The sequence below is a fragment of the Patella vulgata genome, chromosome 6 (assembly GCF_932274485.2).
Source record: "Patella vulgata chromosome 6, xgPatVulg1.2, whole genome shotgun sequence".
Taxonomy (NCBI): domain Eukaryota; kingdom Metazoa; phylum Mollusca; class Gastropoda; family Patellidae; genus Patella; species Patella vulgata.
The window spans coordinates 50,273,748-50,330,725 of NC_065884.2; the positions used below are offsets into that span (position 1 = coordinate 50,273,748).

Sequence of the window (56,978 nt, forward strand, 5' to 3'; positions counted from 1 at the left end):
ATCTCTTGTGATAATGTTTGCCTTAATTTCTAAAATGAGTAAGATTCATGTACAACTGTTTTGTCGGGTCCATGCTATTACAACTCCGCCCCCTCAAAAAATGTGAGACATTTCTTTTATATCTAGTAACATTTGATGCTCCATGTATTCAAAATATTCATCAAACCCCAATGTGTTCAGTATAACCATATATACAGAATATATTATATCAAACTCAACGTTAGAAATCAACCATGTTCATTAATATAAATTTTACATGTGGGCCTTTAATGTCCATTATACTAACATGTCTGGTATGAGTGATTGTATTTATGACAGTCCCAATGTATTCAGTAATTATATATACAGAATGTATATTATACTAAAATTTGAAAATTAATATAATTTTTACATTGCTAATGGTTACCAATGTAGATATGAGACTTAAATTTCCACCATACTAACAGGGCGTCTGCGGTGAATGCTATTGTTATTCATATTTGAATACTTATTTACATGTAGATTTATGATTGATGAAATCAACAACTGACATGAACTCTCCATGTATAAACTGTCCATTACAAATACAATTGCAGTACCAATTATTTTTGTGAATCTGATGTTCTAATACCCTGCTTCTTGTATTTCACGTGTTATTAGATAACGATGCAATAATAGTTACTGGATAGAAGGTAAGCTCGGCTAACAATCGCAAAACAAATTATTTTAACATCAGATAAAAGGTTTTTAAATGTACACTACAAATGCAGTTAAAGGTGATATCTTCAGCCCGATTATTTATAAAGCTATCCGGTCTTTTAAGCAAATATTTTACACACGAAAGCATGTTAAGCTTATATTTTGATTGAGACCTGTTTAAAGACCTAACTAAGTCAACCAATATAATCGCTGATATCGCATGTATTTGAGTGTAAAGGGACGTACCTTAAATAAAACTAATTTATACAGCTCAGTAGCTTTTGCTCACACTTTTCCTTTATCTTTAGCGACAAACAAGATAGAGTACAGAAAACTGTTATCACATCCTCAGAGGAAGTTTGATCTAAGAATGATGAACCTTACAGAGAATAACCTGAAGGATCTGAAAGACAATGTGGATCAGTTATTTGTGGTTCTCATGGGAATAATTGTCATGCGTAAGTATAATTTTGTTTTATTTTAAGTATAAAGGGTAAATTCTTAGCTAAGAATAAATTAAAGGGCTGCACATTGGTATACAGCTGTTAGCTGTTAGTTTTACGTCCTACTGTTCTGCACCGACTGGAAGACGTGCATACGCCATGCAGTGTACTCTTATTTCGAATTCCAACGGTCAAGGGTTCTTTTACACGAGACCTCTGTTTTTCGTATCATCCAAACGACTATACGTTGTCCCTTGCCGGGCCCTTTGCCATATCCTACTGAGCACGACGCAGATCCCTATGAACTTTTTCTGTAAGATGTACACAGTGGAGATTGATGTAAATAGCTTAAATTGGTGCAAATGATCTCTAGTATTATGAGAGTCACGGATTCGTAGTGGAGTACTATTCAGGAGGCCTCTTGTTCGATCCAGGAAAGTTCGCCGGGATTTAACAGCCTAATTTCCACTTACCAGTTGTGCCAAGACTTGCCTTACAGGAAAAAGATTTTATAGTCTGTTGGATGCGACGATTCTGTTTTTACAAATGGCAGTACGTTAAAGATCCTGGAAGTATTATGTTAGTTTTTCACAATAATGATGTAGTGTATGGTAGTATTTAATTAGTATCGGGTGCTGGTATTATTGGGTAAATCGTCCTGTCCTAGTAAGGCATCATCCCAGGTTCAATCCCAGAGTTGGCTGATAAAGTACCGCGGGATTTCTAGCGTGGTTTCCCATTAGAGTATGCCGTAGTGCTGCTGTCTGGGCGACATTTACTCCACGGCACACTGCATTGCATATATGCCTGTATTTATTAGCCCCCAGTAGGTGCAGAAAAGCAGGACGTTAAACCCGATTTCATTTAATTTATTCATATATTTAGAAATGAAATAAAATGAAATGAAATCGGGTTTAGTATCCTATTGTTATCATATATTTATTCGATATAAATGAAATAATCCAGTTTTTAGTAGTGAGATATCACTTTTACATTAACCATGATCACTATATAAGTACATAAAAGGTTATTGACCTCACAAAATCTTGCTACGGATACAGATCGTAGAATTCACAGCATGTACACCGTATGTGTCTCTATATACCAGAATAGCAATAAAACTATCATGTGACTCATCCCTCTATTAATAATAATTAGAGCACTCCATGATATTAGAACATGATCATCGCATGTTGATGGGGTCCCTGGTGACACATTTCGTTCACCTTGGTTAAAAACTAAGTTTGTTAATTGCCAGGTAGCTAACGATAATATCCACTCGCCTTTATAATGTCCGTAAAGAGACGGGTACGGAAAGATACGGTAACCTTATTAAATGTGAGAGAGAGAGAGAGAGAGAGAGAGAGGGAGAGAGAGAGAGAGAGAGAGAAATGGGGTTTAACGTCCACTCGACACAAACTAGGTCATTTCGGGACTAACATATGGTTTAATTTTATTTCAAGAATTCGCTTGCGCGTAGGTGTCTTTAGCAGTGGGAGGAAACCGGAGGACCCGGAGAAAACCCACGAGGTTGGACAGGCGACCCTACTCCTTGCAACGTACAACCGGGGATTCGAAACCACGCCAGTCGACTCAATGACAGACTTTATGATACAGCGCGCGCACGCTAACCCCCCACCCCCCCACCCCCCCCACCCCCCCACCCCCTTTCTTGGTCATATGAACTATTAGTTAAAATTAAGCTTTCAGGTTTAGATGACCTATCTTAAAGTACATGACATACTGCTCGGCAAATATCAAATGCACAAGTCACAAGTGACAAGTACAAATAATTGGGTTTTTAATTCTTCTGGTTGACATTTCCGCTTTACGTTTCACTCTAATAAACATTATTTTTTACTCCCGCACCAACCCCACCCACCCCTTCTTCAAAGATGCAGTATGTAAGATTTAGATAAGAATGAATAGTTTGCTTGAAATGCCAAAGGCAGTTCTTAGAAAATGTATAAAATGGTTTGCTTAGTTTAATTTAGTTCGGATAATTTAATGCTTCTATATCATTTTTTTTCAGTAATGCAAGCTGGGTTTGCCTTTCTGGAAGCTGGTTCCGTTAGAAGTAAAAACACGACAAACATCTTAATCAAAAATCTACTAGATTCCTGTAAGTTACTAATTAACATTGAATTTATATACAATGGTTTTGAGTAAAACAGACTGCTCCAAGTACGATGTAATGTAAGCAAATACATCCCCTCCGAGAATCCATACACTGCATATTGTACTGCATATGAAAACAGGAATCTTGTTGATAGTAATATTACTATATTCTTTGGTAAACAAATAATCAACATACAGCACACCACGCAATTACATTTTACAATCTTGGCTTAATGCTTAATGGTAGCCAAGCTCCAATATGAATATGGGAATCGACATAAACGTGTGTCTCCAAATATCCAAATCCATGTAAATAATGTTTGTTCTTAGAGATGTGATCTAAGTTGATCTCCTAATGATAGGTTTGTAGAAAGTTTCCCCTGACTCACCCATTTGGGTCAATATATCAAAATGCATCACCTATAGGGCATCAATCCTATAAATCTACCGTCTGTACAAACAATATACCATGGTAACTAAAACGCTATAGCCCATAGATGTAAATTGCAATTCACAAGATCAATTTGAAGTGTAAAACAAAGAATATTGGAGACAGATGGTTAAGGAAATATATAAGACAACATAAAATAGATATAAATGGGGGACGGGGTGTGTGTGTGTGTGTGGGGGGGGGGGGGGGTAAGTTGGAAACATTTACTATTGGGTCGATATTCACCCGACTACAATATAACCTCGGCTATTAGCTTTCGCCACTGATCTATTTTCCACATAGTTACAACTTTCATGTAGATAACAAGTTTCAATATATAGGTTATAAAATATTTACAGAATATACACAGAGACTCTCGTCTTATTCAAAAGATATATATGAGTTTAAGAAAATCTCAGAAGCAGATTGTCTATAAAAATCGGCACTGGCTTATTGCTCTTTCTGATATTATGACTGTGACGGCATTGGATCTCAATACATAGGTTATACAATATTTACAGAATACACACATAGACCTATGCCTTGTTCAAAAGAAATATTGGAGTTTTAAGTATAAATCTCAGTAGGAAGCCGCATGCTTATTGAAAATGACATTGGCTCATTGCACTTTCTGATTAAGTGACCATAACGGCAATGGCTCATTGCATTTTCTGATTAAGTGACCATAACGACTTTGGCTCATTACAGATTCTGACATAGTGACTATAACGACATTGACTCATTGCACTTTTTGGTTGTGACTACAACGTGAATCGCCCTTTACAACCTATTTGGACAGTTAAACGATCAATACAAATCATCACATCGATTAATACAAAACCACCCACTCCTGGACCATTTTGTTCCCATTGTCAAATCTTTCATTTGATCAAAATCAAATTTAATGAGATTTCTCCCCAGATAATGTCCTATCTGACTACTATATTTTCAAATGCTTTTTACTTATATATAGTGATATCTCCAGCGGGTACGCTGTGTTAACAATTATTAGGGGGCACCTGACTGTGTAAATTTTCGCGGACCAATGATTATTCGTCCTTGATGGATGATCACCGACAAATAATTCTTGATATGTACAAGCCTTTGTGCTGATGATCTGGGATGACAGACCTTCTTATGATCTTATGCGATAAACCAATCGTGCGCCCCCCCCCCCCCAGCGCCACCCCGTCATGAATGAAAATTGCCAAATCCTCTTTTATTTGGTTGAAAATTGAATGTATCGAATTGATTTGTGATAGTAGCATCTATCCTTTTAGCTATGTGAACTCCTCAAAATGATAACCGATATCAGGTGTATCAGCAATGTATATCCATATAAACAAGTTACATGAGATACAACTGATATAACGCCGAACCTTCTGCAAACATAGAACTATCTATATCTCTGCCATTGAAAAAATTAGTGTACTATCTGTTATATGATTCTAATCCATTTTACATTAAATTTTTCATACACACAAATACTAGATAAACAGATCCAATTCCATTAAATGGCAGCGGAATAAACAAATCACAATATTTTCGATGTATACTAAAATGCTGGTCAACCTGCTGCGTGTTTATTTTCAAACGTAGTTAATTTATAGACAGATTGCGTTAGTTTCGTATGGACGCCCAACATAAACCAAATAAGGTACGAAAAAACGAGACCCCCCCCCCCCCGCTTTCTCTATTGAAATATTTATACTCGCTATATCTTCTTTAAAAATATTATTTTAATTACAAACAGTAATGTGCATGAGCACAAGGCCAAACACTGTGGATTGTCATATAGCCAATATAAACATATAAAGGGTCTTAAAGATGCATTATGTGCGATTTGGACAAAGAGCTAACCGTTCTTGCTATAAAGGTTCAAAAATAGATACTGAATAAAAAAGATGTTGAAAATTTCATTCAAATTACATGTACTTTATTCTGATTCTAGTTATTGTAGATGTTTGTAGATGTAGCGTAGGTTGTTTATTATCGTAGCAACGATACTTGACAATCGAGTGTAAGTTAAATTTTAAGATCTCATGATATTCAGATCCATTTAAATCTCGGACATCCGATGCACTAGCATGTTCCTGAAGCAACGACCGCGAGTTTTTCAACACCCGTATACAGTAGGGGCCAATCAGAGGTTGTGACACAAACACACTCAAATAAAACATGACGACTTCCACAGATACCATGACATTGAACGAAAAATGAAATTTGCAACTCGATTATCACAGGTAAACATTTTAGCTGGAAAGAGACTTGGTATTCGCGATGACCGGGGAATCAGATAGTCTGTTAAGCTGGGTCAGTACCCAATCGAAATTAGTGCCGAAATATGCGGGATATTACGTGAAGGGCTTGATGAGTTTAAGCTAGATAAAGATTCTATTGAAGATGAGTTTAAAGTAGCTAAGTCTCTAACTCAATATCATCCAAAATCTTCAACATTGAAAACACGATTTATTTGTCAAATTAAATCAACATTCATGTTGGTATCTTACTGGGAAAAGATGGGCTTTTGATATCCAATATTTAAGACAAAATAAACATTTTACCATTGGTACACGAATCGTGTACCATAATGCGCTTCAGCCCCAGTTGTATCAAGAGACTCGAGGGACGAGGCTAGACACATTGCACCAAATCAAACGGCGTATGTAGACTGGAATAACCAGTCGCTAGAAATTTGCACTCGCTTGAGACTGCTGGCTTATTTCGCCGAACATAACTGATTTTGAAATTGGAGTAAAAACGGAAACCATTGAATGTAAATCAGTTTATATACATTCATATTACAGTATTATATGCGTTGCGACCCACTTTTGTCAATTTCTAGGCCCCAAATGTTAGCGATTTATTTGTCAAATTAAATCAACATTCATGTTGGTATCTTACTGGAAAAAGATGGGCTTTTGATATCCAATATTTAAGACAAAATAAACATTTTACCATTGGTACACGAATCGTGTACCATAATGCGCTTCAGCCCCAGTTGTATCAAGAGACTCGAGGGACGAGGCTAGACACATTGCACCAAATCAAACGGCGTATGTAGACTGGAATAACCAGTCGCTAGAAATTTGCACTCGCTTGAGACTGCTGGCTTATTTCGCCGAACATAACTGATTTTGAAATTGGAGTAAAAACGGAAACCATTGAATGTAAATCAGTTTATATACATTCATATTACAGTATTATATGCGTTGCGACCCACTTTTGTCAATTTCTAGGCCCCAAATGTTAGCGATTTAGCTCCTTTAAGTTAGATCAAGCTTCTATTGAAGATGATGTACTAGAGGGGTGATTATACCCAATTCAAGTGGATAAATAGTAGTTTCTAGAACAATTGAAGTCAAAATAAAGACCTGCAATAGACAGATTTAGCTCTTGCATAATCCATATTTAATAAGAATATACCACATTTTTATTTCTCGAAGAATGATATAGATAATTTTGGTATAGTTTTCGAATTGAAATTACACAATTTTGACGGTGTAATATGATCGGATCTCCTGTTTTCAAAGTTTCCATTGCTACATTGCTATAACAAATTAATAAACACCACGCATTATAAGATTCTTGTTAAAAGTATATTAATCCAATACATGTTCGTGTAATCTATCAATAAAAGCCATTGTAAAATGTACTGAATTCCAGTTTTAAGAGCCTCTCTTATGTCTTTAAATAAATAATACCGACATACGTCCTGTGCGTTCATTTTTTTAAAAAATCTTTCTTACATGCGCCATTTTAGTAAATATATATTTGCCAAAATTAATTTATTTAAAATCATTGTTATAAGTTTTGGCCAATATAGGCGTTATCCGGTCCTTCCGTCGGTGCGTCCTTTCGTTAATAATTGACTTGTGAACGCGATAGAGGGTACAGTTTTTCTACGGATCTTATTCAAATTTAGTGTGGATCATTGTGGCCAAAACATTGTTCGGAAAACCACCATTGGTTTATAAAATGTACACGTAGTTAATCTTATAGCAGAAATTTTCTGTCAGTGGTTTAACATAGAGTTAATGACCAACCCTCGTTCTTATTGCAGTTGTAGCTGGTATAACATACTGGATCGTAGGATACACTGTAGCTTATGGGAAAGGCAATAGTTTTATTGGCTGGACGTACTGGGCATCATATGATCTTCCTCTCTCTTCCTTTGGTATTTACTTCTTCCAGTACACGTTTGCTGCCTCAGCTGCTACAATAGTTTCCGGTGCTTTGGCTGAAAGATGTGAATTCATGGCGTATATTGTCTACAGTATTGTAATAACAGGTAAACTTCCAAACTGTGAATTGTAATCAATTAATTCAATGGCATTTTAGTGATTTGAACATAAAACCTTTATTCGTTGGCTTTACTAATCTATATTTCGCTTTGGAAGATGATTTTGCTAATAACCAAAAATGAAAAACGCCGCGCGTATTTTAATAAATAAAATTTGATAAATCAGGTTTTATTTATCCTGTTGTATCGAGATGGGCATGGGATCCGGCTGGTTGGTTGTTCGTAGGAAGTGTCTACACTGGAGATAATGGGGAGGAATTTACAGTGAACTATCAGGTAGTTAAAAGAAGTACAGTTATGAAATAACATTATTCAATTTGAACACGTGTCGCATCCTGTAGGCTGTAGCCGTTTCCTTGAATAGTTTTAACTCTAAGTCGACATAGAAATTAAAATTTCTTGAAAAGAATTTTTGTTATTAATTAGATGAAATTAACTGTGGCCATCTTGGTCTTGATATCTGCTCGAATGGAACGGAAAATACAGTTCAATGTCTTCTGACATGATTTTAGAAAACAGGAGTCGGATCAAATTAAATTATTGTTGGGGTTTCTGAAATGTAGTTTATATACAATTAGTATTTTAAATCTATAAATCTCATTGATATTTGATCTTTTGGACTGAAAAGATAAAAACACCATGATTTGTCCAATGTAAATACAACGTTGTTTTCACATTTAATCCTCTAGGATTATGCTGGAAGTGGTGCTGTACATTCACTTGGTGGCGTAGCGGCTTTGGTTGGCGCGACACTACTAGGACCACGGAAAGGACGTTTTAGTAAACTTAATAAGATGGCGGCACCCTTGCGAGGACACTCAGTTCCTGTAGGTAGTATTACATAAATGTTTTATCTAACCGGGGTGGGGGTTGGATGGCCGAATGGTTAGCGCGTGTGCGTTGTATTATAAGGTCTATAATTGAGTCAACTGGCGGGGTTTCGTTTCCCCTGTTGCACGTGACAAGGAGTAGGGTCGTCTGTCTAGTCTAGTGTTTTTCCGGGCCCTCCTGTTTCTTCCCACTGCTAAAGACACATACGCGCAAGCGAATTATTGAAAAAAACAAAACAAAAACAAATGTTACTGTATATTAACGTCCTAGTTTTCTACACCTACTGGGTTAATATAGACGGGCGTGCAGCATACAGTATGCTATGAGAGATATTATACCTGGACAGCGGCGCTACTGCCTACTCTTATACCGAATTCCAACCGCCAAAGGTTCTTTTACGTGCACGGCAACGTGTGCACGGAACTTTGGGTTTTCGTCTCATCCTTGACACTATCCTTGGCAGGCCCTCCGCACTGCACCACTGAGAGGGAAACAACGCTGGAGAGTCCCGGGGAACTTTCTCGACCAACATCAGGATCAAACACCGGATCTCCTGGTTAGTGAGCCAACTGTTTCCTTAACGAGCCACCGCGGCGCCCTTCACTGTATAGGGCTTATCCCTAATTGACATAACACAGCAGATCAACCTAATATACTGTGTTATTTTGATCTTAATAGAAGCGTGTTAGATCACGAAATTAGATGCAGCTCAGATGAACATAGAGCAATTTCCAAGTATAGATCTCATCATGGTCAAGCGACATTTTGCAGCACCTGATACGTTTCAATTGATAAGTTCTCATAGTTGAAATTTTCAAAGTCAAAAGACAGAATTATGAAATATATGTTAAGATATATTATACAAATATCTAAATAGTGTAGTTACTGTTTTAATTTCTAGTTAGCAGCCTTCGGTGGATTTATTTTGTTGTTTGGTTTCTTGGCTTTTAATGGTGGGTCACAATTGAATTTAACTGGAGAGGGATCAGCCGTTGCTGTTTGTTTATCTGTTGTCAACACACTTATTTCCGGTTCAGTGTCGGCAATGGTATCTTTGTTAATGAATAGAATATTTGGAAATTCAAAATGGAGTTTACTGAAAACGCTGAATGGAGCTTTAACTGGCATGGTAAGATACGAAGTCAAGGCGTTTTTATTGGCTATAGAGAATATAGAAACCTCTTGGCCCAGTCAGTGTGTTCATAACAAACTCACTAGGCAAACCCATTAATTATCTTGGTTTTGGGACAAATAATATTAACCTAACCTGGTACGCATCTGACATCACAAGATAATGTACAACTATTCAGTTTTTTGTTCTGTTTTAATTTATAGGTAGCTACTTGTTCTGGCTGTAATGTTTACCGCCCATGGAGTTGTGCTATCCTTGGCGTTTTGGGTGCTGGAGCATTCAAACTTACTGCTTTCACACTTGAAAAACTTCACATCGACGACCCTCTAGATGTGGTCGGTGGTACGTAGTCGGGTAAAACATTAAGATAATTGGCATTCGATTTAAACAAATGAAGACATATCAAATAAATACATTCAGTATTTTTATACGCCCACATTTTCATGTGGACGTATATTGTCGTCGCCCCTGGCCGTCCGTCCGTCCGTCTACAATTGTTTGTGAACAGTCTACAGGTCACAATTTTTATCCGATTTCAATGAAACTTGTAATATAGGTTTATCACCCTAAGATCTCGGTTCCTTTCGATATTGGCATCTATCGGACCGTAACTTCATGGATTATGGTTCCTGATTGTACGAAAAATCACGTTTTTGGCTTGTGAACACTGTAGAGGTCACAATTTTTATCCGATTTTGTTGAATCTTGAAATGTAAGTTTATAACCCAAAGATCTCGGTTCCTTTCGATACTCGTGTATATCGGACCGTAACTTCATGAATTATGGCCCCTTATTGTATGACAAATCGCGTTTTTAGCTTGTGGACCCTATAGAGGTTATAATTTTTATCCGATTTAAAAAAAACGTTTTATTATATCACCGTTAAACCCTAAGGACGGTTGAGTTCGAATTTCGTGAAAATCGGCCCAAAACTGACAGACAAAATGGCCGCCGTTCGTTCTCAAATAGCGTAAAAATATGGTATATCAAGATGGTGGACTATATAGAGGTCACAATTTTTATCCGATTTTGTTGAAACTTGAAATGTAAGTTTATAACCCAAAGATCTCGGTTCCTTTCGATATTCGCGCATATCAGACTGTAACTTCCTGAATTATGGCCCCTGATTGTACGGAAAAATCACTTTCGTTTTAGCTTGTTTTCTATCCATCTCTCGAAAATGTGGGCGTGTCCTGCCTGGCAGCCGCTGGTTGAAATGGAGGGTCATCCACCTCACCTCATCTCAAATTGGGATTGGGAATAGAACAATGATTTCCTTCTGTTATGATAATTTTAAATATTTAAGGGGATCGGGGCACTGTTATCCCCATTATTTTTATTGCAATTTAAAATGGATTTGGATGAAGTGGTGGGAGGGAACAGTCAGGAAAAAAACTCAGATATTAACCTGTATTTACCATATCTATTTAGGTCGATTTCGGAGGACTTAGTTCAAATTAGGTAAACCCAACCAGTCACTCCCTTGGTTCTTGTAGAATATATTACATTAATAAATTAGAAACTATAATGTACATGAAAGTCGTTGGATTCCCAAAGAGAACACCTAATGAAATAGAGATATATTTTATTTTGACAGTACATTTAGGTGGTGGTATCGTAGGTGTTATTGCTCTAGCATTTTTAAAACCAGAAGAAGGTATAATATTTCAACAAAACAGAAAATCAGCTTTAGTAAGTATTGTTTTGACGCTAAGAAATTTAAGAAATCAAAATCACAATTTACTTTAAGTTATCGACACAAGTATCTCTTAAATGAAATGAAATGAAATGGGGTTTAACGTCCTACTGTTCTGCTCCTAAACTGGGCTAATGAAGACGGGCATACGCCATACAGTGTGCTATGCGGGAAATTGTGCTCGGGCAGCGGCGCTACGGCCTACTTTATATCGAATTCCAACTGCCAAGGGATCTTTTACGTGCACGCCAATATGTACACGTGACCTCGGTTTCTCGTCCCATCCGAACGACTAGACAGCTGTCTCCTGTATCACTGACCAGGGGAAACCATGGCGGAAAATCTGGATGAACCTTCTCGGCCAATGCAGGGATCGAACACCCGACCTCCAGGCTAGCGAGCCAGCATCTTACCCACTTAGCCACGTGATCCCAAGTATCTCTTAAAGCTTCATTAGAATTGGGTTGAAATTATATACGAATCAAATGGGGTTTGCAATAACTTAAACGTGAAACAGAAGTGAAAGTGAGCCTAGGAAGATAAACTTCGTTTCATTTCCCTACATGCAATAGAAATATTAACATCAATTAAAACCCAAGAAACCGGTATCGTCTTCAAGCACAAATCATAGTAAACTGAAAGGTAATATATATCGTGTTTTAGATATCGACCCTAGGGTATTTCTGATTGCAGACGCTTTCTATGATAATAATCATAATAAATATAATTAATTAAGGTTATCGATTACAGTGCAAAAGTATATGGGTCATTATAAAAATTGGTCGAAATTCATGTCTTTCTGCATTATTTTTAAAACTAACTGAAAAACACACAGTTTTAAGTATTCAGTAAATATATTATAATGCATTTGTTTAGATTAAAAAAAAAAAAAAAATAGATACATAATTAATATTCCCAAAATATTTGATTTAGTGCTCAAAAAATGACAAAATTTCATGTCCCTTAGCACTTTTTTTTTAAATTTACGTGTTTGTTTTTTGTCTATTTCAAATATTATTCATACAGTATTTTTACAAAAAACAACTCGAATGAATTGATATAAAAGTAAACTCTTTTTAAAACCTATTACGTATTACACAGTAATTATTCCATCTTGTACAATTATAGGGGTGGGGGTGGGTGGTTGGATTTAGTTACAGTAGGGACAATAATGGCTAGAAGTGATTTGTCAATGCCACTGTAGAACTCAAGAGTAAGCATTTTATCCGAATCGGTACTCCAACCTCGTGGGTTTTCTCTGTGTCCTCCGATTTCCTCCCACTGCTGAAGACCCCTACGCGCAAGCGAATTATTGAAATAAAATTGAATCATATGTTAGTCCTGAAATGATCTGGTTTGTGTCGAGTCGACGTTAAACCCATCTCTCTCTCTTTATGGGAATATGGTTGTCAATGCATTCTCGAATATGTTAGGCGTCAATTTATTTTCTATTTATGCTCAGTTTGGTAATGTGAATGTGAAAGCTGCACTTTATAGCAATAATAATGAACTACAAATCGAATGTGTGCATCAAGTTGGAAAGAAAACCAAAAGAAAAAAATTCAATTAATCATGTGCCTTCTACGCCCGTAGGTGTGTGTGTGTGTGGGGGGGGGGGGGGGGGGTGGCGAATGATTAGCGCGTGCGAAATGAGGGGGACGAAAAGAAATTGTTTGAAACTTTTTTTTTTTCTAAGTAAAACATCATGTGTAAAATTCTTGTGGTAAAAGGGGCTCTGAGAAGACGTTTTTTGAAAACATAATTTTGTCTGTGTCCAATATCTTGTGGAACTCATGTGGTAAAAAAACCCACCACAGAACAAAAACACTCTATCAAAAATCTGAATTATTTTCTATTCCCCGGTTGTACGTGACAAGGACTAGGGTCGCCTGTCCATCCTCGTGTGTTTTCTCCGGGTCCCCCGGCTTCCACCCACTGCTAAAGACCCCTACACCCAAGCGAATTATTGAAATAAAATTGAACCTTATGTTAGTCCAGAAATGACCTAGTTTGTGTCGAGTGGACGTTAAACCCCATTCCCCTCTCTCTACGCCCGTAAAAGCATTTCTATTACTCGGGTTCTACTACACTAGGTTGGTGCCGAAAGTAGGATATTAAACACCAATTCATGTTTCAATGGTGACTGTAAGCGTTTTAGTTCTATTGGATAATTAATATTGGAGAAGGATGTAGAGGTACAAATTCTTTTACCTCGTATTGCGCATGTAACCATATATAGGCATGACATTATCATATTTATCTCAAAATGACCGAAGTATTCCATTTGATGTTTACCGTGTACGTAGAAACATAATCCTTCTACATTAGTCCGGTGGCTGAAGGGGGGGGGGGGGTCGCCACCCGAGCTGTGAATTTATAAGACCAAGTTTTCCTAGACCAATTTTTTTGCGTAGATTCCGAATCTGGGTGGTGATCAGGCGTTTGAGGGGGCGTTTTCGAGATGGGGGGGGGGGGGGGCAATGTCCACAATTGGGGGAAAATGTGATTATGTTGACATAAATGGTGATGATGTTATATATAAATAAAACATACTAGTAGATTTCTAGGACTGTCCATCTCTAAAAAAGTGTATATGATGCCCTTTGATTTGTTGCGAGGTGGGGTGGGTGGTTGCAGGTGTGCTTGTGTGGAAGTGGGGGGGGGGGGGTACATTGGCGGGAAATGAATTCACGTTGATTTAAATGATGATTTTCTTAGAACATGATGAACCATTTCTACAAATATGTGTATAATATGTGTGTGTGTGTGGGGGGGGGGGGCGGGACGGGACGGGTGCTCGTGGTTGCTTACCAAAAGCTCGCATATGTCCTTTGGATATGCTTCAGATACCAGTTCACATTGTAAATCTTCATTCCAGCCATGTTATTTTTTTCGTTTTTTTTATACTTTCGATGGCATACATTACATGAAGATCTGACCGGTTGTAGTGGGCTGGCGTCAGAGGTCATACGATCGATTTTTGACCCTCTGACGTCAGACATTGATTAATCAACCAGCGTTGATAAGAACTCGCCGTAACAAACCCTTTCATTGGCTAATCCCTCACATTAACCAGAACGCGGCTTATATAACAACTCTTCCAGATCCTAGTGTTATGAAGACGAAATTTTGAACTATAAAAAACGGAACAAAATAGGATCTGTGTTTTAATCAGATTGCAATATATAATATTTTGAATGACGAAATTGGTACTGAACGAAAAAAAAGCTAACGAAAAGTCACTTTTCAGGTTAATTATGAACCAAGTGGTTTCTGTCCCCAAAAATACATTTTACCCCCCACCACCCATACAATGGGACTCTGATATATATATTTAGAGATGTGCAATGAAATTAAAAAGTAATGTTTTCATCAAGCTCTAAGAAAATCATCACCCCCCACCCTTCCACACACGCATACAGGCAACCCCCACCCCCACAAAACAAAACAGTTGTCCAGGAGCATCATATACACTTATTTAGAGGTGGACAGTCCTAGAAATTTACATATTATTAATATATAACATGATCATCATTTATGTCAACATAATGACATTTCCTATCAATTGTAGACATTGGACCCCCTTATCTCGAAAACGCCCCCCTCAAACGCCTGATCACTTTTTGCCCCCCCCCCCCCCCCATTAAATGGGAATTTATACTCATACTTAGAGATGTGCAGCGGAATTTTAAAAAGTAATGATTTTATCAAGCTCTAAGAAAATCATCATTTTAATCGACGTGAACTCATTTCCCGCCAATTTTACCCCCCCCCCCCCCTTACACACACGCACACCTGTAACCACCTATCCCACCTCGCCACAAATCAAAACAGTTGAACAGTGGCATCATAAACACTTAGTTAGAGATGGACAGTCCTAGTAATGTATGTTTTTTTAATATATAACATGATCATCATTTATGTGAACATTATCACATTTTCCCCCAATTATAGACATTTGACCCCCTATATCTCGAAAACGCCCCCTTAAACGCCTGATCACCACCCAGATTCGGAATCTACGCAAAAAACTGGTCTAGAAAAACTTGGTCTCATAAATTCACAGCTCGGGTGGCGACCCCCCCCCCCCCCTTCAGCCACCGGACTACATAATAACTTCTTTCTTATCTATGCCCACCTGCAGAAAATGGTTCCGCATATTAAGTAACTTTCAATGTCGGTATATCCGTTTGTTTCTCTTACTAGTGTCCTTTATTATGTCATTGCGCTTATATTTTGCTACGAAAGCAACAAGGTCACATTGACCGTGCATTTTGTTTTCTCTATCGGAATTGCACCGCTTTGTCAAAATTTCAATTATACCGACAAAGAGATATAGGACACGAAAGACAGTCGTGCGGGACGAACTAGTAAGTACATTTATTCTAGAGCTGATTGTAGCTTGGTAACTGCAAATATAGGCCCCCTTTTCACATTTTTAAAACTAAAGGATTTTAATGTACCTTATGGTAAAAACACAGATCCTATTTCGTTTCCTTTTTCAAATTTCGTTTTACTTGTCTTCACTACAGGGAGGTTGGATGGCCGAATGGTTAGCACGTGCGCGCTGTATCATAAGGTCTGTCATTGAATCAACTGGCGTGGTTTCAATTCCCCGGTTGTACGTGACAAGGAGTAACGTCGGCTGTCTAACCTTGTGGGCTTTTGTTAGTCCCGAAATGACTTAGTTTGTGTCGAATCGAGTGGACGTTAAATAAACCCCATTTCTCCTCCCCTGGCTGTCTTCACTACACTAGGATCTGGAAGAGTTGTTATATAAGCTGAGTTCTGGTTATCAAAGACAAAGAGAGAGAGAGAGAGAGAGAGAGAGAGAGATGGGCTTTAGTTCTACTCGATACAAACTAGGTCATTTCGGGACTAACATATGGTTTAATTAGATTTTATAATTCGCTTGCGCGTAGGGGGAAAGCGGAGGACCCGGAGAAAACCCACGAGGTTGGACAGGCGACCCTACTCCTTGTCACATACAACCGGGGATTCGAAACCAGACCAGTTGACTCAATGACAAGCCTTATGATACAGCCCGACCGTGCTAACCATTCAGCCCCCCCCCCCGCCCTATCAATGACAAATCTAAGAGGAATAATATTTATTGGCAATAGTGGTCACAGCCCAATAGTACATTTCAATATATTATTTCATTTATTAGTGTAGGCCATTGAAAGTATAAAAAAAACGAAACGAAATATGAAAGGAAATATTACAATATTTTCGAAACCTGATATGGATACCCTTTATGTTTATATGTATAAATGACCAGCCGAGCGAAGTGATGTGAAAGTAATTTTTGAAAATAGTTATTACATTTTAATTTATCCAAACATTGTCGGATTTACAAATTGGCCTCAAGATCCAGGGGGTTTCGAGACTAGGTGTATAATTTTTTTCACATTGTCATCCTCCTTGTCTTTTCTCAAACACACTTTCATTTTCCTTTAGTGGCGAGGGTGGAGGGATGGAAGGGGCCTCATAAGCTGGTGGCCTAGGGTATCTCTACATCACAATCAAGCACAGCCCCCATGTTTATAATCTCACTTTCAATCGTGGGAAAGTGTAATATTATGAGAACCCTAAAAGCTAAAAAATAAATAAAGAATAGCGATATTGCAAGTTTTTACGAACAATGATCGTTTGGGATGTTAATCCGAGAGACGTTCCTATTGTAGATGACATCAAGCACAGCCCCCATGTTTATAATCTCACTTTCAATCGTGGGAAAGTGTAATATTATGAGAACCCTAAAAGCTAAAAAATAAATAAAGAATAGCGATATTGCAAGTTTTTACGAACAATGATCGTTTGGGATGTTAATCCGAGAGACGTTCCTATTGTAGATGACATTCAAAAACAGACATTTCCAGAAGAAAAGCAGGGGCACACCGCTTTAATCTAATTTTAGTCTGTTCCTATGCGCCTTTTCAATCTGAAAAACAGAACGAATGTGACTGGACATCAGCCCACTGAAATTCAATGTCCGAATGCCAAACAGTTCGTACTATCTTATTTTACGTTTATTCTTTTTCCCCGTGAACCAAATTCTACAACCCTCTTTATACGTTATATCGTAATATAACCACACCAAGATTAAATTTACAAATATATAACATATTATGTTGGGGTGAAAATCACCACAGAATAAAATTTTGTAGCATATACTTTCCCCACACCTCACAAGATGATAAGATAAACTATTAATGTTCAAGTAAAATAAATAGAAAATGTTTCATAAATTTTTCATGGCCCAACTTTTCCAAACTTTACCATGTCTATAATTCTATAGTGATAGCTATAGCCCATGTATAAAGAGCATTCCCCCTACAAAATTTGCTCGTGTTGACTTTTGCTTTTATTTCGAAAGTTGTTCGTTTGTTATTATCATTTATTTGAAGCGCAAGATATTCTACTAATTTCAGCAATGTTATAGTTAAGCATTTTATGGTTTATTTATAGTTCTATAATTTGGAACTTCAAGCTAATAGAAAGTGTTAAAAGAATGTCATTATGTTGTTTCTGTTTGTAAATAATTTTGTTTCAGGACAACATGTCCTTTTTGTAAGTCAATCCAGTAACGTCTCACAATTAACATAAATTTGATGTTACGTTTGTCTGACAATTTGATGCTAGAGCCAGTCAGTACTCACGTGATGTAATTTTTAGAAATATATTTCTAGACAAATATTTCCAGCTTTCTTTTAAAAAAATGATACCATTATGTCAACCCTGTAACAATTGTGTCTTTACTGTAACATGTCATCATTCGTAACACTGCCAATGATAGCAAGCCCATATCTTCAGTTTTTCTACTTATTTTTATGGATTCATTGTTGCCTCTCTACAGAGCATGACGAAATAATTCTCAAAGTGACATACAGACCTAATTAAGAAAATAATGTATAATAATTCTTCTAAGAATAAACTAGATAACTAAACGAACCTTCTTTTTTTTAAAAAGTAGCCAAATTGAGGAAAACATCCTTCAGTATGCTTGAATGACCAATCATTAGAAATAATATGCTTTAAAAAAATGTTTTATGGAATATTCACATATTTTCAACAAAATTATTAATCGTTACGGGAAATTTCATATTTCCAACTGGTGACCGATAAAAGCTAACAAAACATTGTTGTAAATTTATTCAGAACTGACACTTTGAACTATACTTTATCAAATAAATATAAAAGATAAACCATTAACCATATTTAAAATTTGGTCGTGTGTTTTGCAGTTTCTACCAATTTTGATAATGAACCATATAACATACCTGATAATGATCGATCTGACTCTGATATTATTAATTATTTTCAGTTTCTCGGTTGGCAGATTTTAGGTCTTACAACGATAATTGCATGGACGGCAGGTTTATGCTTTATTATGTTTGGAATTTTAAAATTATTTGACAAACTTCGAGTATCTCCTGAGTTGGAAGAAAAGGGTAAGTATTAATTTAAATCACATCTTCCCCAACAACCGTTTAAGGAGACAAAATTTCATTGCCAAAAATATATTGGTAATTTTTTTTATGTAAATCGACCAATCTTAGTGGAAGTTGGGGCCATTAATTGTTTATATAAAGTTTTTTTTCCTGCCCCATCTTTATGCGTATGTCTGTATTTCTGTAATTATTTTTAAGGTCGCGCGGTTATCTAGACCTTTTGCCTTTATGTGTTAAAGTTTCTCATTTAACTGGTAAAAAATTAAAAATAGAATATATCCTCCAGGACATTAGCAACTCAGGTAATAAAAAGGCACAACCGTAAAAAAGAAAACCACCACAGGGTCGTCATATCAGGTGTACTTATATATACTATTCAAAAAAAGTAGGGGATATTTGATTTTGGGGGCATAATACTAAAATATGCAAATGACTACGAAAAAAGTCACTATAGAACCTAACAGAAGAAACATTTCCAGTTACATGTGACGCCCAAACGCACCAATAGCTACCGCATGGAATGCAGGTGATGCTTGGGATCATCATGGGGGTCCAACCCAAGATTTGCACGACTCTGACTTTGAATGTTACAGTCATTGTGGCATTGAATTCCAGGGTGGAAACATCGGTTTAATTGGCATGCTACAGATCGCCACAACACAGGCGGTTGTGGCGCGGACGATGAATGTTTCTCAGTCTGTCATAAGCAGGCTATGGTCCAGATACCGTGATACACAATCTGTACAGGACAGACCACGCTCAGGTCGACCAAGGGCGACAACTCAAGCCCAGGATCGATTTATCCGTACCTTGGCCTTGAGAAATCGTGTCATCACAGCAAATCAGATCAGCGCTCGTTTTCAAACAGACACTGGTGTGAGAGTGAGTGGCCAGACGATTCGGAATCGACTGCATAGGGGTCACCTTCGCGCCCGACGTCCTCGCGTGATCCCTTGTTTGAGAGATCATCACATTCAGGCAAGACGTCGTTGGTGTAGGGATCGTCAACACTGGGATAATCGACGCTGGAGCAATGTGATGTTTTCAGATGAGTCAAGGTTCACTGTTGATTTTTTGGACAGACGTAGGAGGGTGTGGCGTCGTCGAAACGAGCGCTTCCAAGACGTTAACGTCATCAGACATGATCGATTTGGGGGTGGTTCTGTTATGGTGTGGGGAGGCATCACTGTTGCTGGAAGAACGGCTTTACATGTTGTTGCAGGGCGTGTTACAGGCCAGTACTACCGGGACAACATCTTGGCAGTCCATGTTGTGCCGTTCGCACGACGTCATGGCCGCCGTTTCATCTTCCAGGATGACAACGCAAGATGTCACAGGGCCAGGATCGTTACAGGTTACCTCCAACAACAGAACATCACCACATTACCTTGGCCAGCACTGAGTCCCGACCTCTCCCCCATCGAGCATGTCTGGGACATGCTTGGACAGAGGTTACGTCCACGTCAACAACGTCCTGCCAATGTCCAAGAACTTGCTGCTGCGTTGCAACAGGAATGGGACAATCTGGACCAAAATGACCTTAGACGTCTCATTAGGAGTATGCCATGTCGGATCAATGCTTGTTTGGCAAACAGAGGAGGATTTACCCGTTACTGACTTGGTTGTGATGCTGTGGTAACTTTGCTGTTTGACCCCGGGTATCATTTTACCCTTATAATGGTCAGTCTGTGCCTTACTTAGTCTAACGATCATTTGGAATAAATCGATGAATGTGAACTTCATTTCATTTTGTCATTTGTTTCTTCGTCAGTTTCATTAGGTGACTTTAATAACACTTAAAAATCAAATATCCCCTACTTTTTTGGAATAGTATATCTTAAGCTGCATTTACACTGCATGCGCATTGAATGCGAATTCCGGAGACCGGCCTCCGGAATTCGGAGTGGTTTTTCCCGGTTTAAAAGAGGTGCGTCACATTACAGTTTATTCGCATTGAAATCAGAATGAAAAGCGCCACACTGAATGCACAGTGAAGGTCTCTCATATCCAAGATGGATGCGCCAGACATTCGTATTGGTGATCTTATATTGCTTATGTGTATTTTCCTGAGGCAAACAAGGCTAAATCAGTGACGTCGGGTCTTACATCTTCCACATCTTGGCATGCAGCGCCGGGCACGATTTCGTTGGCGCCAAAATCATATGCGAATGAGGATGATTACTCTTTTGGTAGCGTTTGCTATACATCACTCTTGACTCTGTACTAGCGAAGATACATTTCATAATTGAAATGTTATGAAATGGGGTTAAACTTCCTACTGTTCTGGCCCGACTGGTCTTATAAAGACGGACATAGACCATTTTCCCAGGACAGCGGCGCTACGGCCTACGCTTTTATTGAATTCCAACTATCACGGGATTTTTTACGTCCACGTCAATGTGTATACGGGAACTCTGTCTTTCGTCCCACCCGAACTACTAGACAGCTGCCCTTGCCTGGCCCTCCGCCCTGCAACACTGACATGGGGAAACCACGAGAGAAAATCACGATGAACGATTTCGGTCAACACCGGGAGCGAACCCTCGACCACCAGACTAGGGATTCAGCTTCTTACTCACTGAACCATCGTGGCCCCCATTTTATAATGCAAGCCCTTTCAGCACTAAACATACATAATGTAAAGCAATGCATTTTGTTGTTATTTGAATCCAGCTATATGCAATAAATGCTAGAGACTAGACTTCAGTAGACTCGAGACGACTAAAGCTTACCTGTCCTGCCCCCAAGGTCTAGACCGTGAGTGGTCAGCTGTGATCTGAACACGCCTATCTTTGTATTTGGATTTTTATATGCCCACATTGAAATGTGGTCGTATATAATAATTGTCGTCGCCCCCGTCCGACGTGCTAGAGGCTAATGTTAATATCGGATTGACTTTAAATTTATGCACAGTGTTTAAGATCATGGATGAAGAAGCTAATTGAATTTGAACGATTTACCATAATTACTGAGTTATAGCCCATGATATTTATGGTCATGGATGAAGAAACCAATTGATTTTGAACGATTTATGATAATTACTGCCCGAGTTATGGCCCATGATATTAAATGTTAGTATAGGACAGAACTCGTAATCAGAATTTAGTGTGTTGTACATGTTTGCATTACTGACAAAAAGAAAAGTATGCCACAACCCTTGTTGACTGCTCGGAAGACTTAGCTGCCGAGGGCGTATGTTTCGTTGCCTGACAACCTATCGATAGCGGGTTATTTTACCGCAGTATTTGTTTCAGTGACGAAGGGCTACAGCTATGTAGGTTACACCCCAACATGCGCGCAAAGTTATTGTTTCCGGTAAAACTGTTGATCTGAATCAAGCGTGTCACACCCAAATCTTGACTGCGAATAACCCGATTCGGAAAAATATACGGATTCGTTAATTCAGATTCAGTTCGGTTTTTATCGAATTGAGTGTTACGCCAAAGTCCGCAATAAGACTTTATTCTGAATTCAATTCAGATTAAACCCCGAGTGTGAACGCAGCTTTTAAGTTCATAGTTGTTTCTTTAATGGCTTGTTTTGTTGAGGCAATGTAGATTCTCTGTGAATGAATCTGTACAAAAAGGGAGACAATTACAGTCTGTCCTACAAGGTTGCAGACCACCATTGAATTTATCATTGACTTAAAAGGTGAAATAGTTTGTTGTTTTTACCGAAAAACACACAGGGCAAAGCCATGCCCATGTGCTTGCACGGGGCTCACCATAGACAGTTTGAGACACATAAACTGAATGTAGCATAAAAGCTCAAATGTAACTATGTATTCACCGAAGTAATTTACATACCAAATTAATCTTTAACAGCTGGGAGGATGACTATATACTGATGGGTTGTAGCTTACATACGATTCAGCATATCCCGCTGCTGACAGCACAAATTATAGCCAAATGTAGCTCCAAGCAATAACTAACGATACCAATGAAATGTATATTCAGGAATGGCATATTTTGAAATAATTACTTCCCGATATTTTGGGGAACGGATGGACGCCTCCTTCTTCTATTAGCGTCTAACGTTCGCTTCCACCGATGGTGATATCGCAGACAGACAAATTGTCTTATTTTATTACGCTTAGCGTATGCGCATGGTTGTAAGGAAACCGGAGTACCCGGAGTAAACCTACGAGATAGGGAAAAGGCACCAAGGGATCGAAACCACGACCGCAAGTCAGAGGTGACCCTCCAGCTAGAGCTCGAAGCGCGACACTCTTTTTATCTCTTGAGAAAATTTTATTCGGGTGCTAATACAACATAAATATACAGTACATCCGATTACATGTTAAAAAACATTCACACGTCAAATATGCAGATGCACGCTATATTACATTAACAATCACTCTCCAGGCGCGCACAGTTAAAATATATAAAAATATAGTACTATTAACAACATAAAGATATTTACAATATAAACACAGCGTGACACTCTAGACCATCCCAACCGCCCGTGTCCTTTCAATCCCCCCGTTGATACCATAATTCTGTCATTTTTATACAAACGTGTTAATTACGCGTTTCGGACCTTCCGTCGAAACACGTATTGTTTCTGTAAGGGTTTTTATTAATTTTTTTTGTGGAATTTAGTCAGTTTGTGCAGGCAAAACTGTACATGGTGCAAACATTCTGCCAATTAGATATAAATTGGGTCATTTTTGACGAACAGGAAGTGTTTTACGGATGGGACAAAAAAATAATCTCAGTTTGCCCATATCTCGGGTTTTCATTTTGGGATTCTTTGAACGAATCCAATATGGACTTTCGCTCGATTAATATTAGCATCAAAGATTTGCGAAATTATTCTTCATCACTTTTTCGACATTCAAGATGGCATATGTCCGTCACTATTTGAGGTATCAAGTTGAAACTTGGTAGGAGTAAGGAACACACCGATGCCTTCAAAATGACGTATTAAAAGAATGTGCGATGGCCCCAGCAAACTTCCGATTTTTCCCAAACATGAATAGTTCTCCCAATTTTAAAAATAGACTCAAAATGACATATGATGGTGTTAGCCCCAGATATTATCTTTCATTTTCAAAGACCTTGTTCCATAACAGTTTCAACCGCTTGGCCGCCATATTGGATTTTACAAAAATCGATATTCAGCCGCCATGTTAATTCTTATTTTCGAAAACTTTTTTTTGTATTGATCCTACTTCAAATGATAACAATTCTTATGGAGCCGATTTTTGAATTTCGATTTTGTTTACTTTCTGTTTCACTTTGAAGTTTGTTCGACTTTTCACCATCTAGATGGTGACCTAATCTTTCCATGACCCTTGACCTTTGTATGTATGATGACCCTGATGTCTACTAACAATTAATATAAAAAAGTTCGGTCATGAAGTATAACTTCCGGTTTTATTAAGAGTTCAAAATGACAGGCTTTTTCACTTTATTAGGTATTGGATGTTACTATACTCAACAATTTATGGTGTAACTTGAATGTTGATGTGACAAGACGTGACGTGACATACTGAAACACGTCAGTAGTCCTTAGGAGTTCCAGTTAATAATGTTATAGTTACCTGGACAGCAGCGTTTCCACCTAGACTTTTTCATTTTCCAACTGTCAAGGATGTGTACATGAATAGACCTCAATTATTCGCCATTTTCCAACGACAAGACATTTTCCTTGTCAGGGTAGCAGCCTGGTGTGAAGGCGAACATTGGAATATCTCGAAGGATCTTCTAGGACTACTGCGGTCCCCACTAAAAAGGACACAACCCTTAACCATTCATAGTTTTACTGTTATTACAGGCCCTTGTCCAACGACAAGACATTTTCCTTGTCAGGGTAGCAGCCTGGTGTGAAGGCGAACATTGGAATATCTCGAAGGATCTTCTAGGACTACTGCGGTCCCCACTAAAAAGGACACAACCCTTAAACATTCATATTTTTACTGTTATTACAGGTCTTGACATACCTAAGCATGGCGAAAATGCTTACCCCACTGAAGCCTATGGTCATGGTTGGGACCAAAAACTTGAAGAAATATTGCAAGAGATCGAGTCGATCAAAGGTTTGTACATGTATATTATTTTGCATTTAAAAATAAAATGCCAAAGTAGACGTTTTTGGCGTCTGGATTTCGGCAAGTACTGCATTGGCATTTAATCTACTTCATAGATTTTACCAATACAATCAATCAATGGTTTAGAACGAAACGCCACTATATACTCCTCCCCATCATTGCATACGTAACCATAGTAAATTAAAATAACCCAATAATCGTACAACGATTGTGCCGATCTGACGTTAAACCGCATTCCAAATTATGAAAGTATTTAATTGAAAAGATACGTGGAATGGCAATAATGCATTTATAAAACGAATGAACTCCAATGACGATAAGGGGGTTTGGTGGCCGAGACGTTTAACGTGTGCGCTTTAAGTCATAAGACCTGTCTTTGAATCAAGGAGTGTGGTTTCGATTGCCGGTTTGTACGTGACAAGGGCTAGGGTCGCCTGTTCAACCTCGTGGGTTTTCTCCTGGGCCTCCTTCTGCTAATGAAGATACGCCGATCAGTGTTCGAACGCATAACACAAAACAAACAACGAGCATGGATAATTTAAAGTAGCTAAGTCTCTAACTCAATATATCCAAATTATCCGACATTGAAAATACGAATTATTTGTCAATTTAAACCAACATTGATGTTGTGATCTTACCGGGAAAAGATGGGCTTCTGATATCCAATATTTAAGGGAAAAAAATCGTGTACCATAATGCGTTTCAGCGCCATTTGTAACATGGGACTCGAAGAACGAGGCTAAACATATAATCCACATGTCATGTCAAACGCTGACGCCACATTCTTGTCTGGAGAGCATGCACAATAAATACAAGCGGTGTAGACTGGAATAACCAGTCACTAGAGATTGCCATTCGATTGAGACTTCTGGGGTATTTCGCCGGACATAACGGATTTGAAATTAGAGTAAAAATGGAAACGACTAAATATAAATTAGTTTATGTACATTCATATTACATTATTATATGCGTTGCGTCACATTTGTGTCAATTTCTAGGTCCCATATATTAGCGATTTAGCTCCTTTAAGTATTTGTTACATAAAAATCCCCAGCAGCGTCACGGGTGTTTATTTAATACGATTATTATATCTTATCAATTTTAGGTGACGATCTAAAAGGAAGTTTAACAAAAAGAATCGGACAACATATAAAGAAATCAAAACAAGGCTCGACGCCATCCAGTGATTTTTCTGAAGTTAATCTGCATTGGTAGGGATATTTGCAAAGACAGGGATTTATTATCAAATATATTAAACATTCCAGATTAAAAAGCAAATACAGAATTTCTTTCTATATTCACGATAAGAAGTATTCTTACCAAAACGCACATTGATCCACGGTATTAAAATCGATAAATTATGCCCATCTAACTTTCACTACTTTCTCTCCACATCAGCCCGCCATATAAAGTTGTTTTAGGAAAGAAAACTAGGTTTTTGCGAGTACTTTCCGCTTTATTAAGCTTCTTCAGGCAATACCAACAATTGATGTGACGTAATAACGTCATGTTTACAACAATGAACTATAATGGATATGCGCAATAAAATAATATGGTATCATTAACAAAATTATTAATTAAACATTTATAATTAAAACATTTTTTAAAACTAAAATTTACACAACTCCAGTGTTGATATAACAAAAATCAACACCTTGAATTAAGCAATGGTTTGAATTTTTCAATAAAATATGGTTCCTTTGCTTCTAATAGGTCGTTGTTTTTGCTGTTTAATTGATATAACGGAAAGACATTAAAACTGAATTTGCCACAAACATCGAGGTGTCGGCTCAGGGGTATCATCCTGTATAGCGGTTTTTAAGAACAATATGTTGTCGATGGAGGTTCATTCTTAATCTAAGCATATTTATGGTCTTTCTGACCCTTACAGCCTGGACAAATTATAACATATAAATGCAATCGGATTTACAAGTCATGGGTTGTTTTACATGAAATGTAAAATTGTCCGTGATATTTATTGATGAGATGAGCCTTCAATTATGATTGAACACATTTTACATTTAGATTCATTACACTTGTTAACTGTGGGTATGATTTTAGTTGATTCGTATTTTGATCAGATTGGTAATTTAGCCAGGCGTTGAAGTTGCTTTAAACTATTTATTATTTTTGTCTTATTTAATATATCTTCCATAATCGGGCTATTTTTGAGAATATGGAGATTATTATTAATTATAGATTTACCATCTTAAAGTAGTTACTAAAGCAACTTCCTCACGACCCTTTGTTTCACATATCGTTTTTGGACACCTTAATTTGCTCTGATCTAAACTTAAAGCTTTTTGAATGGCATAATCTACTAGTTTTGCTTGGTAGTGTTGCTTTTTTTTTTTTAGAAAACCTTTAAGCTCATTAAGGCGTATTTGTTTGCTATCTGATTGTGAAGCTATCGTGCACACACCTCTGGCTAAGTTATACGGAATATTACGTTTCGTATGAGAAGGGTGGCATGAATTAAAATTGAGATGCTGATGTGTGTCTGTCGGTTTATAATACATATCAGTTTCAATTTGACCATTCAGTAAAAGACTATTCAAGAGTTTGTGGAGTTTGGTTAAAGTTGCGTATGTCGGACCAAATTTTTGTACCCATAGCAACTCCTTTAATTTGTGAGAAATAATGGGTATCGAAGAAAAATAAGTTATTTGAAATTACTAAATTTAGAGCACCAATTATGAATCGTTTAGAAAAACGATCTGGGATACTATCGGGGTATGTACCTATCCAATATTCGATTGCTTTTATTCCCAGATCTTTATTGATGTTATTATATAGATTCACTACATCCAAGGCTAATTAATGTACTACCAGGTTCTACCTGCTTAGGTAAATGATGTAGGAAACATAGTGGTTTCAGAATGATATCAATGAAGTTGCTAAGTCTTTGTGTACTACTATTTGGTCCGCCTACTATTGAACTGAACGTTAGGTCACCTGGACATTTTATATTTACAACTTCATGATTAGTTCGTCTTACAACATCTTGAATTAGCTTACTTTTGTGTACTTTCGGCAATCCATAAAAGTATGCAATGCTTGGATCGAAGTTCACAAGATATTCCTGTTCCTCCTTTAACAGCATTTCGGTGTAGCCAGACACAACTGTTCTCACATTCACTGTGACGTTGTTGTTTTCTTTGATGGTTGAGAGCGCATTCCTGTGTTTTGGATATATTATCTTGATAGAATGACTTATCAATAACGACTATAGCTCCTCCTTTATCTGCTTGTTTGATAATTATGTTTTGATTATTTTCAATTCACCTTTATTTAGATTTTTTATGGTGGGTTTTGATTGAATTTTATGAGTTGCTATAGTTGTTATGAATTGTTATGAAAGTAAATTTGTTTCGAGCCAGGCTTTTGGGTTCTGGGGGTCGAAAATCATCCTCTCTGTAGAAATGATGTCTGGGGCGCTGTTTTCTACAAAACTGTGTCAGTTCAGACTGGAGTAAACAACTATCATTTGAGGGTGTTGGGGTAAATTTTAGTCCCTTATCAAATAACAGAATATCATTCCTACAGAGTTCAATGCCATTGGTATTTATCACTATTGGATCTATTGTTTCGGGTTCTTTTTTCCATCGGCCCCGATATCTGGACTAGCCCCGGCCTAAAAAACTGTTTTCTTCATTTGTTCGGATAGGTTTGTTTGAAGGTTCTGATTCGATTTTCCGATTTCGTCTTCTAGGTGGGACTTGGTGCCTCATTGGTGCGTTGGTTTGGGCCGACGAATGTTTACGCGTTTGAGTTTGGTTACTAATAACGTTAGGCCCTCTCGGGTTTCTTAGTCTAGATTTGAGCGGTTTGGGTTTTAAGTTAAAGGTGAACGATGACAAAAATTAATTAGCAAAGATATGTAATAAAATAAAACAAAAGTCAAAATCATGAAAATTGAATTTGACAAATTACAGATTTGAATAGAAGTCTAATGCTGAAACCAATAACGGGCCTAGCGTAAATAAGACACTATTAAATTTCAGTGTTGACAAAAATTCGCTTTTTACGTTTCTTATGAGCCTGTGAATGAAATCCGTCTGAAATGTTCATACCATGGGGCGCCAATGTATTTAACTTCCAAACCCATTCTTTTTCCTTTCGGTTCATGGCCTCCTCTAACAATTTCTGTCCGTTGTGTTTGTTAAGGTAATAGTCCGGGTCTAGTTTCTCTACGATCTGGAAGTCAAATCCGTTGGGTGAGTGAGATGACAGATGTCTGTTTAATGCCACACAGTCTTCGTCCTTCGTGAGTTTCCCTTTGTTGTTTTCACGTAGGTCATGTTTGTGTCCATTCATACGCAATCGTAGCGAGTTTGTCTGTCCCACGTATTGTGTGGAACAAACTGGGCAGACTATAACGTAAATGAGCCATTTCGAGTCACAGTTGATGGCGGAATTTTTACATCGATGCATTTTCCCAGTAGTAGAACTTTTGATCTCGTAATCCGTTTTGAACATGGTGCATTATTGGCAAGGCTTCGTTTTCCCTTTGAGACACGGCCGACAAGGCTCAAACGAGGCGTTATCGGAGGTATTTCTGAATTTCGCTCTGGTGAGTATCCGTTGTAGATTGGTAGGTTGAGAAAAACTGATGACCGGCGTGTTTGGAACGGCTTTCGTCATCTTGTCTGAAAGGTGTAGAAGTGGTAAGTAGTGGGTGAGTATACCTTTAATATCTGGAAGTCCTGGGTGGTACTCGACCGTTAGATATACATTCTTGACTTTCGACTTGGGATCACTGTCCTCACTTGATAAGGGTGGATGCAGGTAATTGTCGAAGGCTTTACGAATTTGTGCCTTAGTTTTTTTGAGACTGTAGCCACGTTGTACAAGGTACCCCGCTAGTTCTTTACAGCGTAAACGGGCAACATCCAGTTCTGAACAAATTCTGATAATTCGAATAGCCTGACTATAGGCTATACTCCGCTTGATATGATACGGATGACAACTATTGTTCAAGAGGTATTGGTGCGTGTCGGTAGGCTTCGTATATAGACCAGTAGAAATGTTACCTTTATCATCGACAGAGATCGAAACATCGAGGAAATTCACCTTAGTTTTCGAATATTCAAACGTGAACGTGATAAAAGGATGGAGAGTGTTAATAAAGTTCAAGAATTCAACGAGTTTCTCTTCACCGGCAGTCCACACTGAAAATATATCGTCAAGCCATACGTCTGGCGTGTAACGACACTGACAGTAAATTTCGTTCCAACACATGCATAAAGATATTTGCGAAACTAGGAGCGCACTTGGTACCGATTGCAGTCCCTGCTTTCTGTAAGTAGTACTCCGAATTAAATTCGAACACATTCTGAGTGAGGACTAGTTCCGCCATCTTGCATATTCCATTGCCTGTCTCTGCGGGAAGGTGGTGCTCCGTGAGGACAGTCTTCAATGCTCGCAGACCATCTGCATGTGGAATGCTGGGATACATTGCTACGACGTCAATCGTAACCAAAAGCGTATATATATATATATATATATATATATATATATATTTATAATTTATATATGGAAGATGCTAATAAGCCTTCTGGCACATTGCGGTTTTATTTAGGTTGTATCATTAAATAAAATAAATTAGATCCACTTGTAAATAGAAATAATTTGGCGATCGATCCTGTCTATACCATGGCCACTGAGACATCGTCCGTTTGAGTGCAGACACGTCTAATTTACCACCAGATCTGTTTTTCGAACACCAATGCCAAGGGTTCCGTTACATGTATGCCAATTTTAACATTGGTGGACCCCAGAGAAATCAGAAGGACCAGGACTACTTTTATTGCAAGTTCCGCGAGCGTTTACCCGGAGAGTGGTTTCGAAACCAGGATTCATGCCGCAGATATTGGAATAAAATTCAACGAAATAAAACGCTATTACTTCCCTTCAACTACACCTCACAATAAAGTTAATCGAGATTACATTTGCGCTAGATACTGTTACGTTCGTTCATTGGTGGGTTTTTACGTCCTCTTTCAACTTAGGTAATATCGCAGACATATTTTTACTAAGAAACCTGCTAGTAAAAGACAAAAAGTAGGCTTAGACCAGCTTTGGGTGGAGACATGAGATTGAATAGAAGGCCCATTCGATCTCGTTTCCAGGATAAAGACACACTGTTTTAGATACTATTATCATTCGGAGGATAGATATAGTGCCAGTAATTAGTACTTACATGATCACGCCTTCATTGTCCTCTACTTCAGTTGAATTCATTAGCTAATAACCTGAACAGAAATAAATGAAACGGACTAATGAAGACGGACATACGCCATGCAGATTGCTTTGGGTGAAACTTTGCCCGGACAGCGGCGTTTTCGCTTGCCCTTCGTCAACATCCATCTACCAAAGGTGATTTTACGTGCACGAGACCTAAACAGAGATGTTTTAACATAAATATGTAAGACACGTTTCAGGACCGGCGGAAGCAATTCTTGATTGGAGGGGGGAGGGCTATCATCCTAGGTCTTTAGGCGAGGGTTCAAGGGCCGCTCAGACCCCGGAAGCTCTTGAGTGTTTAGATCGTCGAAGACGCTTTCTGGGCGACTTCTGGCAATGATGTGAAATTTTATTTCCTTTTTTCTAACTCCCTTACCATGAAAACACGAGCGGTTGCTACGTCCACATTTTGCAAGAGATAGACAGAGAACAAGGTCAAAAAAGAATAGATTCTTCGTACAATCAGGGGCCATAATCCAGGAGGTTACGGTCCGAGTTGTGCGAATATCTACAGGAACCTAGATCTTCGGGATATAATAATATTTTAAGTTTCATCAAAATAAGATAAAATAAATTGTGACCTCTAGAGGGTCCACAACAGTGATACTTTTGCACTATTTTGTACAAGGAGCGGCCATTTCGTCAGGCAGTTTTCGATCTGATTTTTACGAAATTCGAACTGAGCCATCATTATGGTGTAACGGTGATATATTGAAACGGTTTTTAAAATCGAATAAAAATTGCGACCTCTAGAGGGTCCACAAGCTAAAAAAGCGATTTTTCGTACAAGCAGTGGGCAATATCTAAAGGAACCGAGATCTTTGGGAGATAGATCTATATTTCAAGTTTCGTCAAAATCGGATAAAAATTGTGACCTGTAATGTCCCCACAAACAAATTGTTGACGGACGGACGTGAAAATGTGGGCGTATAACAATCTATGGTGGGTTATTCCTCTGATGCTGAACTTGACAAATATATGTATAATACCAAGGTTGTGGACACTCTAGAGATCACAATTTTTATCCGATTGTACGAACAATCACATTTTAGCTTGTGGACCCTGTAGAATGCATAGTTTTTATTTGATTGTAATAACCTTTCAATTGGATAAAAGTTACACCATAATCACGATTGAGTTCAAATTCGTGAATATGGGACCGAAACTGTTCGACAAAATGGTCGCTCCCCTTAAAAGCATGTAATACCCAGGTTAGATCTAGATATTAAGGCACAGGGCTAGCGCCAAACCTAACCCAAGACCTAGGCCTTATCCTAACCCACAATCCTCAGCAATAATCACGTGAGAGGGGATCTATAGGCTTCTGTTTGTTCTCCAATCCCATAGCCATCCCCTTTACGATTTAGATGAAACTTATCACTAGTTCTTTGGTGAGTTCAATTTTCATGCGCATCTGCCCCTGACGTTTAAACAAAATGTTCAATATGAATGAAGTTTGTGGACTTTTCACGATGATACTTAAACTATGTGTTAAGGATCAAAAGTTCTTGGATGAGTTCGACTTTGGTACGCATCAGACCTTACATTCTATAGCTATAATCCCTGCTTTTAACGTACATTTTATATTTTGAAATACGTATGGATTTACTACCCCCCCCCTCCCCCGAGGGGTTACCGTTGTTGTCCCGTTCTGGTGAAACTTGACGAATATGTTAAGAATCTAAAGATCTTGAATAAGAGGATGAGCCCCATTGATTTTACCTCTTCCTCATGGCAATCGTTTGTTTTAACTGGCCATAACTGATAGCAGTCAATTAATTGATGGATAAGGGACACAAGGAAAGAGTATAAATAAAACTCTATCTTAGATAAGGATAAATCGAAAGAATCACATAATTACTACACCCCAACTTTCCAAAAACAGAAACTCTTTTTATGAGTTTTTATTAGAAACAACACTTGGCGTAATCGCTTCTATAAATAACTCATCGGATATCGGACAAGACTCTGTAATTAACGTTATTAAACACAGTGCAAAAAGGTTTATTATTAGCTGCGTTCACACTAGGGGTTCAATCTGAATTGAATTCAGAATAAAGTCTTATTCCGGACTTTGGCGTCACACCCAATTCGATAAAAACCGAACTGAATCTGAATTAACGAATCCGTATATTTTTCCGAAGTCAACCCGGAACAATTATTCCGAATCGGGGTATTCGCAGTCAAGATTTGAATGTTTCACGCATGATTCAGATCAACAGTTTTACCGGAAACGATAATTTTGCGCACATGCTGGGGTGTAGCCTACATAGCTGTAGCCATTCGTCACTGAAACAAATACTGCGGTAACATAACCAGCTAACGATAGGTTGTCAGGCAACGAAACATACGCCCTCAGCAGCCAAGTCCTCCGAGCAGTCAACAAGGGTTGTGGCATACTTTTCCTTTTGTCAGTAATGCAAACATTTACAACACACTAAATTCAGATTACGATTTCTGCCCTATGCTAACATTTAATATCATGGAGTGGAGTCTAGTCTCTAGCATGTATTGCATATAGCTGCCAACAAAAAGTATTGCTTTACATTATGTATATTTAGTGCTGACAGGATTTGGATTATGAAATGGGAGCCACGATGGTTCAGTGAGTAAGAAGCTGGTGGTCGAGGGTTCGCTCCCGGTGTTGACCGAAAACGTTCATCGTGATTTTCCGGCGTGGTTTCCCCATGTCAGTGTTGCAGGGCGGAGGGCCTGACAAGGACAGCTGTCTAGTCGTTCGGATTGGACGAAAGACAGAGTTCCCGTGTACACATTGACATGGACGTAAAAAATCCCTTGATAGATGGAATTCGCTTAAAGCGTAGGCCGTAGCGCCGCCGTTCCGGGAAAATGGTCTATGCCCGTCTTTATAAGCCCAGCCGGACGAGAACAGCAGGACGTTTAACCCCATTTCATACCATTTCAATTATAATGTACAGAGTCAAGAGTGAAGTACATGTGCATACGTGTCGATGTATAGCAAACGCTACCAAACGAGTAATCATCCTCATTCGCATTTGATTTTGGTGCCAACGAAGTCGTGCCCGACGCTGCATGGCAAGCTGTCGAAGATGTAAGACCCGGCGTCGCTGATGTAGCCTTGCTTGCCTCAGGAAATTAAACATAAGCATCATAAGATCACCAATACGAATGCCTGGCGCATCCATCTTGGATATGAATGACCTTCACTGCGCATTCAGTGTGGCGCTTTTCATTCCGAATAAACTGTAATGTGACGCACCGCTTTTAAACCGGGAGAAACCAATCCGAATTCCGGAGGCCGGTCTCCGGAATTCGCATTGAATGCGCATGCAGTGAGAACGTAGCTATTGAAAATCATCTGTAAATAAATAACAATACTCAGAAAGCTGAATCGGATATTGAGGTTTGTGAAGATCAAATGTTATCTGACCAGTCAGATGATTACATCTCACATGCGGCTAAAAAGAAGGAAATATCTAACAATTGCTCAACAACCGGCCGAATCAAATCCAGGGAGAGCAAATCCGCCTTGAAAAGGAAAAATTCGAAACGAATAACGATCGTGTCTGTTCATGTCGAGACTGCATCGAACCAAGGACAGGTGCATAAAAGCAAGAAGAATCCCAAGTCTAATGACAAAATAAATAAAAAATATACTAACGAATATTCTAACGGGCTTATTAATACAAATTAAACTAACCCAATCAAAATAATCGAATAACCTACATCGGTATATTCAATAAGTTAAACATAATGCAAATAAATACTAATGTTCTCAGACCACGTATAACAGAACCGAATCACCTTGTAAGTAAATCCAAAATTGACATAATATGCATACAGGAAACAAAATTAGGTCCAAAGGAGAACGACCCAAAACTGATTGGGTGCGCATTTTTGCGGAAAGATCGCCCTAACCTGACATGGGAGGAGCGAGGGAGGGAGGGTGGTCTGGAGGTGTTGCAATGTTCGTGAGTGAACAGCTCTCATATAAGTTTATTAGAATAGACTCTGGTGAAGTTGAGTTAATCGGATTAGCTACAACCCGACAAACAAAATATGAGCGTAGTTAACATTTATAATCCGTGTAAAATCATTGAGGAAGAAGCGTATAAAATATATGATCAAATAAAAGCTAAAGATATTATTATATGTGGAGATTTTAACAGTCACCACTCCATTTGGGGCTCCCCTTTTAGTAATAATGCTAGAGATAAACTGAATAATTTACTTCAAAATTCCAATTTAATTCTATTAAATAACGTTGACCGAACATATATCGGTTCTGTCAACAAACTGGGCGCTATGTTCCAGTCGATTGTGTCCTTGTATAAGATATAATTTCTATGTGTACCAGTATGTCGCAGTGCAGAAAAACGCGATAACGAAAAATCGCAAACATAAAGCCGTATAAATTTAGTGTCCTTATATTAGAATGTCTGATTTCTTCCATAGCTGGGATTGGGTAAACGAGTCGTTCAACGTGTGCGCTGTACATCATAATGTCTGTAATTGAGTCAAGCGGTGTGATTGCGACCCGAAGCTAAGAGTAGTGTCGCCTTGCCCGGGTTTGATTTTGAATATGAACATATTTTCAACGCCTTTATAATTTATATCCAAAACCATCCGGTTACTGAATTTTGTTCATTTAATCGGGGACACCAAGTACTTGAAAGGAAACCGCAGATATATTTGTTTATAAAACACGTTTCTGTCCGTTACTGTATATGTCTTTGGTCTGGCGCTGGGTATATGTACGTTGACTATAGATAGACATGTGCTTGTATTGTATTTATATCCTGTGTTGTGTCCGTATTGTGTTGTGCACTTTTTTTGACCTGCATATTCCTAAGTTAGGAAGAATAACGAATGAATACCCTTTGTTATTTCAACTTAATGACAATCTAAATTCAGTTAAAAGGGCTTGACTTTAACTTTAATACGAACAGTATATATTCAAGAAAAGAATAGATCCCAGATTTCACAGATAATCTTTCGATACAAGTAGGGGGGGGGGGGTCTTCCCATATCGCCGACCCACCGAGTTTTGGAAAGTCGACCGCGGCACCCTTTGATGGGATTAAAACGGATTAAAAGCGTTAATGGGGCAGGGACCAGTCATTATTAATATAGTTCACTGAAATTGATTTTTATCAGAAGTCGACTCACTCACATTAATAAAATGTATTTAGTTCACTTAAATTACATGAACTTGAATTTTGTCAATTCAACTCACTCATTAATTAATAAAATAATAGGCTGTAGTTCAACATGAAGCTGACAGGTGATCGAAATTCAATTCATTGTGATTATTTCTCAATAATTATAAATACGTAAATCATTCCAAGGCATTTCATATTCATTTCTTTACGGTGGCTAATGTAATGTTATTATATGCAATAGCAATACACCCGCTTGCATCAAGAATAATACAAAACAAATGCATCTCAGGAATTAAAATACCAAACATGAAAATAGATACAAAATTGTTCCAACATGCAGACGATATCACAACTATTATCACTAACTCAACATCAATCAATCAAACTGTCGAGGAAATCACATCCTTTGGGGCTATATCTGGATCAAGACTAAACATTAACAAAACTGAACTCTTGAAAATAAACTATTTCAACAATACAACAGACTTAATACCTAAAGACAGTATTAAGGTTTTAGGAATCTATTTATACAAAACAAATGCATCTCAGGAATTAAAATACCAAACATGAAAATAGATACAAAATTGTTCCAACATGCAGACAATATCACAACTATTATCACTAACTCAACATCAATCAATCAAACTGTCGAGGAAATCACATCCTTTGGGGCTATATCTGGATCAAGACTAAACATTAACAAAACTGAACTCTTGAAAATAAACTATTTCAACAATACAACAGACTTAATACCTAAAGACAGTATTAAAGTTTTAGGAATCTATTTTGGAAAAGATATTAAATACCATAACTGGAAAAAATTAACTGATTCTTTGTTAGGTCAACTGAAGTTTTTTAAAGAACGGTCAAAAAATCTGTCTCTTAAAGAAAAAGTAACGGTACTTAATACGTACATTCTTAGTAAAATCTGGTACACCAGTTATATAATCCCACCTGATAAATATTATCAATCTATTATTAATACAATAATTTTTAAATTCATTTGGCCAGATAATATAGAGTTAATTAAACGTCGAACGCTCACTTTAGATTTGGAAAGAGGTGGGTTAAACATTTTGGACATAAACTTAAAAATTCAATGTTCTCACCTTAAAATCATCAACCAGTTAATATTAAGACACTCTAAACCTCAACATGCCTGGATAGCTCTAGGGTTGTACTGGTTTGGCATTACATTAAGGAACCATATTCCATACCACCCATCCATATAAAAAAAAAAAAAAAAAAAAAAAAAAAAATGCTATTACAATCTAAGTGTATTCCTACAGCAAAAGGGGGCAGGTACCTTTGTGTTGGCGGTTTTAAGTATAGAGTGAATAAGAGAAAGAATAACGACTTAGTGATAAATGTATCTTTCTTTTATTTTAAGATCGACGAAGCATGGATTCAAATAATGGCCGAAGTACCAGATAATGAGAAATATAGACAACTGGCCGACTATATGGTTACCCAATGGTTAGACGGCCAATTTACACAGATTCAATGGAACCACAACCAAACCACACGAAGAACCAACAACTCATTAGAGGGATGGCACGGACGGCTAAAAAAATTAATTGGAAAAGCTCATCCTAATATTTTTGAAGTGATGGCATTTTTGCAAGAAGAGCAAAAGACGATTGAAATTCAGTTACTGCAGTATGCAAGCGGCCAGCGACAACCACCCAAAAAGAAAAAATACACCGATATCAACAGGAAGATTGAAGATTCCAAGCATAGATATGAACAAGGAAGACTGAATTTATTAGAATTTTTGGACTATGTTGGACACTTTAAATGTGCAAAAATTTAAAATTGTGTTATGTTATGTGTTAAAGATTGTTATAAATTTTAAAAAAAATAGAAAATAAATGCTCCCAAAATTATCTGCTTAATGAGGTTTATCCTTCAGCTTGGGTCTATTGTTCTTGGCCACTCATTCCCATAACGTCGACCAAAATTTCCCCCCTAAAACTCGGTGGGTCGGCGATATGGGAATGAACCAAGTAGGGCTAAGTTTCCAAATCAAACGTCATTAAACTGTAAATAAAGCATGGCCCGACAAATGCGACAATCCTATAAGGGTTATTGACCGAAAGCTCACCAAATAAGTAATACAAAGACCGCACTTATAATTTAGACCACCTGGAAAATGCACATGCAGCCGATAATGTAATTTTATCAACATCGATGCGTATTCCGACCATATCACAGCTGCAGTAAAGAGCGCGCTTAAAACAATGTATGGTTTTGACTTTGTGTGAATATACAGGAAAGTCTAACACAGACCTTGCGTAAGCGACTAGTTGTAGTAAATATAAACAATAACCCAGGCCAGAAATGACTGTTCATCTATATTTTAATCATGGTTACTTAAACACTATTGCATCTGTCTTTCTTGTAACGGGCCTAGGGTCTAAACTTTCTCATTTGCTAAAATATATCTGACATGGACCCTTAAAAGAAAGAGCAATAGCAACCGAAAACGTTTTAAATACCAGGTAAAAGTGGCAACGAGTTTAATTACCATGGTCGAATAGTTTGGTGAATGTAGCAACTGGCGAATATAATACCGACTTTCACTGTCAATCCTTATGGGCACAGAGCTGGAAAAATCTTATAAAAGTTATTCGCGGCCACATCTGGAAGCCGGAATATTCTAGTTCTGTGTCCATTTTCCCCACCACTCGACTATCGTATCTGCAAATTTTCCGTGAAGACATTTGTCCAGTTAAAAATCACTTATACTTTGTATCTCAATTTAATTGCTGTAAGCGTTCTTATTCTTTATGCTTTTCAGAACACTGTCAACCACTGTAGTGGACGGGTATTAATTAGGACCAAATAGATAAAGAAAACAAAGATAGCAATTTTTGAAAATCATTTTATGACAAATTCATTTCACTTGTGCATTATCAATATATACTATACATTTGATTTGGACAATACTGTGAGATTAAAATATATATGTCAAAATAGTGGTTCTTATTGGTGCAACATTATAAATGCACAAACAATTTAAAATTAGAGCTGTGCAAACATTAAATATACCATACCTCTCCCTTTAATAAACACAGACAGAAAAATGGTTACGTAAATTAATGAACTGGGGAATGTCGTGACAAACGGGGCACCATACCAAGCGACTTATACGGTATCTGATTTGTCTTTAAAAGTACAATTATTTTATGATATACATTTAATGAATATTCACGCTGGGTTGTAAATACAATAAGTAAATGATGAAATAAAAACTTAAATTTAGTTTTAGTCCCAAACCGAAGTTAAAATCTATCAGTTCTAATATGTAATTACTGACTATATCATCCATAAACATGGTTTACTGGATGTCCCTATGGGTTGGATAATGATCACAATAATGCAGAATGCTTCCGGGTAAAGTCAGGAGTGTGAAAAACTAATCTCAGTTGGTGAAGTTGAAAATACACAAAAATGGATGGCAGTGAATATGGTTGCTCCCGATGGATAGGGTATAGCTTTGGGAAATCCGAAATTCCAAATATAGTTCTTTGATAAACTGTTCAAGATGAATGGTATCGTATTTCCAAATAATGTTGATATGGTCTTATAAGATTCTGAAAGATATAAAAGAAAATATTCAGTTAATCACCATAATAATAAAAGCCAACGTAAATAGTCATGTGTTGATTGATTTTATTGCCCACAGGCATCTCGATTTTTTCAAGGCTTTGTTTTTTTTACATAACATGAACATCGTCAAATGACAATACGGACTATAGCTATGTTCCAGTCTATTGTGTTCTTGCATAAGATATAATTTCTGTGTATACCAGTATGTCGCAGTGCAGAAAAACGCGATAACGAAAAATCGCAAACATAAAGCCGTATAAATTTAGTGTCCTTATATTGGAATGTCTGATTTCTTCCATAGCTGGGATTGGGCAAACGAGTCGTTTAACATGTGCACTGTACATCATAATGTCTGTAATTGAGTCAAGGGGTGTGATTTCGTCCCGAAGCTAAGAGTAGTGTCGCTTTGCCCATCCCCCGGCCAGAGCCGTATATAGTGAGAGTTTGGTCAAGCCAAGCTCAAAATGCTACACTAATTTCGCTTAAAACTAATATAATATATATTATATATATTTGACATTTCTTTCAGTTTCCCCTTAAAACAGACCCAGAATGTCCCCGGTATCCTGCCTCTGCTAAAAAACCCATAGGTGATGCTGCGTCTCACATAAGATTGACGGAGAAAAGAACCTCGGGAGGTGACAGTTATTTATATAATGACACTTTCTACCGACGTAAAAACAATTCTTCGAAGTATACTATTTTTAATTGTAGTTATCACGAGATATCGTAATCATTTCTTTTTCCGTTACAATTGTTCATGGTTATTGCTCTGTTTGTGATATAACACGTAGAGCTATTACGCAAATTAGCAACGGGGACCCATAAATGACACTTGCTGGGATAATTAGATGATACAAAGTAGTCCGGATCCACTGATGTGTTTTTGGATTAAACTCGATAAAGTTGTCATGCATTAAAAGCTCAATACATTTATATTATATTATAAAATATAATGTAGTTGGTTTTTAAGCACACTAATTCGTTTGAGAACATCTGCGAGAATAAAATGAATCTACATGCGGTAGTTATCACGGAATTATTGACGTCACTGTCATTGGCCGTGGAAACTCTCTGAATGGTAGGAATAATTGGAATGGTAAATTACTGGAGTGGGCTTGTATGAGTACAAACTTTCCCGAATAACCATCGTGTTTTTCGCAGAATCGTTGCTCTCTTTATCTATTAACTTATACAAATGTGATAAACACCTATGAAGTTGACAAATTGTCTTCTATAATGCACATCGTCTCCGATCAGGATGTCGTGATTCAGTTCTGTATACACTGCTAAACTTATTTGTGTATTTTTTACAGGAAAATGACGGACAGAAAGTTGCCAGTAAAATGCCTGGCAAATTTCTGTCAGTCATTTAGTTTGACATTACGGTAGCCAAGATTCGATTGTACCCATTCCATAAATTGAAAGCTCAAAGTAAATCGATAGGTTTTATAAGATAACAATTTTTTCGATTCTTTTTCTTGATTTTCTATTTCTGGGTAATAAAAAAATCTTTCCCATCGTCAAAATTTTATTAATGGATAAAATTGATTTGAATTCGTAGTTTAATATAAAAACTGGCCATTATATTGAAGGAACTGGATTTAAAATTGATCCCATAATTTCCTGATGCAACAATAATGCAGTCTTCACCCGCTGAGAGAGACCAGCAGAAATATTATGGCATGATGTATGTGCGATAAAGACAAATTGGACCTTATGTAAGATTTAGATAATGAACAAAGTCTCGATTTTCCATTTTAACGTCAAATTATTAAATGCCGCAGGTGTTCTAATCCATCTAATATCACGGCCAATTGATTATAGTATTGCAATACAAATAAGTGTCTTAATAATAGTTTATGTTATGTTTGAGTTTAGTTATCTGGTACGAATTTGATGTAACGAACCCGTGTAGTCTACATTTTTTTTGTCTGTTAAGCGTCTAGTCAATCAAGGCTATTTGCGGGATGTCTGCGCATTGGTCGAAGCAGCAGGCTTCACCTGGTGTGATCCAACCATCATGGCGTGGCAGTTTTTTACCGACAAATGGTGACGAACGGCGACAACTGAAAACTTTTTTTAAGAGAATGTATAATCAAGTGATACGTGAATAATATGTAACATTCATGAATCACGTCAAGTGGGTTATGATGTAAAATTTCATGATAAAGGTTAACCTTTTAGGGATTTTGTTAAACTGACAAATGCACGGATATCTACATGTATGATTATTGCGTAGTTTAACGAGTCTTAGAAATAATATCTATCAAAATCTTATAAAGTATTTGAATTGATTTCCAACGTGGTGAAAATTAAAGCGGCGTTATGGAAGATTAGATAAAGAGCTGACAGTTCTCGCTATAATTTAAAAAGTAGATAATGTAACGGGTATATTATTATGCTGAGCATTTCAGTAAAATTTCTTCACTCTTGAACCTAGATATTAGCGATATAATTATGACCTAGCCTCGATCGCCATTACTACCGTTAGTATGATAATAAACAAAGTCTCGATTATCCGTTTTACGGTTAATCAACAACCGTAGTTGAATCGCACATCGGATTCAAATCTGTTGAAAATCGAACCTATCAAGAGTTGATTATGGTCTTGTCATGTTAATAAATGTCTAACTACTAAAATAGTTTATATAACATTTAAGGCCTAAATAAAGACCTGCAATAAGCAGATTTAGTCTTGCATAATGCCTGTTTAAGACGTTATTAAACTGAATCAAATTAATTAAATTCGGACCTTGACCCCGTCTCTATTCTCTGGCTAAACATTAGTAGAGAGAACACGGTATTTTTCTTTTTAAAGAAGAACCGATACCGCAGTATTGTTTTTTTTTATGGGCGAAATGGTCATGATGAGAAATTCATTGTCAACTAAAAAGGGTCATTGTGGAGTTAGTTTATCATGTATTCTGTATAGTTGTTAATTTGGCATTAATTACCGTTCATCAAGAACTAACTAGATACGACGTTTGGTAACAAGTAATCATTTATATTATTGTTCCCCACAGATGGCAATTTACTCCATATAAGAAGCTTTCACAAACTGTAAATTACCGTTAGGCTAAATTATACTGTGGGCAATTCAATAGATACGAGATTTATATAAAGTATTTTTTCGCAATTTGGTACACTCTTTCTCAAAATTAATAGCACCGGCATCAAATATATAATGAGGATGTTTATAGAACTAGTACAATCTGATTAAAATACAGATCTATATTTTATGATCAGTAGTGGAATACCGCGTTTTATCAGTGAAATAAAAGTGTTATTCCACTGGCTAGTTGTTTTTACCTAAAATGATTGTAAAATCATAAAATAAATAGAACATTTGTCGTTTTGTCGTGAATAACATATTTTATTTCATCTCTAAGCAAGAAAACGTTTATATTTTCACTCATGCTACGCATTCGTGAAAATATAAGTTGTCTTGCTTCTCGATGAAATAAAATATGTTATTCACTCTAAAACGACAAATATCCTCTATTTATTTCGTTTCGTTTTTTTATACTTTAGATGGCCTACACTACATGAAGATCTGACAAGTTATAGTGATAGGTCACGTCAGGGGTCAAAAGACAGACTTATGACCCAATGACGTCAGACATTTGATTAACCAATCAGCATTGATGTTACTAGTGTATTACCCACAGTTCCGTGAAAAACACGCCTAAAGCTCGCCGTAACAGTTAAATAACAACTCTTCCAGATCCAAGTGTAGTACAGACAAGTAAAACGAAATTTTGAACTATAAAAACGAAACGAAATAGGATCTATGTTTTAACCAGATTGAGAACTGTATTTAGGGACCGTCACAAAATTTCAACACCAACGTCCACAACGAATAATCCGCGGATAGATCTCGATCCGCCCACCCAATTGCCCATTCGCGCCGAAGGAGTAAGAAATGTTGACACAGATGGATTTTAATGCGGTGTCATTTGTACGCAAGTGTTGAAATTTTGCGACGGTCCCTTGTATCACGTAAATACATTGAACAAGTTTCAAAGCAATTGACGTATACTTATCAAGTACATGCATGTATTATGCTATTAACGCAACGAGACAAGTTATCAAGTGCATATATTAAACGCACACTATATTAAATTAAAGGACCACATCCACGTCCGTTTCCCTAAATGTCTTATACTCTTACACAACTTATCCTTTTATCGTGTACATCTTCTGTCGGGTTTTAAATATGCAAATTGCAAATGTGAACTGTGTATCATTCACAAACTCTCAACCGCAAAATAACACCGCGAAAAGCGTTCCAAATTCGAAATTTGACATTATTAAGACAACCCACGCTAATTGAGGGTGGTAACGAGGCTTCTAAACGAAGGACGGGTGGGTGAATTGTGTCTGTAAAGGTTATATCGAATCCGATGTAAACATTCAAATTATGTCCCAATTAAAAAAACATGGCAATTAAATATCTTATTTGAGGAGTTCGTGTTTTGTTATTCTGTTGCATTCGGTAAGCATGTGTTGTCTGTATATCCCCACAGACTGATCTCACAGCAATCTAAAAGATAATAGACACCTTCTAGCCATGTATTTATGTTAGTTCCGACGACATTAAAATCGTGCAATTATAGGAATTGTGTTTCCGTAGTGAGGGTGGACTTTATTGACTATACATTATGTCCTACAGCTTGAGGTTAGGTGGCTATTTGTACTAATTGCTATGCCACGAGCTCGGGGGTTGCACACTTATTTAAAAAAGGGCAAAACTTTTAAAAGTAACTATACGCAATAAGACATCTGATTGGTAGGTCCACGACCAAATGTGAGTGTCTAAATGTCTTAATTTCTTCTAGACAACCCCTAACAAGAAGCACATTTTTTATATGATAATATGTTGTATATTTTATATATTTGAAAAACGTGAATACCCGAGACAATGAAGGAAAATAACAAAGTATGTGTGTTTCATTTCTGGCAAAGGCAGAGAAGATATTGAAGAAAAGATAGAACAAACAATACACGACATCAGTATAGATTACTTTATACCTCTCTTTTAATGTGGTCTTCAATTAGCCCAGGTTAGGTGCAGAAGAGTAGGACGTTAAACCCCATTTCATTTCATTTCATTTCTTTTAATGTGGGAATTTATTAAGCTTTATACTTAAAGCCTCCCTGTACGTCGTTTTCATTTTTCGGAAAATATCAAATTTTACACGGCTTAATACACGCTAAAATGTACCCAAATTGATTATTTAACAATTAATAGAGAACCAGAATCAAAATATTACCAGTAGATAGTCTTCTTGTCGGAATTCGATCGGATAAAAAAGACGAAATGGATATAAGTTTTAGTTAAAACGGCCATAAAAAAACAAAACCAAACTACCGAATATGTATATTTATACCTAAAATAAATCTTTATTTTTATACGCCCAAATTTTGCTGTCCGTCCGTTCACAATTTGTTTGTGGACACTTTACAGGTCACAATTTTTATCCGATTTTAACGAAACTTGAAATATAGATCTATCTCCCAAAGATCTCGGTTCCATTCGATATTGGCATGTATCGGGCCATAACTTCATGGATTATGGGTACTGATTGTACGAAAAATCACGTGTTTAGCTTGTGGACATTCTAGAGGTCACAATTGTCACCCGATGTTGATGAAACCTGAAATGCATGTTTATTACCCAAAGATCTTGGTTCCTGTCGATATTCGCGCATATCGGATCGTAACTTCCTGAATTATGGCCCTGGATTGTACAAAAAATCGCATTTTGAGCATTCGGTCCCCATAGAGGTCACAATTTTTATCGGATTTAAAAGAATGTTATAGTATATCACCGTTACAACCTTATGATGGTTGAGTTCGAATTTCGTGGAAATCGGACCAAAACTGCCGGACAAATTGGCCGCCCCTTGTACGCAATATGCTATATCAAGATTGTGGTCCCTCTAGAGGTAACAATTATTATCCGATTTAAAAACCGTTTGTATATATATCACCGTTACACCGTAATGTCGGTTCAATTTCGTGAAAATCGGAACAAAACTGCCGGACCAAATGGCCGCCCCTCGTACGAAAATAGTGTTAGCATCTGGTATATCAAGGTTGTGGACCCTCTAGAGGCTACAATTTTTATCCGATTTTGATAAAAACTTCAAATTCATGTTTATATCACAAAGATCTTTGCTCCTTTTGATAATTACGCATATCCGAACGTAACTTCCTGGATTATGTCCCCTGATTGTTCGAAAAATCACATTTTAAGCTTGTGGATTCCCTAGAGATCACAATTTTTATCCGATTTTAAAAACCGTTTAAATATATCATCATTCCACCATAATGAAGGTCGAATTCGAATTTCGGGAAAATCGAAATGAAACTGTACGACAAAATGGCCGCTCTAGAGGTCTCAATTTTTATCCGATTTTAATGAAACTTAAAATATATCTTTATATTTCAAAGATCTCAGTTCCTCTTGATATTTGCGCATTTCAGACCATAAATTTATGGATTGAGGCCCCTGGTTGTACGAAAAATCGCTTTTATTTTTTATTTTGTTCACTATCGATCACTTGCCAAATGTAAGCGTATCTTGCCTGGCAACCGCTGGTTGTGCTAAGAAAAACATTTGGCCTTAAGTTTCTAAAGCTTGGACAGTCCGAAGTGTATGATGCATTTTCAAGACTCAGACACGGTGAGAAAGATACAAATGAAATGGGGTTTAACGTCCTACTGTTCTGCTTCGAACTGGGCTAATGAAGACGGGCATACGCCATACAGTGTCATGTTAATTAATGTCTAATTAATAATTTATATAACATTTAAGACCTAAAGAAAGACCTGCAATAGGCAGATTTAGTTCTTGCATAATGCCTGTTTAAACCTTTTCTGCCAGTTTTTTTTTTAAAACCATTGACGATTCAGAGCTAAAAAATAATTTTAACACGTATAAAAATTGTTCAAAAGCTTGTTCAATTACCATTACAGAGCATTATCTCCAACCTTGGCGACGGCTTAGCTATTCAGCGTTATAGCTTCCATATTCCTTTAGCATATTATTATAATCTTGTTATTAGTCAAATTTGTAAGGGTATAGTTCGTTTGTGCCTGCTTTCGGGTTCACTGGTTTTCAGAAAATTTTATGACCGGTCGTAACTAGTTTCTGGTTAAAATTATGGCGTTGTCAATGTCATTTCCAGGTTTGAACGTATTTTCTGATTTTATTGCTGTTTGTTGATTTAATCCCAAACAACATGAAAACCAGCGAATTCAATGAATGCAATAATGTACGGTTGGATACTACAGTCTGAACCAATTGGTAAACGGTTGATTGTGTTAATATGTATATCGGTTGACTGTTCCTATGTAACTGTTTCATGTATGGGATTGTACCATAGGCATTAGGGGGATTACGGTGGGTAAGACGCTGGCTTGTTGGAGGTCGGGTGTTCGATCCCTGCATTGGCCGAGAAAGTTCATCCAGATTTTCCAGAGTTGTTCCCCTTTTGTCAGTGATACAGGACGGAGGGCCTGGCAAGGACAGCTGTCTAGTCGTTCGGATGGGACGAAAAACCGAGGTCTTCTGTACACACTGGCGTGTACGTAAAAGATCCCTTGACAGTTGGAATTCGATATAAGAGTAGGCCGTAGTGCCGCTGTCCGGGCAAAATTGTGTTCGGATGGGACGAGGAACTGTGTACACATTGGCGTGCACGTAAAAGATCCCTTGACAGTTGGAATTCGATATAAGAGTAGGCCGTAGTGCCGCTGTCCGGGCAAAATTTCTCATAGCACACTGTATGGCGTATGCCCGTCTTCATTAGCCCAGTTCGGAGCAGAACAGTAAGACGTTAGACTCCATTTCATTTCATAGGCATTAGTTACTTTAATAAACTCTAAATGTACTGTACAATCGACACAATAGCCATGTCGACTTTTCTAAAATTTTCAGTGGTAACGATATGTGGGATTATTTAGGACAAAACTTCCAACAGAGAAATCGTACAAATGTCGGGATCTAGCGCGTCTAGTGCTAGGTTCCCACTATCACGACTGAAAACGTGGTTTTCTCTGTGGGGTGATCGTGGGGATCCTATCAGGTCGTATCATAATAGGGATAATCCTATCGTAACGCATCGCACGACAGTGGGGACCTAAAATTATGGAAAATTTAACTGATGTAACAGTACCATAAATGGTAAATCAAATGAAGTATCATAGCTTGATAAATTTTGAACAAGTATTGTTTAACAGAATTGTAGCCAAATATTTAAATGTTTTACTTTTTAATATACTTTTCGTAATTTTTGACGGCCGCTTTAATGGAGTAAAAGCGACTAGTCATTCGTGTATGTCGTTAATTTAACAGAAAGCGTAAATGATTTTTTTATGAACTTTTATAATGATTTTAAAATGAATAAGATGGAACTAAATTACAAACTGTACTTGATAACCGAGGGTTATTAAACTCTTTCGCCACTAGGGTTCATTTATCATGATCACCAGGTTGAGATTTTTGACGCGACACCATTAGCCCTCGGTCTTTTTCATCATACTCCAAATGGATAAGTTTTAAATTATAAAATAAATCTTCTAGAACGGAATAAGCTAATCACGATAGGGTGGTATTTAGTAATATACCATGAGCTTAGCGAAGGAACGCAATGACACGCGTCCCCTCTCAAATGTCACCATTTTGCTACTAACCGCGTGTCATGATTACAAAATGTCGTTTTTATTATTAACATATCAGATATATCATAATAAAATTTCAAACAGAACCTTTTTTGTTGAAAGAAGATATACATATAGTTGGATTAAATTTCAGTTATCGGAATAAATTTTACTTACAACCATAACTATATAAAACGGTATGTTAAAGGAACGAGAGCTCTTTGGTTTTAGTCAAAGTATATACTGGGTTGATTTGATATGTTATTTCGTTTAGTATTTGGGCGAACTATATATACTTAAATGCTTGTTTTGAAAAAAGTAAGCGGAAATCGGCTTGTTTACTAATTTTAATCTTATTCTTGGCTTAGTGTAACGACAACAACAAGCACAAAACTGGATATATCACAGCACTGGTTTCGGCTTTAGATGTAAAATTTTCAAGGTAAAAAGATTGTAATCCCACAATATTGGCATCATACCACATCTTCATCGTCACGGAACGCGTAGGGTTCATTTCTATCCATGAGCATAGTTTAGACTAATTGTAATCAATGGTTTAGTGTTTAAAATCGGATTTGAACATGAAATATATCTATAAACCGGTTTTGAGAACAACATTGTGCAGTTAATATGAACAAAATAGAAAATGTACTTACGGTACTTCGAAAAGGTCTTTTAATTGGCATCTTCAGAAACCCGCCTGAAAAGGCTATTGAAGAATTTTCCATTCGGTAAAGACATCAGATTACTTTTTGCATCTTCGTTTTGAACATTCCTTTTGCCAAATCGTGTAACTTTATGAAAGTATGCCCTTTTGCAAATGTAGAAAACACAGTATTCAAGTTCTTTGTTACTTTTGGAGACGGTTTTGCAGAATTGGTCACACTCGCTATATGATTGTCCTTGTGCTGGTACTAAAATCAGCGTTAGCGTAGCGACACAAAAAAGTTGCAAATAGAAGGCAGCCATATCGAGTGAGGTTTTTTTAAAAGGTATCGTTAGAAGAATAAAAACTTTTTGTAGTAAATTTTGATCGCCGACCTTTTCCCCTCTAAAAGTTTAACACAGTTGCGTAAAGTCTGACGTTTTACGGTACTGCCCAATGAAAATTGTGTTCGAAATTCTGACAATCTTCCAGTGGATTCACTATGTCCTGCCTTTCTTGTCAAATTATTGATGTTGTTGAGCACAACGTCAAGGAAGTAACTGGTAAGTAGCTGTATTATTAGTGTGTATTTATATCAATAGAGACCTCAAGCCCACGCGTGTGATAACATTCAGCAATTACATCGTTTAAGCCACAACCCATCGAAACAGTTTGATCTCGGCGACAAGGAAAGCCAATCAGCGATCAGAAAGAAACAATTAATATAGATGGCGTGCAACTGCCAAAGCTACAATAACGAACACAAATAAGACTCACAAGCACAACACAGATTAGTTATCGTGGTCAATTTACGTTGAATCTTATGTAAAACCTATTATAATACGTATGCCATTTTGATTGATTGAAATCCGTTTTAACAATTATATACGGAAATTCGTATACTGGGACAATACTTCCTTGATAAAATGATGCATGCACTGGAAACCCAGTGGGACATCCGATTCTTACTCCCGATTAATTCGAGAACCAGTCGGAAGTCGACGGTCCGTCCGTACCAGCACACGGATGGAACAGGTGAGAAAGAACCAAGCGACGATTGCGATGTCACGCTTTCAGGCCAAAAAGCCTAAACACATCGACGACGGTAATCTTGAACAGTGATAAATCATTTGTTTGGTACACATGTATAAGAGTGAAATTGTAAATGTATACACATGCCATAAAAATAAATGGTTATGGTGCACATAAATTGAGGTTCAACACAGACTATCCGCGGTGATATTGATAATAAAAATGTATACACATGCCATAAAAATAAATGGTTATGGTGCACATAAATTGAGGTTCAACACAGACTATCCGCGGTGATATTGATAATAAAAATTGGACATGTACCATATAATAATAAAGGGAGAAACAGCAACAGTCCCCACTCCACCCTCCCACAAAAAGTAAAGTCACCCATGCTACATGCTAGCTCAAAAATAAATGTCACTAGATCCCGTTTTAAAATATCCAACTATCTAGTCTGTTGTTTGGCGGAGCTAATTGAAGACTCAACACAAACTAGGCCAATTCGGGACTAACACATGGTTCAATTTTATTTCAATAATTCGCTTACGTACGCGTAGGGGTCTTCAGCAGTGGGGGGGGGGGAGGGGCCGCAGGACCCGGAGAAAACCCACGAGGTTGGACAGTATAACACTAATAACAGTCATACTCAAAACGCCGACCGGTATGTCTATGTCACTATGTATATATGCATGTTGTTGGTTAAATATATAATTTTAACAATAAAGCAGGGTAGGCCGATAATTTTTTGTAAAAGCCAGGTACAACCTGTAAAAGCCAGGAAGTCTTCCAGTATTTTATGCCAGGTTCCCACTGTCGTGCGATGCGTTAAGCTGCTATTACATAGGGGTATACGGTATTCGTTTAGAGGTATACGCGAATACTTGTGTTCGAACAACAGGAATTTGCTTAGCGGTTTACATCGGACTATACGCGTATAGGGGCACGCTATACGCGTATACATTGTATCGTGCATGTTCATTTTCCATTCTATTTTATCTACAATATTTAACAATGACTTGTGTTCTAAATTGTATTTTGTTATATTATAATGATATAAGTAATTGATATTATTGCACATAGTAGACTGACTTCCCAACAACGCAGTACGTCCACATATATGAGAGAGAGAGAGAGAGAGATGGGGTTTAACATCCACTCGACACAAACTAGGTCATTTCGGGACTAACATAATGGTTTAATTTTATTTCAATAATTCGCTTGCGCGTAGGGGTCTTTAGCAGTGGGAGGAAACCGGAGGACCCGGAGAAAACCCACGAGGTTGGACAGGCGACCCTACTCCTTGTCACATACAACCGGGGAATCGAAACCCCGCCAGCTGACTCAATGACAGACCGTATGATACAGCACCCGATGCAAATGAAATGAAATGAAATGGAGTTTAACGTCCTACTGTTCTGCTCCTAACCTGGGCTAATGAAGACGGGCATACGCCATACAGTGTGCTATGAGGGAAATTTTGCCCGGACAGCGGCACTACGGCCTACTCTTGTATCGAATTCCAACTGCCAAGGGATCTTTTACGTGCACGCCAATGTGTACACGGGACCTCGGTTTTTCGTCCCATCCGAACGACTAGACAGCTTTCCTTGTCAGCCCCTTCGTCCTGCATCACACAGCACCCGATGCAACTGAGGTATACCCTATTCAATAAGCCTCTATGATTCAGTTCCACCCGGTTGAATAGGCGTTATATTATAATATAATAATATATATTATTGAGGTTGGTCTATTGAGTAGGGTAGAATAATAATACCATAGCCCTATGTACATGTATTATTAGCCAATCAGATTTGTCAGTTGCAAGGTCAAATCGGACATAAGTATTAAGATAATAGGCCTAAGTTGGTGTATTTTTAGACTGTCTTCGGCGGGATTGGGTGTATGTGTGTGTGGTGGGGGGGGGGGGGCACGCCCACTTTCTTTAATTTGACTGTCGATATTTTATTCCCTTTCTTTTTACAAAGTAACTGTTTTAATCAATCAAAATAATGCTGTTGGTTCTGTTTGCAGCGGGGATTAAAATCGATTCTGCCCACCCCTTTTTTGAAAATTATACGTAGGCAGACCTACGCCACTGGTAGGCCTAACGTTTTGCCTATAATTGAGACATTTATGTAAGCTAACCGATGTACAAATGCTACACAAGAATGGAATAGTCTTTAATGTTGCATCAAATATTAAATAAGCTTCATAATTTCCTCACTGCACGGTTAAGTTTTGGGGTTTTTTTATCCTTCGCCTCGTTTTACCATTATTATAATTTGGGGACATAGCTTATTATATGGCTGTATTCCATTTTAATACGTATGTCTGTAGGGGTTATAGATGAGGGTAAGATGCATGAAATGACACAGCACCTTATCCGATGCAGGGGCCAGGATTTTGGGCGGGGTAGGTTGCAAAAGAACGTGATCGAATATCGGTAATCAAGTACATCCTAGTCTCGGTTGTCAAGCTATACCGCTTATGAAAAATACCTCTCCTATTATAAAAGAAAAATCCGTATAAAATAAATCAAACCCAATTGGCCCTAATAAAAAGTAAACAAAAATTGACAAGTGGATTCAACATTGACGGGCTATGAAAAAAAAATGCAGCATAGGCCTAATTGAGATCTGACCTTGCTAGCGTTGGGGGTTCCTGAAAAGATGACGTGTTGGCCTGGACTATATATATTTTATTTTGGCGGGTAATTTTTTAAATACCGTATTTTAAACAATGAATCGTCTAAGATATAAAAATCCTAAGAAGATAAAACGTTTGGGAGTAACCAGTAGGACGGTAAAGTACCAGCTACTTCGAAGAACAAATTGTGGTCAGAATCAAATCGTAGCTCCGGTTCTCCAGGAGGAGGATCCGAGTTTGACTTCTAATAGTAAAAGTAAAAGTCATGATCAAGGTAGAGTCTAGGCCTAAAGTATCTTAATCTAATCCTTCTTGTAGTATAAATCTAGGTTTTACCGAATTGTCATGCATGGATTAGCCTACTAATTGTATCCTTTGTTTACACACATGCCACCGATACAGGCGCTTTTAGAAAAAGAGGCCCACTAAATATAATCCACCGAATCGGAATAGCATAGGCTACTTTAACTTACTTAAAATTAATTAGGCCTAGATCTATATTAATTATTATATAAGCCTATCTAGGCTACTAATTAAATTACTATCCTCCTAGAAATAGGGAGGGGGGGGGGGGATGGTTAGCACGTGAGTGCTGTATCATTGAGTCAACTGCGTGGTTTCGAATCCCCGGTTGTACGTGGCAAATAGATCGTACACGGTATTATCTATGGTGGCAAGGAGTAGGGTCACCTGTCCAACCTCGTGGGTTTTCTCCGGGTCTAAAGACTCCTACGCGCAAGCGAATTATTGAAATAAAATTGAACCATATGTTAGTCCCGAAATGACCTAGTTTGTGTCGAGTGGACGTTAAACCCCCATTTCTCTCTCCTAGAAATAGGCTTGGTTGTGTCAAGTTGTATACTCGAACATGCCAATAATAAGATAGGCTTGTTAGTGGGTCATTCATTCAATGCATTTTTTAAAATGGTATTTGATTTCCTAATGTAAAGAAATAACCCTGTTACTGTTAGGCCAGTTTCTATAATATCACAAGGGCCGTTGTGTGTCGAATATTCTCAATTATTAAGCTGCATTTCCTTTAGTCCGGCTCCGGTCCAGGAGCAGACATGGCACACGACAGGCTGTGTATCCTTATGCGGTTATTCAAGCGGATTTCTATCTTTTCTTTTTCTGATTCCATGAACACGTGTCCAAGAAAGGGCGAAAATTGGAATTTCCCTACCTATTTTTAGCTTTTTGCCGTGCGGGCTACCCAAACTGCGTTTCCTTACTTACGGACACGGAAACGCAATCAGCATGCGTTTCCGTACCGAACGCTACATGGTCCGTTTCGAAATACCGTACCGGACGCCGGATACAGAACGGTATCCCCACCCGCACATAAGGAAACACTCTTCTTACTGAAATTCTATGAAAGTGGTTTTTTTCCGTATCCGCAACTGGACCGGATCCGTACTAAGGGAATGCAGCTTTATTGTGAGATACCACCCGATTCGCCTTGCTTCAATAGAAGGTTGTTCTATTAAATTATTGCTGTTCAAAGGGGCCAAGTTAATAATTCATAACTTAAATTATAATTTATTACTCTTGAAGAGGGGTTATTGAATTTCACTTGAGAAAGTTACAGCCAATCAAAGGGGAGTTATAGTTATTACGTCATTATTATAGGCTACGGCTCTGATAATGATAATGATAATAATAATAATAATAAGATGAAGAAGAAGGCGAAGAAGCAGAAGAAGAACAACAACAAGGAGAAGACTGATAACAGGCCTACTGATAATACCAGAGGATACGACTTCAATGATAATAATTATAATAATAATAAAAAGAAGACTGATTAAAGGCCTACTAGCCTACTGTCTGATAAAACTAATTAAAAGGGCGTGTCCAGGAATTTGAGCATAGGAATGGGAAGGGTCGACAGGGGAGGGGTATGGGGCTGTCCGCGGTGGAAATAGCGTCAAGTTTGGCGGGAGGTCTGGGAGTTTAGCTGGGAATTTTTATAAAATCGGTAATATATTGTTTGCTCATTTTTAGGTGCATACGCGCAGGGGTTGGGGGCATCAAGAAGAAGAAGAACAACAACAACAAGGAGAAGACTGATAACAGGCCTACTGATAATACCAGAGGCTACGACTTCAATGATAATAATTATAATAATAATAAAAAGAAGACTGATTAAAGGCCTACTAGCCTACTGTCTGATAAAACTAACTAAAAGGGCGTGTCCAGGAATTTGAGCATAGGAATGGGAAGCGTCGACGGGGGAGGGGTATGGGGCTGTCCGCGGTGGAAATAGCGTCAAGTTTGGCGGGAGGTCTGGGAGTTTAGCTGGGAATTTTTATAAAATCGGTAATATACTGTTTGCTCATTTTTAGGTGCATACGTGCAGGGGTTGGGGGCATCAAGTCACGTGACGGGATGTGCACCGCCGTTTACCAAATGTTGTAATACGACAACCACCTTCCAGTTTAGTCTGACGACTAGCCTAGTTTAGGAACAGTGTTAACGGATATAGGCCTAAACATATAGATTATATGATTAGAATAGTTACTGATTGTCGTTAGCCTAAAATTGAAAGGAGCGGTGTAGTATTTATAAAAATGACGAATGGGTCACGTGACTTTCCTTTTGGAAACCCCACTGTGGGAAACCCCATTTGACGTCATTCTGGATTGCGAAGATGCCTATGACAAAGCCAAACCGCCAGACACCTACAATAAGATGTATATCGTTTGAGAACGGCCGGAAAAAATCTAAGTTAATTAAGGTCTCAACGTTTGAAGATTGCTCAACTTCAAGTGCTAGCTTACCTGGCCCAGATATAGGCATAATAGATCAGCAAGAACTAAAAGAAAGCGAACCACACACCCAGCATGAAAATGGCGAGTGAAGATGATCCAAATTACTAATAATAATAATACTATAGGCCTAGCGAATCGTGTTATACTTGTGTGACGAATTACCCCATTGTTGTCTGTGCCACAGCCCACATTGCAGGGTCTGTGACTGTCTCAGACTGTCTGTATTTCGATCAATATAGAATTTACCCAATTGAATAAATACAGGTCTCCAAATACCCCCAAAACAACTTGATTTGCCCAAAACAACCCGTATTTTGCTTAAAACAGCACATATTTTTTTTAATGGTTTTATCATATGTGTGGATGATTAATATTCCCTAAAATTTACTCTGTAATATAATAGTTCTGAGAAAAAAGGACTAGTAGTAGGCCTAATAATATAATAGTAACTAAGTAAGTGGGGATAGGTCTTTATAAGTTTATGATTAAAATTATTAATATTAAGGCCACCTTCGTTATAGTTATAGGCTACGAGTCACGAGATCTAAACAGGGATAGCTCTAATCTTAACCCTTACCCGACCCTAACCCACAATCTCGCAGAAATCACGAGCCCTAACCCTATTTACATCTCGCGACCATGACGAAATCTGCAGGAATTTAGACGTGACCGTAAAACGACCATAAAAGCAAGAAAGACAACTCTTTGTAGTCATCGTAATGATTATGGAGTTAGACTACTAATTCTCTTCCTATTGCTTTTCAATTTCAAATCCATGACATTTCTTGGCCAATAACATTTTACATTTCGTTGATCTTAATCTTTAGAACCACAAAGATCCGAATATATATATATATATGATGAAGTGCAGTTTTAAATTTATGAACTGTTTATTCCAGAAAAGAGATCTGCATTAAAATGTGCAATGACCCAATTATCATATTTACACTAGAGTATAGAGTGGAATTTATTCACAGATTGGTGGTAGGGTGTGGTGGGGAATCCAGTTATCATTCAGCTTATACTTTGAATTATTGTATTATAGTTTCTTATCATGAGAAGAAAAAGAAGTTT

At 37.6% G+C, this 56,978-nt stretch overlaps 1 protein-coding gene and 1 long non-coding RNA gene across 2 annotated transcripts; one reads left to right on the plus strand and one right to left on the minus strand.

Moving 5' to 3' along the window:
* Positions 1-948: 948 nt before the first annotated feature.
* On the plus strand, positions 949-26,751 carry LOC126823614 (putative ammonium transporter 1). The gene is made up of 11 exons (XM_050552562.1): positions 949-1,136; positions 3,154-3,243; positions 7,733-7,960; positions 8,139-8,248; positions 8,662-8,799; positions 9,705-9,932; positions 10,139-10,277; positions 11,533-11,627; positions 18,959-19,085; positions 25,018-25,125; positions 26,243-26,751. Exons 1-11 carry the CDS (start codon positions 1,049-1,051, stop codon positions 26,350-26,352), a joined length of 1,461 nt encoding a protein of 486 aa, XP_050408519.1. The 5' UTR covers positions 949-1,048; the 3' UTR covers positions 26,353-26,751.
* Positions 26,752-39,395: 12,644 nt separating this feature from the next.
* LOC126823627 (uncharacterized) lies at positions 39,396-50,210 on the minus strand. Its single transcript, XR_007681232.2, has 2 exons — positions 49,466-50,210; positions 39,396-40,123 (listed from the first exon to the last, which is right to left on the minus strand). It is a non-coding gene; the product is annotated as an uncharacterized LOC126823627 (long non-coding RNA).
* Positions 50,211-56,978: the final 6,768 nt, after the last annotated feature.

Bases quoted from the DNA above. Each gene is read 5' to 3' on its own strand.
- LOC126823614 (XM_050552562.1), top strand. From the start codon at position 1,049: ATGATGAACCTTACAGAGAATAACCTGAAGGATCTGAAAGACAATGTG. The intron at 8,800-9,704 runs GTAGGTAGTATT...TTTAATTTCTAG, and splicing joins TGCGAGGACACTCAGTTCCT to TTAGCAGCCTTCGGTGGATT. The intron at 19,086-25,017 runs GTAAGTATTAAT...CTGTTATTACAG, and splicing joins TCCTGAGTTGGAAGAAAAGG to GTCTTGACATACCTAAGCAT.